At 39.6% G+C, this 72,089-nt stretch overlaps 6 protein-coding genes and 2 long non-coding RNA genes across 8 annotated transcripts; 3 read left to right on the plus strand and 5 right to left on the minus strand.

The window, feature by feature from the left end:
• Window positions 1-257: 257 nt before the first annotated feature.
• LOC110756524 (uncharacterized) lies at window positions 258-761 on the plus strand. The gene is made up of 2 exons (XM_088255910.1): window positions 258-514; window positions 610-761. The coding sequence occupies exons 1-2, from the start codon at window positions 258-260 to the stop codon at window positions 752-754; spliced, it is 402 nt and encodes a 133-aa protein (XP_088112036.1). The 3' UTR covers window positions 755-761.
• Window positions 762-4,425: 3,664 nt separating this feature from the next.
• Window positions 4,426-5,211, plus strand: LOC148297432 (uncharacterized). Its single transcript, XM_088247029.1, has one exon. The coding sequence runs from the start codon at window positions 4,426-4,428 to the stop codon at window positions 5,209-5,211; it is 786 nt and encodes a 261-aa protein (XP_088103155.1).
• Window positions 5,212-12,152: 6,941 nt separating this feature from the next.
• LOC148297433 (protein FAR1-RELATED SEQUENCE 5-like) lies at window positions 12,153-13,090 on the minus strand. The gene is made up of 2 exons (XM_088247033.1): window positions 12,357-13,090; window positions 12,153-12,273 (listed from the first exon to the last, which is right to left on the minus strand). The coding sequence occupies exons 1-2, from the start codon at window positions 13,088-13,090 to the stop codon at window positions 12,153-12,155; spliced, it is 855 nt and encodes a 284-aa protein (XP_088103159.1).
• A 4,924-nt stretch (window positions 13,091-18,014) lies between these two features.
• On the plus strand, window positions 18,015-18,548 carry LOC148297434 (uncharacterized). Its single transcript, XM_088247040.1, has one exon. The coding sequence runs from the start codon at window positions 18,015-18,017 to the stop codon at window positions 18,546-18,548; it is 534 nt and encodes a 177-aa protein (XP_088103166.1).
• A 13,214-nt stretch (window positions 18,549-31,762) lies between these two features.
• Window positions 31,763-32,770, minus strand: LOC148297435 (protein FAR1-RELATED SEQUENCE 5-like). Its single transcript, XM_088247042.1, has one exon. It carries the CDS (start codon window positions 32,768-32,770, stop codon window positions 31,763-31,765), a length of 1,008 nt encoding a protein of 335 aa, XP_088103168.1.
• A 1-nt stretch (window position 32,771) lies between these two features.
• LOC148297436 (protein FAR1-RELATED SEQUENCE 5-like) lies at window positions 32,772-33,299 on the minus strand. Its single transcript, XM_088247046.1, has one exon. The coding sequence runs from the start codon at window positions 33,297-33,299 to the stop codon at window positions 32,772-32,774; it is 528 nt and encodes a 175-aa protein (XP_088103172.1).
• Window positions 33,300-41,195: 7,896 nt separating this feature from the next.
• Window positions 41,196-45,248, minus strand: LOC148297437 (uncharacterized). Its single transcript, XR_015833043.1, has 4 exons — window positions 43,017-45,248; window positions 42,686-42,930; window positions 41,814-42,349; window positions 41,196-41,734 (listed from the first exon to the last, which is right to left on the minus strand). It is a non-coding gene; the product is annotated as an uncharacterized LOC148297437 (long non-coding RNA).
• Window positions 45,249-56,885: 11,637 nt separating this feature from the next.
• Window positions 56,886-58,883, minus strand: LOC110774415 (uncharacterized). Its single transcript, XR_015836504.1, has 2 exons — window positions 58,479-58,883; window positions 56,886-57,546 (listed from the first exon to the last, which is right to left on the minus strand). It is a non-coding gene; the product is annotated as an uncharacterized LOC110774415 (long non-coding RNA).
• Between the last annotated feature and the right edge of the window lie 13,206 nt (window positions 58,884-72,089).

Here is a 72,089-nt window from a genome sequence, read left to right on the forward strand (position 1 = left end):
TTTTTCATGGTATGTCATAGGCCTTGACCAAGTGCAGTTAATAATTACAAATTAGCCATACTTGCTTTGTGGAGGTGTTTAACCCTTGATTGTTTTCTATTTCACATAATCACATCCATACTTGCTTTGCGAATAATAAAAGAAAAAAAGAGCAGGTTGGGTGGAAAATTAGAAACAGTTTACTGAACGTTGTAAATGGCAAGGTTCCGGCGTGTGGGATGGATTGACATAACGAGTATAGGGTGTATGCCCCTTGTATGTTGACGAAGTATAAGCATTGGGTGGCTCTAATGATTGATTTGGTTAAGTGTGAAATCAAAGTGTACGATTCAATGGTTTCACTTATTCCAGATGAGATCTTAAAGGAAGAACTCGCCCCGCTTTCAATTATGATTCCAAATCTTCTCAACACTATCGACTTTTATGAAGAAGGTGTTTACGCAAACGACTGCAGCAGAGATTGGTGGTGTCCTTGGCCAATAGAACGTGTGGATGTTCCACAACAATCTAATGAGTGAGCACAACCTTTTATTTAATTTTATTACTTGAAATTGTCAATTGCATTAGAATGTCATTACTTGAATTGATTGAGTTCTTGTTTTGCTTCAGAGGAGATTGTGGCATGTTCATGTTGAAGTACATTGAGCTTTTGAGCGCTGAGATTCCGTTAGCTACTTACACCTCGCAGAACATGCCCTTTTTCCGGTTGAAGTTGGCTGCAGAGATATTACGGGGAGATGCTTACATGCCATGATAGTGGTTGAAATTGGTTCAGGTACATGATGATTAAATTGGTTTTGGGAATCTCCAATTTGAAACTCATGTAAATACACAATACAGATCAACGGGTCCTTTTTGAATTCTACCTCTGCTCCTCAATTCTTCTTCGTCTTTCTCAATCTTAGTGTATTTTTGTACATAATTTTATGTTTAAGTTATTGGACAATAACAATTAGAACCAAAATAGTGGCACATATTATGGCGGATGCATGCTTTCATTTTGATTAGTGTGATAGTACGCTACGTTTATTCTCATGCATAGACAGAAAAATGAAGAATCTGAAATGGAGATGCAGAGGCTTTGTGAGGAGAAAAGTAAATGGATCTGTAAATCTATTGCACGTGGGCAATCTAAATGGATAGGCAGATGCGTTTTTGAAGTTAGGCACATGCCATTCCCAACATAGAATGTGCATCTGGAGTGTAAAGTTTTTTTGGATTTAATGAAACAAACATCTGTGTAATATTGCCCTAACTCCTTCACGACATTTACATAACCTTAACCAAACTGCATTGAATTGGGATTTGAAGACTGCATATGTGAATGGGGACTGATGGCTTTTTAAAGTGTATTACATCATTGCAAAGTGATATGTCATGATTTATCCAAGCCACCATTCCAAATATCGGATCCCAATCTTTAAGCCGTTCACCATGCCTTCACTTAATCGCAATGGGTTGCATCTTAATAAGGTAATTCTGTAAGGGGAATAGGCGGCTATGCCCTCGTCTCCAATGTTTTATTCAACCATGCCCTCTTTATAGAAACACATGAAAAGATGTCCCCAGCTGCAATGCTATAAAAACTTCCTATTGGTTCCGTACCGCCCCTCGGGTTTGAATCCCTCTCTCCTTTATAATCGGTTAATAAATTCGTTGATTTTCTTTATTTTATTGGTCTTGGGCAGCTCAGTAGCATAAAAGTAATGTATATTGGTGCATCTATATGGCATGTCTATTGAGTCTATATTGCTTGTCTATTGCGTGCATATCGTACATTTATTGCGTGTGTATTGATTGTTTATTGCTTACGAAGGAAATAAACAACAATACACAGGCAATAGACAAGCAATATACACGCAATAGACATGCAATCTATATGCAATAGACATGCAATATAAATGTCTCTAGCTGCAATGCTATAAAAACTCCCTATTGGTTTCGTACCGCCTCTCGGGTTTGAATTCCTCTCTCCTTTATAATCGGTTAATAAATTCGTTGATTTTCTTTATTTTATTGGTCTTGGGCAGCTCAGTAGCATAAAAGTAATGTATATTGGTGCATCTATATGGCATGTCTATTGCGTCTATATTGCTTGTCTATTGCGTGTGTATTGATTGTTTATTACTTACGAAGGAAATAAACAACAATACACAGGCAATAGACAAGCAATATACACGCAATAGACATGCAATCTATATGCAATAGACATGCAATATAAATGTCCCCAGCTGCAATGCTATAAAAACTCCCTATTGGTTTCGTACCGCCTCTCGGGTTTGAATTCCTCTCTCCTTTATAATCGGTTAATAAATTCGTTGATTTTCTTTATGTTATTGGTCTTGGGCAGCTCAGTAGCATAAAAGTAATGTATATTGGTGCATCTATATGGCATGTCTATTGCGTCTATATTGCTTGTTTATTGCGTGCATATCGTACATTTATTGCGTGTGTATTGATTGTTTATTGCTTACGAAGGAAATAAACAACAATACATAGGCAATAGACAAGCAATGTACACGCAATAGACATGCAATATACATCAGTCCCCAATTTCACCATCCATAAGGAAGTCGTATTGAATAGGAAATTCTACTTAACAGTTGTTCTTCCTATTAATAAACAATCAATAAACATTCATATCGGACAATAACATGCAAAATACATGCAGGAAACAATCAATAAACCTTCAATAAACATGTAAACAATCAATAAACTGTCAATAAACATTCAATATCGGACAAGAACATGCGAAATACATGCAGTAAACAATCGATAAACCTTCAATAAACATCCAATATCGGAGCAATAACATGCGATATACATGCAGTAAACAATCAATAAACCTTCAATAAACATCCAATATCCGAGTAATAACATGCGATATACATGCAGTAAACACTCAATAAACCTTCAATAAACATCCAATATCCGACCAATAATATGCGATATACATGCAGTAAACAATCAATAAACTTTCAATATACGTAAATAAACAATCTATATACAGAGAATAATTATGCAATTGTAAAAAAATATATTGTCTTATTATTGCATCGTATTGGCCATGTATTGTGATTTTATTGTCTTCGTATGACTTTATTTTTTTAAAGTCAGTCTTGGAAAGTTCTTGCTGCGTTTCAGACAAATAAATGCTTTTGTTTCAAACAATAATTTAAACTCAATGCCAATCCACCTATCTCAAGAACAAAAATTACAAAATGGGTTTGAAAACTCATTGGTGGTGCGTGCAACATATCTTTTTCGGGAGAACTTTTACAATCCTTGAAATTGTGTACTTAATTGGTCATTAAAAGAACAAATAATATGAAAATTGATAAAAGTAATAAAAACTAATACCAAGTCCTTAATGGACTTCAGCATATGCAGCACCGTAGCATCATACGTGTCATCTTATTGTTCTGCTTGAGCGGAGGTTACATCAACCCATTCAAATCCATTGCAACTGGTGGCTCCCTAATCGCAGGCATCATATATGCAAAATAATTGTGTCAGAGTTAGACCAAGGTTTTTTTTCATCCACATACATATTCTGGAAATGAAAACTTACATAGGAGGTTAGGCACTTCCAAAATGGCTTCCCTCGATTTTTATCTGATTTTGAAACCCGAAGCACCATTGTAGCTCCACAGTACGGACACCTCTTTGTTTGAGCGGGAGATGAAGACGAAGACATGTTGAATCTTCTCACTTGTACCTTTTCTCACTCAGATCTTCTCATTGAAACCTCTTCGGACTCATACCTTCTCACTCAGATCTTCTCACTAAAACCTCTTCGGACTCAGCTCTCTCTCATCTCTGCCCAAATCGAATTATATCCTTCTTTTCTGTGTGTGGGTGTGTTGGTCATGATCTGGACACCTGTACCGTCACAATTGTGGCACCGTTTACCCCAAAAACCAATATAATATTTCACTACCAAATATTAATCTGAAAATTGAGGGGAAACTGCTCTAAATATATTATTTTAATTATATTTCATTAAGGCAACTAGTTGGATAAGCATCCATCACATTTTAATAACATTACTAGGGTTAGTTTGGTGTGGAAAAATGAAAAAGTATCTGATGGGACCTTCTGTGACTAGTCAGTAATCCGTCACATTTGTTTCAATGACATAAAAATGGCGGGAAAATCCTAAAAATGGCTATGCAAATAGGTTATTAATTGACTTTTTGATTGTCTAACTCTCTTTGCATTTCGATGATGTTTTCCTTCTCTTCTGTTTAGTTTTAGAGTGTTGGGTTCAATTTCTTTAAAAAGGGTCAAGTGAGAAAAACCTCAAGTGGAAACACATTTTCAAAACAGTACAACGAACAGAGCCTAAAACAGAACTAAAACCCCTTATATTCTCATTTTCCCCCTCTTCCACTCCTCAATTCGTTTCATTCCAAAAACATTTCAATGAATTCGAAACATTTCACTACAGTCGGAGGAAAGAGAAAGAAGCATCTCCATTTGGAGATGCCCCAAGCCTTCATCCCGGAGTTGGCTTGGTTTAAAGTGATGTTATACGTGGCAACCCAATCATCGGAAGATCTCTTCTGTATGGCATTTGTGTGCCCATTATTCTGGACATTGGCAAACACTCCACAAGTGTGGAACACCATTTCAATGGCAAAGTACCCAGACCATCCTAGCTGGTACCATGCTAATCCCGCGGTCCAGCTTTTCTTGCAACAATGCAGGGCTTGCGAGAACCCTGAGTCGATATTTAGAGAAGCGTTCGAAGTGTTTTTCATGCAGGGTAACGTGGAAGCGTTGTATGGGATGCGCATTGCAGCCATGGCAGGCCATATGGAAAAGGCATATCTAGTTGGACTACTTGGCATGTCTGGAATTGGTCAGTCAAAAGAGGATGCATTAGAATTTTTGTGTTCTTTAAATCAACGTAACAACATTGATATGAAAGGAACCAGGGATGTTTTGAGACGAAGATTAAGCCGAGTTTTCTCTGTTGCAAGACATATCGTAGATATGTTTTACTATGGGAAGATTAAGTTCAATCACTGCAGCGCTCGTAACAACAACGAATGGTGTTTTGTTATTGAAGGCTGGCCTACTGAAGCAAAGATAAATCCTTCCTTCTGGACTTGTTGCATTCGATGCAAATGGCACCGTGAGAGTGTTTTTTGGTTCAAGGTGATGCGTGTGTATGTTGTGCCAGGGAATCCATACCCTTATAATTAGTTGTAGTATGTTTTTATGGTTTTTATGCTTTCTGGACTTGCTTCTCTTGAGTTCTAGGTTCGCTGGCTACGTTGGCCAAATGTTGGGTTTTAATGTATTTTGTCTGGTGTTTGTGCTGTCATAAACCGTTTTATATATAAATCTATGTATATATATTTGTATACTCGAATCCTTACTGACATCATAGACGGGTAATATGACATTTTACTGACACAGATATTTTGCCCAACTACAATCTTAATATTTGGTAAACGAAAAGGCGTGCATGGAGTCAGCTGTCTTTTCACCAGTGCTTGGGAAAGACATTTTCCCACTTATCATATCCTAACTAATTTTTTTCTGATGTTATACAATGGTTGGCATGTATTTTTTTCATTTACTTTTTCAAAACATCCCTTAACCCTAATAAAAATTAGAATTTAAGAAATTGAAGAAGAGAGAAACTAATTGGCACCTGAAATGGTCTTTACCAAAAAAAAAATTTAGGGTCAATAAAATTAATAAATATAGAAGGTAAAAAGTAATATAATAATAATTTTGCGTCACCACGAAACGGGGAATTCAGTAAGAAAGATGAAGCCTCAATGAATTCGTAGCAATTTTTGGAAGTTTTTTTATCATTTTTGTGTATTTAGTTATGAATTTTGTAAGGCAAAACAATAAAATAACAATTTAGGGTAAAAAGCAAGGATGTGGCCATGTTTACTGACGTACACTTGTGCAAGTGGTGAAAGGTATGCACTGAGATCGCGCCATGTGTCAACTTGCGATTATTTTGGCTTTTTAGTGCAAAAAACTTGAACAAATTGTAATAAATAGTCGGAAAATCGTAAAAATGCCCCGAAAATTACTCCGCCCTCCTTGTGACGTTATAAAACTAGGGGAACCTATAAATCATCCGTTTCGCAATGAAAAAATCCAAATTGTTTTAGATAACTCACTTTCCTCTTAACCCTAAGTATATATGTTTGTTCACTTTAAAAAGTATATTTCCTTAATATTCGTTATATAATTTGTAATAAGACAAGAATTAGTTTCCTTTCATATATAAGGATGTAAAATTATCTATTTTTGTTTTGTTATAATAATGTACATATATAATAATTGCACACTGCTTTGAAGCCATCATTGCAACTGCGCTTAGAGCTTTGAACATGTCAGAGGTATTCAATAAGTCGTCCATATGCAATTGCGTCTAGAGTTATGAACACGTCACATGTATTCAATAAGTAGTCCATCGGGAATCAGTACAAAATTTCTATCATGTCAAATCACATAAAATAATGCCATACTTTTTTTGAAAAACCTCACACCAGTCAAGCAATTTTAAAATATTAGTGAATATTTGTCCTAGTCTATATGAGTGATTATATATTCACTCTGCATTTTTTTCACAGTATATGTTAACTTTGAGGGATTCCACAAACATATAATATAAAGAAAGAAAACAATAGTAGGAGATGAACCAGTACAAAAAACCATATATAACTGGTACAAGATCATGCCATAACCTTGTCACAAACGCACTCACAAATGCTTTTCCATAAACCTTGCCCAGCATATAATAAATAAAGGCAACATTGCATATGATGCAACCATGTACAAATATGATATGTGATCACACAAAAATGGACATGGCAGCAACATATGACTGAAGTAGATGGCCACGTTGCATCTCGTGTTCTCGTAATTACAGACATCAAAATATTAAGGTTGAAATCTTCCATAGTAGTAAGTATCAAAATAGGTTTGAAGCAGAGTTTAACGAAAATTCCAATTCCACTGATTTGCCTCTGCTCAAACACGATAACGAAAATGGTTACTTCCCTTGGTGAGTATATTTGTTAACGTCGGAAACGGTAATAGATGACCAATCAAACCCGGGTACGACGAGTTTTGCATAGGACCGGAAGTAGTTGAATCCAGCTTGCATCACACGCTTCTTTGACTCCACTGCATTAGATGAGTTCTTGTATTTTTGAACAGCTACACTCCGAAGTCGTTTGTGTCTACGCTTCATGCGCTGCAACTTCCCCCTATCCAGATTGGCCTGCCTTTTGTCATCTTCAATTTGGCCTTCAACAAATTCCAAACGTGCCCTTGCCCTTTGGATTTCATCACCAAGTTGAAGATGCCTCTCCTTCTAGAATCCAAGAACCCTTTCAGACTCAAAACTTCCAACAAAATGGTGATTCTGTTTAGGAATGTGACAGTGCTTGTATGGTGACTCACTTGCGTTTCGAAGGCGGTCTTTGTTTGGAGGGGTGTTTATTATGCTGAGATCAAACTTGGTTAGTAAATCCATTCTATGGAGGGAGAGAGTTTCATTCGATGGAGAGAGATTTGGTGGAGGAGTCAGTTTTTTGTGGAGGGAGAGTTTCTATGAAGGGGGTGATAGTAATACCAATAAAAAGGTTCCCGCCAAAAAATATTTGGTTGACAATGTATAAATTAATTTTTAGTCTGATACAATCTAAGTTTAATCCTAACTACTGTGGTTGGGTTCACTAACTAGATGTCACTTCCATTGAGTTTCTTTCAACCACTGACAGTGGTGTAATGAGGTTGACATGCTTGAAAAGCAAAACCTGACACAACTTGGTTAAAAATTGAAATAGAGTACATATGTTGACTACACGCAAGCTTTGGTATGTTGGTCTATAAAGCTATGTCCCCTTCCTCAAATGAAATTGCATATGCAATTCTCATCCTCTAAAAACAAATAGGATTATTCAAGCATGTCATCCTCTTCAGGCGCCAACAACATAGTTGAATATGAAAAATTGGAGTCGCAGGTTCCATTTCCACGTTGTACTCGCCGAACCCTTCCATTTTCAACATCATATGGGAGTGAGGGGGACTCTGATAATCCATTAGAGGTAATACATGCAATCAGTAGCAGGCTAGATTATAATTCCAGACTGATCAATTCATGGCACGAGAAATGTGTTGAAGACGAGGCCATTTTGGCTGATCTTAACATTAGAGTTAACAAAGCGTTCTCCCAAAAGAACAAGTATTTGAAGCTGAGTCATAAAAGGAAGCTGAAAGTAGAGGAGTTGGATACAGTAATGAATGATGAAATTAAAGGTTGTTTGATGAACCATATGCGATGCGAAGAGCACCACAGTGAACTGGAGATGGCATTCAACGAAGGATTCGAAAATTTCTGAGCATTTGCGGCAACTACTCATACAAGTTATAATTGGGACTATGTATCCCCTAATGCTGTGAGAGAGATACTAGACGATGGTGGTGACATGAGTGAGCATAAGCACGTCAAAGCTGCTCGGAAGAAGCCGACCAATACGACTGACTAATTGCGGCTACCGCTGTTCAGTTGGTTGGGGTGATCGTGGTACTGCTAACAGGGAGTAAATAACATGCTTTGCAATGTAAAAGTATCTGATGGGACTTTCTGTCAGTAGTCAGTAATCCATCAATTTTGTATGAATGAATGAGATGGTTGGGACCCAAATTAAGCTATACAAATGGGTTATTCATTGACTTTTTTATGATGTTATACAATGGTTGGAATGTAATTTTTTCTTTTTATTTTTCAAAACATCCCTTAACCCTAATAAAGAAAAAAAAATTAACAAATTGAAGAAGAGAGAAACTGATTAACACCAGAAATGGTCTATTCACACTCAAAATAATAATTTCGACTTAATATAATGAACAAATGTAGAGGCTAAAAAGTAATATAATAATAATTTAGGGTAAATAATAATAAAATACTAATGTTGCGTAACCATGAAACAGGGATTTCAATAGGAAGATGAAGTGTGAATCAGTTCGTACCAATTTTCGGAACATTTTTATCATTTTTGTGTATTTAGTTATGAATTTCCTAAGAAAAAACAATAAAATAAGAATTTAGGGTAAATAGCAAGGATGTGGCCATGTTTATTGATGTACACTTGTGCAAGTGGTGAAAGGTGATGCGCCGAGATCGTGCTAGGTGTCATCTTGGGATTATTTTGGCTTTTTTTAGTCCAAAAAGCTTGAAAAATTTCCAATAAATAGTAGGAAAATTGAAAAAATGCCCTGAAAATTACTCCGGCCTCCTTGTGACATTATAAAACTAGGGGAAGCTACCAATCATCAGTTTCATAATGAAAATTTTGAATGGGTTTAGATAACTCACTTTCCTCTTAACCCTAGCTATATATGTTGTTAACTTCAACTTATATAACCTACATCAACAAGCATCTCCCGTGAATGCTCGAAATTGTTTTTTAAAATGAATAACCCTTAAACGGGGAATTCAGTAAGGAAGATGAAGTTTCAATGAGTTTGTAGCAATTTTCGGAACATTTTTATCATTTTTGTGTATTTAGTTATGAATTTCATAAGAAAAAACAATAAAATAAGAATTTAGGGTAAAAAGCAAGGATGTGGCCATGTTTATTGACGTACACTTGTGCAAGTGGTGAAAGGTGATGCGCTGAGATCGCGCCAGGTGTCATCTTGGGATTCTTTTGGCTTTTTTTAGTTTAAAAATCTTGAAAAAATTTCAATAAATAGTAGGAAAATTGAAAAAATGCCCCGAAAATTACTCCGTCCTCCCTGTGACATTATACAACTGGGGGAAGCTACAAATCATCAGTTTCATAATGAAAAAGTTTGAATGGCTTTAGATAACTCACTTTTCTCTTAACCCTAGCTATATATTTTGCAAAAACCAACATCACAAGTATATTTCCCTAATATTCATTATCTAGGTTTTAATAATACAAGAATTAGTTTCCTTTCATATAAAAGGTTGTAAAAGTGTCTATTTTGTTATAATAATCCACATATATTAATTGGATAATGCTTTGAAGCCATCATCGGTGCATGCATCTAGATCTTTGAACACGTCAACTGTATTCAATAAGTTGTCAATATGGCTTCGTATTGGGTTCGTAGTAAATATCTCTATCATGTCAAATCACATAAATCATGGCCTACTTTTTCTGAAATACCTGACACCAGTCAAGCAATTTTGAAATAGTACTGAATATTTGTCCTAGTCTATATGAGTGATTATAACTTCACTCAACATTTTATTTTTCACAGTATATGTTGCTTTGAGGGATTCCACAAACATATAATATAAAGAAAGATAGAAAAAGTAGGACATGAAACAATACAAACAACAACATATAACTGGGACAAAATCATTCCATAATCTTGTCACAAACACACCCACAAATGCCTTTCCATAAACCTTGGCCTAACATTTAATATGCTTTGCAATGTAATTTTCGTGTGTATGTGGAATTATGATTAGTTCAAATGTTAGCATACAGTTGAATAGGGAAGATCAAGTTTCAATGAGTTCGTAGCAATTTTCGAAATAAATTCCCAATTTTTGTATATTTAGTTATGAATTTTCTAAAAAAATGGCAAAATGATAATAATTTAGGTTGAAAAGGAAGAAAATGACAATGGTCACTGACGTACACCTGTCTTATGTCGTTATTTTTTAATTTTGTAATGCAAAATTCTTTTTAAAAAATGGTAATAAATCGGAAAAAAATTGAAAAAATGGCCCGAAAATTGCTCCGAGATCCTTGTGCCGTTACAAAACTGAGGGAAGCTATAAATCATCCAACTTGCTTTTCAAAATTGACTTTCCTACTAAATTTCATCAGATGTGACAATACATAGTGTACAATTCTTTTTCGGAATACGGTGATAACTCAGTTTCATTTGAACCGTAACATTATATTTTGCACAAATTAGAAGTATATTTCCTTAATGTTCATTATATAATTTATAGTAACACAAGTATTAGTTTCATTTGCTTCATATATAATTATTGGGACTATGTATTGCAATTCCTTGTGTCTAACATTATATTTTGCAAAAACTGAAATATTATTTAATAAGTCCTCAATATCACCACGCGTTGGGAATTAGTAAAGTCGCATTATCATGTCCCTTCACATTAAACAGATGGCGTACTTTTTCTCAAAAAATTGACACGTCAGTCATAAGTAACACTCTCCTTATTCACTTTACATGCCATGTGCTATACATTCTTTGGTGAATGGTTTATGGGTTATTTATATAACAAAATATTACAAATATTGCTGAATATTTATTTCGTCTATATGAGTGGGGGCACGAGTGACCATAAGCACGTGCAAGCTGCTCGGAAAAAGCTGACCCATACGACTGAGTGAATATGGCTACCATTGTTCAGTTGGTTGAGGTGATCGTGATATTACTAAGATGCAGCACATAAAATGCTTTGCAATGTAATTTTCTTGTGTGTGCGAAATTACGAGTAGTTCAAATGTTGGTGTACACTTTATTATTCTCCAAGCGTTCGAAATGTGATTAGTTGCAATGTACTTTTCATGCATAGAAGATGTTGTATTGTAGTTTGTATTTTACACGCTGATTTCTAATCATTGTGTTACAACATAGTGCAAATTTTAAGTATCCTTCAGGTACGAATGTTTACAAAATCGTGCACCAATATTGCTTCATAGTAAAGGTCAGATCTTAATAACTAGTCAAGCACTAGAACATAACATTAGGAAAAATTAGTTGCTGCTGTAAATGATTAGTGTTGCTGGAAATGATTCGTGCTGGAAATCATTACTGCTGATGGAAACAACAGCTGCCTGCTGGAAATGCTACATTAGCCTATGATATAATCAATGAATCTGTGTCACTAGTTCATAATTCAGCATAAACTACCCATTGTACATGGTAAAAGTCATTGCTTCTTCACAAAACTCAAAATTTGATACTTTATCAAATGTCTATGAAAATTTCCAAATAGGGAGAAGACATGTAAAATTAACATGTGTCCAAATTTCATGCAAGAAGTAAACCAACCAAATTTCCATTTCAATTAGCAGTGGACATAGTAAGAGCTTATCAGTGGACATGAACAAACAAATAAAATAAAACTGCATATAGAAAACTTCACCTGATCATTAGCCTTCATAACAACTGGGCTTTGTATAATACAAACATAAATCATTCGGTAGGTCTGTGCATAACAATGGGTCATTGAGATCTATTGGAGTTGATTCCTCATTGTTCGACGGTGATGTCCTGCATAAACACCAAACACAAGTACATAAAAAATTTAACTATTCAAATTTTAGGTGTTATTATAAATAGTTTTAACATCTTACGGTGTGTTCAAATTTCTTGGGCATTGTCTTATATCATGACCAATGTCTCCACACTCCTGACAGTGTCGAATCCCTCGCTTCATTGCCTTTTCCTTTGCTCCCGTTACTCGTTTCGACCTTCCTTTGCACCTTTCTCTCTTAGGGTCTTTCATATATTGTGTTTGAGAGCTGGACCCTCCAACTTCGTTATTACTTGGTCCATCCTTCAACAACTTCAACTTCACCCGCAAACTTTTTAGAGTCTCTGACACTAGCTCACATCCTTCTTCACACATTAATGCATCCTCAACCACATCTGAAGCAAGTCGGGACATTGTACTCCGCTTTATTAAAAGACCAGGATCTGCACAGTGTTTAATTTCGTTGCCATTTGCATCTGACACCAATCCAGCTTTCGCAGTTTTCTTCCACCTATTCAAAATATATTTATCGGGCATATATTCAATCTGGTCCCTTCTGAACAACGCTTGGATGTGCTTGCAAATAATCCCAACAAATTCAAATCTTTTGCAGCTACACGATGCATGGTCAGAATCTTTGACATATACAACTTCTGCCACTCTTGTTTGCCAATTTTTCCTTTCGCTCACATTAAAGACAACTTTAGAAGCATCCTCTGTTTTGAGCTCTAGGAAACATGATGTACTTTGTATTAGTTCTTTCTCAAACTTTTGAAACAAGTCCTTGTGTACAAGGTAGCCATTTGTTTGTTCATTGGCATTGGTAGAATACATTGAGCCACTTCAAATGCATCTATGTGATCAGCAAGCTAACTCTTTTTGACGTTGATGCGAAAGTGCCCTCTCAAATCGTATTATGAAATCCATCAACGAATTTCTCCTTGATTTGTATTGCTTGAAGAAAGCATGAGAACCTTCCGCTCTTTGGTTGCTTGACATTCCAGCGGCAAAAAAGTGTCGTGCGTAGGCTGGAACCCAAGATTCCGTTAAATCAAACATTGAACTTAGCCATTGATGGTCAGTCAAACCAGCCTTTGTAACCACAATATTCCACTTCGCATCAAACTCATCCTTATTGTTAGTATCCCATATTGCTTTCTGAAATTCACGCCAATACTCCTTATAAGCAGAATGTGGTAACTTAACAGGGAACTTTGATGTGATGTGCCATATGCAAAGTCGATGAAATGTAGTCGGGAAGGCTATTGAAATCGCTCTGGTCATGGCCGCATCTTGATCTGTAATGATCGTTTTAGGTTCGCCACCTGGCATGGCTTTCTTAAACTCCTCAAACATCCAAATAAACGACTCAGTCGTTTCCTTGCTAAAAAATGTGCATGCTAAGACAATTGTCTGACCATGGTTATAAACTCCCAATATTGGTGCAAATGTCAAGTCGTATCGATTAGTGTTGAATGTGGTATCGCATACAACAACATCTCCATAAAACCTGTAAGCCCGTCTAGAAGTTGCATCTGCCCAAAAACATCGACTAAACCTGTCTTCGCCATCTCCCTCAATCTTGAAATAAAAAGCCTCATTTTTTTTCTGTTCAGCCATAAAATACTCGGTCACTAGTTGAACATCGTGGTTTCTCAGCTTCCCATTCACACTACATTCAAGATTGTAAATATCCTTTTTGATAAAACCGATTTTATCCATTCCTCCGAATTGCACCCCGAAAATACTTACCTTCTGATGAATGGGGATATTAACCGAACCCAACTGTTTTGTGAGTACTTTTGTAGAATCTGAAATACGATGGTGTGATCTCAATAAATGCACTCTTTTTTAGGCTGTCATCTTATGATTGTGTCCCTCTGCAAAAAGAGAGATGGTATACTTCTTGCTCCCATTTGTCTTCACAACCACAATCTTAGCTTTGCAATTGCATCTACTTATTCCCCACTGTCTTTTTCTCTCCTGAGTTTCATCTTTCCTGTATGCACCTTGTTTGCAATAGACAAATTCTTTCCTCAGAATCTCTTTCTTATTTTTCCCCCAAAAGTTGGAATGAAGTCGAATATCAAAGCCAGCCAAGAATGCATATCTATTATAGAAATTAGAAACGAGGTCAAGCGAGTCGAACTTCATCCCAACCGCTGGTGTTTCCTCATTTCTTACTTCAGGAATGTAAACCATCCCATTAGCTGTTACACAGTCATCACTCTCTGAGCCCCCAGACATTTTACCCACATATATTTTTGAACTACTTCTATATCACTGCATAGCAAATATTAATTCATTAATCAATCATTACTGCATTACAACATATCAATGCATTCCACTTACACAAAACATTGCCCAAATTGACACAAAAAAGACGCATAGCCTAGCTTGTTGGTAAGACCCATTATTACACAAAATTTAATAATAGTTACGTCATCTCTTGTGCAATAATCTGGAAAAAATAGCATTAGAACCAACATGTTCAACTAAGAACACAAATGTAATTCAAACCAGCAATTACAGAACTTCTCCCAATATCCTCTCCGAATGCTTACTCCTAATGTCATTAAGCCTAAGTTTAGGATCTTTTACCTACATTTCATAATTTCCCACCCCCACCAAAAATAATCAACTAAATATATTGAATATTCATAAGGAAATGACGCATTATTGATGGCAAAAATGACGCGTTATTGATGCCACAAATGACGAATTTCCCACCCTCACAAAAAACAAACCAAACCCAATAAAATCAATCCTGCAACAATGAACTTACCTCTCAAACTCAAGCGGGAGCTCTGAAGTCAGTCAGCTTAAGAGAATGTGGTGGACATTAGAGAAGACTCTTTGGTAGTGGAGACTCCATCTCTACCACAATCGAGGAACAAATGCTGCTGCGACGTCTAGCTACAGAAAGAGATATGCTACTTTGCTTTCATCTGGAATCTCGTGTGTTGAACGAAAAAGAGAAGGGGTTTTCACTTGAGCCACAGAATCAAAACAGGGCAATAGCTAGGTAAGAGCCATTAATCGTCATACCGAGGATGCCATAGATTGCAGGCCTCCCAAGGAGCTGATGACAATGGAGCGACTATAGGGTTTGGGAGCTTTGGATCTTTCTAATTTCGGGTTTGCGTTACATTAAAAAACAGAGGATTGTGTTCTTGAATTTTTCACAGAGAGGGAAATATCTTCAACTGAAGTTGGGTTTCCAACGGGTCAGATTTCAACCCGGTTCTACATGCACCCTCTTTTAAAAACTCACCGTTGGATGAAATCCAACGGCTCTTACATACCCCTCAAAAACACCCCTTATAACTTTCCACTCAATAGAAGCACTCATAAAAAAAAGGTCCATATATAGGCCTATGCAAATAAAAATAAAAATAAAAGTCCTCATAACAAAATAAAATTAAAAGTCCTCATAAAAAAATAAAATAAAAAATAAAAGTAAAGGGGCATGTGTGATATTTATTGAGAGTCTTACTTGATAGTTTAAAACAATAATAAAAAATAAGGATGCAAATAGATCTAGAAGCAAAGGAAGTCTACATAATTGTTTTTCCAAGAAGCAAGAACTCGACAAAGATTCCTGCTCTTGAAATCGATTTTTATTTATGTTCTCTCCGAGAAACTGAGTGCGAAAGAAACAAAGCCATTTTTAGTTGGAAATTGATTATTCTCTTCAAAATTGGGAGCACCAGCACCAGAGCTCAATATACATGACCCAACATATAGGATATTATTGACTATATTTGTTTGGGGTTTCCTCAAACAAGGTTTTAATGAGGCCCAAAGTGTTCTATATTATTGGTTGTAAACTCTTATAATTCTAATAAAATTTATTATTTCATAAAAAATTGTAATTATATTTATTTATTTGTTTATAAAGGGCACATTCTTAGACTTCGGCCCTGGGCCTTAAATCACCCAAGATCAGCCCTGGTGTTGACTAGTGAAACCAGTGGTCAACATAAAACTTTGATCCTAGAGGGGGGTGCAAGGTTACATGGATCAAAATGAAAACAAGATTGGGATACGGAAGAACACAAGTGAAGTTGATAATATGCTTTGATTGATCTTCTCATAATGATTAATATACAAAGAGCATAGAGCATGGCCTGGGGATTAGCCCGCATCCTCCTTCATATGGGTCTTCTATTTATAGGCGCATGGTGAAGGTGGTCTGCATGGTATGGGGAGGCGCAGCCCACTAGGCTGAAAACGTGGCTTTTGGTAATCCATCGCTTCCGAGCAGGGGCTCAATCAGAAGTTGACACGCTAATAGTCATGAGTGCTTTATGCAGTTTCCTAGGGCAACGATGCTTATTACCTCCGTCTTGTCATGTGTGAGGCCCAATGACATCTCCTATCGTAAAGGCATGTCTTGTCCTAGAAGTGGCCCAATGGCGATTACATACGGGGACGTCTTCAATCATTTGCGGCCCCTAAGTTCTCAGTGAGGCATCCCTCCCATCCGGATCAAGTGAGAATGCTTATGTGAGAACATTATATAAGAATCAATCGCTGCCGTTGAAATGCATCTGAACGGTTGAAGAGAAAAAGCAAGCTTACGGTCCATACGGGTAGGCTACAGTTTCCCCGTAGCAAAGGTGTCAAGTCGCGCCTGGTTCGAAAAAATGGCGCCTTTCTTATTCCTGACAGTGGCGCCTTTCTTGTCAATGGAGTTATAAATGAACCCCAGTCATAACACCCAAATACCTACCAGACATCAAGTTCTATATTCCTCATCTCTTCTCACAGAAACTTCCTGGTGTACTGTTTCTCTTTGACTTGCTCTTCTGTTGTCGCAGAACCTTCGTCATCTAGTAATTCTCAACTGAACGTCTGAATCGGTACGTTTCTGTCGAATTCCCTCTCTCTCTTTGATATTAAAGTTTGCATGTTATATTGCATTCACTTAATTTAAATTGCTTTAGGATTTTAGGGCTTTGATTTTCTGGGTAAGAGTAGTCTGTCTCTGTACGGATGTGTTTGGAAAAATATAAATTGGCTTGAGTAATTTGTGTTGTGTTTTGTACTTCGTATTTTTGTTTGCATTCTGGTTGTTTGTTGTGTTTTCGTGAAATTTGAGGAATCTTCATTTGTTCCTCATTGTAATCCTGCTTTGGCCATGTAGTGGTGTGAGTGTAGGGCATAATTTTAGGGATTTAATGGGGCTTGGAAAATAAATAATAATAAGTACCAGTAGAAGTAGAACGCATAAGAGAAAATTAAATCTTAACTCTGAATATGAGATGATTTGGGATGCATAAGGATCAATACATCTTGTAGTAGGTATCAATTCTGTATCTGAATTTGTTGAAATTAGTGTTTGTAGGTGAAATTACGTATCTTAATGTGTTGAAAATAGTGTATCAATTTTGTAACTTGATATGTTGAAAATTCTGTTAGTAGATATTAATTATGTAATGTGTTGAAAATAGTGTTTGTAGGTTTGAAAATGTGTAGATAATATTGTGAGTAGGTATCACTTCTGTATGTTAATGTGGTCATAATATTGTGAGTACGTATCAGTTCTGTTTCTTAAGCAAAATGTGTCTTTTGCAGGTATAAAATGGATTCTGGGTTTGAGCTTTGTTTCCCAGAGTCAGAGGTCTATTCTGCGCGGGTGAATAATCTGTGTGTTGCGCAAACAGTCCTGTGTAATTTTGGGGCACATTTCAGTGAGTCGGTTATGAAAAGATTTAGAGAGAGCTGGTTTGGGCACCTGTTGGGACTCCATAAAATGGCATTTAGTGGTCAAATTGTGCATGGTCTGGCACTCCGGCGAGTCGGAAGACTTGGTGTGAAGGACATGATGGGCCTTAGTTATGCAGTAGGGTCCAACGTTGCTCAATTCAGTGTAAAGGATTTTTGTTTGATAAGTGGTCTGAAATGTGGAAGAGAGCCTGACATAACGTCTGCCGAGGAAGATCATAAGCGATTTATGAAAGCGCATTTTACCAACAGGAGTTACATTACTTGCCAGGACGTAGAAAATGCATTCCTAAAGTCCGAAAGAGGAAGCGAGGACTCGTTCAAATTGGGACTACTATATTTTGTGGAGTGTGTGACAATGGGTAAACCCCAAAATGTAAAGATAAACGAGGACTACTTACATTTGGTTCATAAAATGGATGAATTCAACAAATATCCTTGGGGATCTATATCATTTGACTGTTTGCAAGATTCTCCGTTGTTTGTTCCCGGGAAGAAAGAGAGAGATGAAGACAAGGATGGGAAGGGAAAAGGAGAGAAAAAGCGAAAAAAGGCGGTGTAGAGTTCAGTGAGAACAGGGAAGAAAAACGTGGAGGATGAGAAGCCTAAAAGAATTAACAGACCTGCTTGGAATATAAAGGGATTGAGCTATGCTTTCCAGGTATGATTTAGTTCAAAATTAGTGTTTGTAAAATTTAATTTCGTAACAAAGTACTGACTTTGATAATCTATTTGTTGTAGATTTGGGCGTATGAATTAATTGCTGAATTGGGAATTCCCCCCCTTAGATATTATAGGCAGATTGAGGAAACTGCATTAGTCCCCCGAATTTGCCGGTGGGAATCCACATATAAAGTGCTTGAGTTTAGAAAGCTGAACGCTTATATATTTCAATGCAAACAGGTGTGTAGTTAATAATTGATTTCAATAGTATGTTGGTTTTATGAGGAAAGTTGTTTACTATTATATATAACCTGTTAACTATATATGTTTGATAGCTTGTTATATTACGGCTCTTATGACCAAGTGAATTGGAGATGAGGCAACCATATTGGAGTTGGGGATAAGATGTTCCTGAATGTGATGCACCTAGTGTAGCCCCGAGGGTATGAAGGACCTTGATGAATTAAACTCTGTTGTGCAGCAGTTGAGGAATGAGGTTGCAGTATTGCACCGTGAGAAGGGTGAGCTGGAGGAGAGAGTTTTACGCTTGGAAAAGTGTACCAGTCATGCAGACGCCAGGAAGAGTGAGGATGATGGAGAGGAGAGACATAAAATTGAGGATGCTGGAGAGGAGAGACATAAGAATGAGGATGCTGGAGAGGAGAGACATGAGACTGAGGATGCTGGAGAGGAGAGTGATAAAACTGAGGAAGGTGGAGTAGCCGAATTGAGAGAGGAGTGTGTACAAAATGCGAAAGAAGAGGTGCAATATACAACCCCAGATATAAATTGGGATGATCTAGATGTGGTGGCTGTCACCCTTGTTAAATTCCTTACGAATCCTCCTCGAAAGATTGACATGTCCACTGCGGAGGGTGAATGTGGCGAAGATGTTATAGTTTGGGTGGGGCGAAGGAGGGGTCGGGGAAGGAGTGAGACTCTTGGTCCTGTGACGAAGAGGCCAAGGGCAGTGGTAAGGGAAACTCCATGGCAAGGTCGGGAGATTCCCAATATTTCGAAGGACACAATTGCTGACCCCCTAAGGCCTGTTCCTCGTGATTCCCTTCTGAAGGTGGCAAAATTCTGCTGGGAATGGGGACAAGAAGTAAAGTAAGTTCCCTTTACCCGTCCTTAGTAAAATGTAAATGGTTTGTTATGATTACCTATTGAGTCACTGGTGAAACGGAATTGATAATAACAATGATTGACAAATACAGTTCACATGTGCGGTTATGTGGAGACGAAGCTATGGAAGGTTCGCATAACTTCTTTGTTCGGTTGCTGACCAAGGATGGTTGGTTGGATGACTCGGTAAGCATTGATTGATTTGGGATTTTGTCGATAAGCCCTTGCTATGTAGTAATTTATTGATTTAATAATGGAAACAACCATTTTATGTAGAACATTGACATGGCCTTGCATTTGCTATGGGAGCGGCACAACAGGTCTGGCAAGTGGGCGGGTTCTGACTGGACGATACTGGACACCACTTTTCAGGTCTGTATTATTTCATAAGCATTGTTTGTTTTGAAATTCCGTATCCGTTATGATGCATAACTTGTGTGCCCCTATGCAGAAATGTGCTGCCTTAGATTACACACAAATGAAGTCGTATATGGGAAAGGACGAGAGGCAGCACACCAACAGTCTACTGGGAATGGTGAAGGGTGAAGGGCATAAGTTGGCTAAATCATGGTCGTCTGTGAATCAAGTGTTTTTGCCCTTCAACCTACAAAAGCAGAAGCACTGGATCTTACTTGTTATCGATTTAAAAGAGTGTGAGATAAGGGCATATGATTCAAAAGTAGATCTGTGCAGAACTCAAGCCATCCAACGGGCTTTGCAGCCGGTGGCGAAAATACTGCCTCGGTTGTTACACGAAGCTGGATATATTGGCGACGGTCTACTTCGCAAAAGTGAGTGGCCAGTTATTCGCGTTTTGGATGCACCCCAACAAGTAGGCGGGTGAGTCATATTTGACCTAAACACATTGCGTTATGAAAGTGCGCTTTTGTTGTACAATGAATGACAGCTTCTTCGCTATGTTTTAGGGGCGACTGTGGGATGTACATTCTCAAATACTGCGAGTTTCTGACCTCCAATGTAGACCTAGCCAATATTTCCCATCACGCCATGCCCTTGTATCGATTGAAGCTCGCTGTGCAGTTGTTGCAGGGATATTGGAACCTGTGATTAATTAGGAGAGGCAAAATGACATAACTAGGTGGGTGAAGTATATAAACTTGCAAACTTCATTTCACTGGGTGGGCGGTTTGTAATTCTGTAGGTAACAGTTGTTGAACTGAAGAAATTCATATAGCTTGGTATTGGCTCAATTTGTGAGATAGAGAACTAACCTTTCTATAATATAAGGGAAGCTCGAAGAGCTTTCTTCGCATGCTTCAGCGCATCTTTCCCGTTTGTATGAAGGTTTTGAAAAGGTAGTTTTGAGTCTTACTTGTTAAGGAACAAACTCTTGTTTATGATCCAACTCCCCCTTTTGACTTCAAATTAAAGAATATGTTATTTTTATTGGGTTCAAATACAACCTGTAGGAAACCATGAACACATGTTGTTGATACTATGCTGAACCATATACCGTAAATGGTGCATGATTGTTTTCAAATGTGGAATAAATAGGAATGTTTCTTGTTTACGGCAAACAAGATTGTGAAGTTTAGATGCAGGCATATCAAATGTTCAAAAATTAATGTAATAATTATGCTCAATGATTAATTCATAATAGTAGATTTCGAAACACTTCTTCATATTTCATAGCTGTACAGATTAGAAAATTACAAAATATATACTTGAAAAGCCAATAGAGAACAAAATTTAAAAATATATACTTGAAATTGCTTGAAGATTTCCAGACGCAAAAAGTTTCTTACTTATTCATCATTTTAACAGCCAAATTCAGAAATGATAGAACTAACAACAGTAGGAGGATATTTTTAATGCCCTTCACTATATGGATGACTTCAGCATATGCATTAAGTTCCTTCACATCAAGTTGGTTTTGAATGTGAGATTCAGTTGGCATGTTGCCTCCAGTCACCCATTCATAGCCACTACACCTTGTAGCTTCCTAAAAAAACATAACAAAGTTACATTTTGCAGTTTCGGATTACAATGTTAGACCCAATTCTTCTACTCTGTAGCAGTTTTCGTTGGCTTAGGCAATGGCCGATCTGAGTTAGTGTTATTGGCTTAGGGAAGATAATACTTACATATGTTGTAAAGCACTTCCAATACGGTCTTCCCATATTCCTTTCTGATTTGGAAATTAGCATCACCATCTCAGCATTGCAGTGCCGACACCTCTTTGCTTGAGTGTTTGTTGAAGAATTCGACATGGCTTTGCCCACAAGGGAAAATGAAGAAAATAGAAGAAGACAACCCTTCCAAAAATTTTCTCAAAACCCCCAAATTCTTTTCCTTCAATTCTGAAAAGGAATTGTATTTTATTTTTTGGGGAGAACTAATATGGAGTTTCAAGTTTGACTTGTCCTGTTTTGGTCATAAAAATCCGTGACTGTGAGCGGGAAATTCGAAATTTGCAGGAATGTTTTTTATTTTTTACCCCAACCCATTAGCGGGAAAGAAAAACATTGGTTTGGGGAATTTTAAATATTTATTAACCCTAAGCACTACACAGTAAACCCTAAACCGTCGGCGGCAAACCCCTACACCCTAGAAGTCGTTTTTTAATTCAAACTTTCAGTGGAAACGAATAAAAATTGAAAAAACTGGCGTGTGGCGGCATGGGAATGCGCCGTGTGGCGGTCTGGGAATGCGCTGAGTGGCGGTCAGGCTTGCAGCACCCCACTCTAGCGCCTCCACTTGGCATTTGTTGTATATTTTATTCAATTTTTTTTTTCCAACAATTGATAAAAATGCATGAAAATAACGGAAAAAATTGGGAAATTTCCTAACTCTGTGTGGGAATAAATACTTCATACAGAAAGTACAAAACCTGGTTTAGGAGGGAGTGAAAAATAAAATTAGGGAACGAACCCTACATTCGGATGATGCAAATGAAAACACTAATACACTTTCTAAACCCTACACTCTCATATGTTCGATCACATTAATGCCGTATCCAAATTTGTTTGCCCTGCCCTTTTTCTGGATATGTATCGAAGAAAATCTCGTCCCGATCGTTGAGGAATTTTTCGATAATTTTTCACCCTCAAATTCGATTTTTAATTGAATATTTAAGTGGAAACGATTAAAAAATACAAAACCAGGCTTGTGGGGGCATAGGAATGTGCCGCGTGGCGGTCAGGCTTGCAGCTCCCCACTCTAGCGCCTCCACTTGGAATTTGTTGTATATTTCATTCAGTTTTTTTTTTCACAAATCATTAAAAATGCATGAAAATTACGGAAAAAATTGGGAAATTTCCTAACTCTGTGTGGGGATGAATACTTCATACGAAAAGTACAAAACTTGGTTTAGGAGCGAGTGAAAAATAAAATTAGGGAACGAACCCTACATTCGGATGCTGCAAATGAAAACAATAATACACTTTCTAAACCCTACACTCTCATACGTTCGATCACATTAATCCCGTATCCAAATTTTTTTGCCCTGCCCTTTTTCCGGATATGTATCGAAGAAAATCTCGTCCCGATTGCTGAGGAATTTTTCGGCAATTTTTCACCCTCAAATTCAATTTTTAATTGAATATTTAAGTGGAAACCATTAAAAAATACAAAACCTGGCGTGTGGCGGCATGGGAACGCGCCGCGTGGCGGTCAGGCTTGTACCTCCCCACTCTAGCGTCTCTACTTGGCATTTGTTGTATATTTTATTCAGTTTTTTTTTTTCCACAAATCGTTAAAAATGCATGAAAATTACGGGAAAAATTAGGAAATTTCCTAACTCTGTGTGGGGATGAATACTTCATACAAAAAGTACAAAACCTGGTTTAGGAGCGAGTGAAAAATAAAATTTGGGAACGAACCCTACATTCGGATGATGCAAATGAAAACACTAATACACTTTCTAAACTCTACACTCTCATATGTTCGATCACATTAATCCCGTATCCAAATTTTTTTGCCCTGCCCTTTTTTCGGATATGTTATCGAAGAAAATCTTGTCCCGATCGCTGAGGAATTTTTCGGCAATTTTTCACCATCAAATTCAATTTTTAATTGAATATTTAAGTGGAAACGATTAAAAAATACAAAACCTGGCGTGTGGGGGCATGAGAATGTGTCGCGTGGCGGTCAGGCTTGCAGCTCCCCACTCTAGCGCCTCCACTTGGCATTTGTTGTATATTTTATTCATTTTTTTTTTCCACAAATCGTTAAAAATGCTTGAAAATTACGGAAAAAATTAGGAAATTTCCTAACTCTGTGTGGGGATGAATACTTCATACGAAAAGTACAAAACCTGGTTTAGGAGCGAGTGAAAAATAATATTAGGGAACGAACCCTACATTCGGATGATGCAAATGAAAACACTAATACACTTTCTAAACCCTACACTCTCATATGTTCGATCACATTAATACCGTATCCAAATTTGTTTGTCCAGCCCTTTTTCCGGATATATATCGAAGAAAATCTCGTCCTAGTCGCTGAGGAATTTTTCGGCAATTTTTCACCCTCAACTTCGATTTTTAATTGATTATTTAAGTGGAAATGATTAAAAAATACAAAACCTAGCGTGTGGGGGCATGGGAATGTGCCGCGTGGCGGTCAGGCTTGCAGCTCCCCACTCTAGCGCCTCCACTTGGCATTTGTTGTATATTTTATTTAGTTTTTTTTTTTCCACAAATCATTAAAAATGCATGAAAATTATGGAAAAAATTGGGAAATTTCCTAACTCTGTGTGGGGATGAATACTTCATACGAAAAGTACAAAACCGGGTTTAGGAGCGAGTGAAAAATAATATTAGGGAACGAACCCTACATTCGGATGATGCAAATGAAAACACTAATACACTTTCTAAACCCTACACTCTCATATGTTCGATCACATTAATACCGTATCCAAATTTGTTTGCCCTGCCCTTTTTCCGGATATATATCAAAAAAAATGTCGTCCCAGTCGCTGAGGAATTTTTCGGCAATTTTTTACCCTCAACTTCGATTTTTAATTGATTATTTAAGTGGAAATGATTAAAAAATACAAAACCTAGCGTGTGGGGGCATGGGAATGTGCCGCGTGGTGGTCAGGCTTGCAGCTCCCCACTCTTGCGCCTCCACTTGGCATTTGTTGTATATTTTATTCAGTTTTTTTTTTCCACAAATCATTAAAAATGCATGAAAATTATGGAAAAAATTGGGAAATTTCCTAACTCTGTGTGGGGATGAATACTTCATACGAAAAGTACAAAACCTGGTTTAGGAGCGAGTGAAAAATAAAATTAGGGAACGAACCCTACATTCGGATGATGCAAATGAAAACACTAATACACTTTCTAAACCCTACACTCTCATATGTTCGATCACATTAATCCCGTATCTAAATTTGTTTGCCCTGCCCTTTTTCCGGATATGTCGTTGAAGAAAATCTCGTCCCGATCGCTGAGGAATTTTTCGGCATTTTTTCACCCTCAAATTCGATTTTTAATTGAATATTTAAGTGGAAACGATTAAAAAAAATACAAAACCTGGCGTGTGACAGCATGGGAATGCGTCGCGTGGCGGTCAGGCTTGCAGCTCCCCACTCCAGCGCCTCCACTTGGCATTTGTTGTATATTTTATTCTTCTTTTTTTTTCCACAAATCGTTAAAAATGCATGAAAATTACTGAAAAAATTGGGAAATTTCCTAACTCTGTGTGGGGATGAATACTTCGTCAGGAGTTTTGGGTTACTACTTGGCAAAATGTTTTATGTGGAAATTGATATGTAATTCATTATGTTAGTGAAAAGGGATTTCCGTAATATGGGAATGAATTTTTTTTTGTTTGGTGCAGAAATCCAAAAAATTGCTGGACAAATCCGAAAATAATGGGGAAATGTTGTAGATGGTTATAATAAAAATGGGAAAAACCCTTCACTTATGTCGTTGGTTAATTTCGATATTTAAATCATTATGTTAGTGAAAAGGGATTCCCGAATGACTTAATTTCACTTCTGTTTTGTTGCAAATATAGTTTCAAATGCAGGACAAATCAGGAGATTAGGGGGAAATTTTTGGGGGTATTTATGGGATCATCAGAGTATCTTAGAAGATCAAGGATGGCTCAGACTTCAACTATCAACAAAGTGACTGAAAGGATAATCCCTTTTTGGGTTGACAACACGCAACCTCCTTGCCATATGTCTGTCTGTCATCTTGAACTAATGACTGTTTGGGGGATATGAACCAACAATTCCCCATGTGAGACCACTTACTGAAACTATATAGGACCCAAGACCATAAACATACTTCAAATAAAAACAATAGAACCATTATGTTCACACAGTTTCACCTTTACATAAAAACAGTAAAAACCAAAAACACAGTTTCTTAATAAAACACATATGATAGCATGTATATAGACCTTAAATCCACGAGGTCATCAAATGGAGTTCGCGCTGGAAGCAGAACATCTCCCTCTTCCATTTGTAGGGTTCACAGCAGTTCCAAGCATCTACGTTGTGACAGTATTCGCCCATGCGGTGCCATAATTGATACCACTCCTGATTACCCTCACAGTTAATGCAGTCTTGAAAAAAACGTTCGTCTGCTGTAAACTTTGTAAGCATTGGAGGAGTCACGATGCCACACATTGTATACCTCAGTAGTCGATAGATTATTGAATCCCAGCAAGCTTGCCTGTTCATTTTCTTGGTTTTGCTGAGATGGCACAAAAACTCCATCGCATCCTCCTTGCCCTCGCTAGGGTTCAACAGCCCTAGCAAGCCAACAACGTTGGAGGCTTCCATATGCCCTGCCATAGCCGCCACCCGTAGGTTCTTCAGCGCCTCATCATCTTTCAATAGGAAGAAGTCATGACTAGCTTCTCTGTAAATGATTTCTGGATTGTTTTGTTCTTTGCACATTTGCAAGAACTCAACAATTTTGCCTTCATCAAACCCGTACCAGCCCTCATGCCACTAGTACTTATCTATTGACATGATTCTCCAAACCTCAGGATCATTCAGCATTCCTTGAAATAACTTGCATGTTCCTGCCATGCTGTATAGATCTTCAGAGGACTGCTTTGCAACCGCGAGCAGCACCTTAAACCATGCCAATTGTGGAATCTCCATCTCTGTTGTTGGAGAAGAGGGACCGAAAAGGGTCTCTGGAGGATTTAATATTCATGGTGTCGTTTGTGGACCAAGAAGAAAGTGCCGGAGTATATGTACCCAACCGTCATCCCCCACTTTTCAATAGATGAAGACAACTTTGGGTTTAGATCAGTTATTATTGTCTTCGTTTCCCAAGCGGTGTGATTGAAAGGACACTTCACAGTCATCGATGAAGGTGGAGGCGCGGAATTGGTGTTCGTGCGCGAACGTATTTACAACATTTATGAAACTACTTATCACCGTCAGCAGTCAAAAAATTATAAATGCTTTTCGTGATAATTATTATGCTTACATCACATCAGCACTTATGAAGCAAATGACTTAGTCACATTTGAACATGACCAAGTAATCAGTTTCATTTTGCCAACTATGAAACTAAATATCAACGCACCATTAACAGTAAAGTAAATGATCACACTGTATATGATACTAATAATGCAAAAATGACATCACCACGTCTGAAGGTAACTTGCATTTTAACATGACCAAGTAAGTAGTTGCATCTTGCCAAATATGGAACTAAATATGAACGCATATCACCAGTACAAAAAAAGAAAACTGTGTTTATGATACTGATAATGCAAATATGACATCACACGTTCTGAAGGTAACTTACATTTCAACCGCGCCGCGTTAACAGTTAAATCTCCGCAAATATGATACTTACTTTGTCTGAATATCACCTGTAAAGAAAATGAAACTACTGTGTCTGATACTAATATTGCAAATATGACATCACCACGGAAATTAGGTATCTAAAGTGGCCGCTCCCCAGTCCAAGTGAACAAATTAATTTTGGCGGGTAAAATTAGTAAGGGGACTGCTGTATAAATAACAAAGTGATATATTTTACCTCACATTGCACCTCCAGTTGGTCCAAACAACCCTCAACTCACCATGGGTTCACCGACAAAAATCCCCCCATACTTATAACAACTCCACCAAAAAATGCAGAGCCTATCTCACACAAGAATAAGAACGCTGAAGATGTTCCTGTAGGACCTGCGAAATCCATAAACTTTTCATCTGAGGACCACGATGATGCAAGTCGTATCGGCCAGATGCGGTACTATGCGTTGAAGATTGAAATAAAACGTCAGAGGATACGTCTAAGATGGTATGAAGAAACATTGGGGAAGGAGAAAAGTCAAGCGAAATTACACCTTCGATTAGTCAAAATAATGAAACTGAGGGTTAGGCTTGCGAAAGGAAAAGCTTTTCGAAGGTTCAGGGGGTCGAATGAGGCAGTGCAGATGAGGGAAGCAGAAGCACGTAAAGGGTTTGACCTGTTTCGAGAGTATGCAAAATGTGTTGTCCCAAGCTACAACTGGGATGTAATCACCATGGAGTAAACCGTCGATGGACAACGTTCATTTTGGTTATTTTCAGTAAGTTTGTTTGGAAAAAATAGGTGGTTCAGTTTGACTGTGTTTGTTCCAAGTTTGTGTGCGCTCCTCAAGGTGTAACCATTTTGCTTTGGACACTTCAGATGGTATCTTATATGTATCCAAGTTGGGAGATGTGAAGAAAGAGCGAGTGAAAAATATGGGAAATTGCTTTTGGTTTATTATGCGTACTTTTGTAAAGCTAGATGGGTATGCTTTAATTGAAGTTTGTTTACATTATTTTCTGTCAACATATTTAATTTGTCTTTACAAAATGCCTAAAAGGAATGGGATAGTTTTTAGCATTGATTGGATCTCTTATATGGAGTTGTTGTTCGTAAAATGGTAGTATGAGGTTTGCTTATTCGTGTGAAATATATAATTTGACCAATGAAATAACAAGAATAGTATTATGTGTGTCATTTGAAAGGAGAAAATAAGACTTATTTTTCCCAATCATTGGATACGAAGCAAATGTAACCGATAGTTGTGTTATTTTAAATTAGATAATGAACATGAAGGAAATAGACGGAAAAGGTTTGCAAAACATAATGTTACAGTTGAAAGGAAAGCGAGTTCAAACCATATTCTGAATATGAAGTGTACACTGTGTATTGTCACATCTGATGAAATTGAGTACGAAAGTGAGTTTGAAAAGCACTTTCAATGATTTATAGCTTCCCCCAGTTGTGTAATGGCACGAGGAGCTGGAATCAATTTTGGGGCAATTTTTCCGATTTTTCTCCTTGTTATTACCATGTCTTCAATAATTTTGCAATAAAAAATTATGAAAATAACAAAATACAACGCATGGCGGGACCTGACCGCATCAAGCTTGGGTAGGGGCACACGTGCACGTCAGTGACCATTGCCTCACCCTTCCTTTACAAAAATCGGGATAATATTTCAACAAATGCTACCACCTCATTGAAAGTTGAAAAATCAAAATTCATGTGTATGCTTTCATTACTGAAAAAAACCTGATGTGACAGATGGGAAAAACAGATAAAACAAACTGCGGAATACTCCAGGACATCATATATAAACGTTGTCGTATGGCTATGAGATACTCATTGCCGTACATCCACATCTTGTTTTCTTCCCGACTCTTCTTTGGAGTTGTGTTTTATGCATACAACGAATCCCCCAATATGAAGAAACTGAAGATTTGTCAACATGTCAACCAGTTCACGCGGCAATGCTAATCAGGGGGACTCCGATGGATCCAAGGTCCCCTCTACCACCGCTGCCACTTCCAACCTCCTCGGCAAGCGAGGGCGACTCCGATGATCCTGCTGTGGAAATAAATGATATGAAGAACAAACTGGAACACGACTCCTCCTTGGTCCATTATTGGACTCAAAAGTGTGTCGGAGTTGAGCAGAAGTTGGCTTATTTGACCCGCCAAGTGAAAAAAGCGCGTTACAGAAAAGAGAAGCATAGAATTCGCGGCCAAAGACGAAAGCACAAAGCAGAGGATTTGCATATGACCGAGGAGGATGCTACGTACGAATCTTTGAGCATCCACAAAGGAGGCGACAAGCATGGCCAGGCAATGTCTGTGGCTTTCAACGAAGGTTTTGAGCAATTCCGACGGTTCGCTGTAGATGTCCATAAAGATATTAACTGGGACGCCATAACTCCGTCTGCTGCACAGCAAATCATCTCCGGCGGTGTACACCCACTAGAGCTAGGCCAGCAACCAGCAAAAGCCAACGATAATGACTGCTGGTAGCCATATAAATCACTAGGCAATCGTTATTCACTTGTTTTTTTTTTTGTTAATGCCCGATCTGGGTTTGTGTTTACATGTTTATGCCCGATCTAACTTACGTGAAACTTATTCGGGTTTAGATATGCTATCACAGCCTTGGGTTCTATGTTCTTACTAGAGTTCAATCTTATTTCTTCGATCACTAACTACTGGATTAGTAGAGTTCAGTTACTAATACTGCTCAAATTTTTGGTTTCATTCATTGTCAGTGGGTCGATAAATTTTTTCAAGATTCTCTGACACAAATATTCGGTTCTTTGACACATTATTGAAACATAGTGATGGGTTCAAGATTCCCTTACTGACACACAGTGATGGTTTCAAGATTCCCTTACATAGATATTTCATTTTCCTTGCAACTGTTGCAAAGGTGTATAAAACCCACATTGCATGAATCCCAAACGAATCCTTTCAAACAAGGCTTCACGTTCTAAAAACACCAAAGCCCCAGGATGGACATCCACCTTCAACCAAAGATGGATCCGAAAGTTCAAGTTACGCATAATTATTGCAAGCATGGTGCCGTTCACGACCGTCCTTGTGGGACGTGCAGGGATCTATTCGTGGTAGGTCCAGACAATGTTCAATACTATCGGTCCCCAACCCCTTCTCCCCCAAAGCCCCCATCTCCCGTTGTTTGCATGTGTAAACCCCCAAATTTAGAGTGGTGCTAGGATTGCTACAATGACAAACGCATTCTAGATTGGGAGGAATGTGGCCGCTTTGAGTCAAGTGATGACTCTGATGCTGATAACTAAGTGGCTCTACAAATAACTTATTGTTGACTTTAATGTAGTTTCTTTAATTTTATTTTTCTATGTCTGAATGTAAGTCATGCGATACGTGTATGACACTTAATAATTATCGAATACAAAAGTTACTTTGTTTTTGGGCGGTTTCACTGTTGCTGTTCACAAACCTTAGTTCAGTATCAACATGAGGCACTTACATAAGATTCACTAACGGTTCCAAATGGTTTCCGAAACGATGCAAATTGGTATCAACAAATATTCAAACTCCGGGACCGTAAATGAAATCAAACTCTTGCATAAATGACTCTATCATAGTAGGTTCCCTGTCCTGCGTGCTCTGATTGGGCTGCAAATTCTCATCAACTGCAGCACCAACTTCTGGGTCGGAAGATGAAGAGCTGCAACATCGAAACAAATAAACAAGTCAACAACATTTCTTGTATAAAATTCAAACCCAGACAATTACCTATTCACTTACGGGCTCCTAAGTTTTGGACAACTCCGTCTATCATGATCAGTCTTCCTACATTCACTGCACCGCTGTTTATGTCGTTCCACTACCTTCTCTTTTTGTCCTTTCACTCTTCTCGCACGCCCTTTTGCTTTTACTCGATGAGGATCTTTCATTCTGACTTGGGGAGAACTAGTTCCGACCTCTCCATTGGGTTCTTCTTCGACATGAGCTCTTGATGACAACAACCTTGTAAGCTTCCCACGAATGCCGTCAAATGAATTTTCCAGCAACTCAAAACCTTCATGACACAACAAAGCAGAATCTATCAAATCACCTGCAACTTTGCAAAGTTTTGATCTCTTAACCAAAACCAAACCGTCCATGCAATCTTTAACTTCTTTGTCATTCTAATCATATACTACACCGCACTTTGCACTTTGAAATGCTAGGATGTGTCGGCATGTGCTCCACCTGCTTCATTCTTAAAAATGCTAGGATGTGTCGGCACGGAATACCCCCAAATTCAAATCCTTTGTTCTACAATAAGCTTTATCGACATCTTTATCATGCACAAGCTCCTTCATCCGTGTCACCCCCGAATTTACCCGCTCACTTACTTTGTACCTGCACTGGGTCTCATCTTGCTCTACAAGTTCGAACAAGCATAAAAGGCTTCTAAAGTCTTCCCTATCAAATATTTCAAGAATTTCCTGAGTGTAAATGAGTGCCATTTGATGTTGCATTGGTGTTCGAAATGGCAGTGGAGGTTTTTCATTGGTATCAACATGATCAGCCATTAACTCCTTGTGCCTCTGTGAACCAAGAGCTCTTTCAAAACGTATAATGAATTCCATCAATGTGTTTTTCTGGTTAATATATTGTTTGAAAAATGCATGATAGCTTTCAACCCGTTGACTACTTGACATCCCAGTCGAAAACACATGTTTTACATATGATGGAATCCAATTGTCAAGCAAAGCATGAATCGAGCTCAGCCACGGATGGTTTTTCAGCCCATTACTTGTGATGATTTCATCCCATTTCGCATCAAATTCTTCTTTCGTGTCCATAACCCATATGCATTTGCACATTTCCGAAAAACATTCCCCAATGCCGGGTTTCTCCATAAACTTATTCAAGATATGCCATATGCAATATCTATGGAATGTTGTTGGGAGAGTTAAAGCAATTGCCTTTGACATGGTTGCATATTGATCAGTGATGATCATTTTGGGTGGCTCACTTGGCATGGCTTTCTTGAATTCTTCGAACAACCATACAAATGAATCCGTGGTTTCACTAGTTAGGAATGCACAACCAAACAACACTGTCTGCCTATGGTTATTAACGCCTAACAAAGGCGCAAAGACCATCCCATAGCGGTTCGTGTTAAACGTCGTATCAAATACCATCACATCCCCAAAAAACCCATAAGCTCGTCTTGACCTTATATCTGCCCAGAAAATATTTCCCATCCTTCCTTCCGAATCTACCTCCATATTAATAAAAGGATTCATTTTTTCCTTGCTCAGCCAAAAAATGCTCCTTCAGCAGCTCTGCATCATGCCCAATCACCTCCCCACGCATGTCCCTTGCATAATTATAGACATCTCTCCTAACAAACCCAACATTTTCCAATCCCTCTACTTGCACCTCAAGAAGGCTTACCTGTTTATGTACAGGGATATTAACTTTGCTCATATGTGCACTATAGGCCTTTGTAGACTCTGTTAAGTTACGGTGAGATCTCAATAGATGGACTTTATCAACTGTGGTCATGTCATGGTTGTATACCTCATTGAATCCTACAACAGTGTACTTATTCTTCTCTTTTACCTTCAAAATCACAAGTTTAGCCTTGCACTCAGTTCGAGTACAACCTCGTTGTCTTCTCTTACGACTAACAGTGCTTGTCAACGAATACCCTTGTTTACAGCATAAATATTCTTTCCTTGTTACCTCTCCTGTGCATGTGCACGTTCTCGTTGTAGAACACCGAATGCCGAAGCCGGCTTTCGCGGCATACATATTGTATAAATTGAACACATCCTCACAGCAATCAAATTCAAGTCCCAATTTTGGTTTCAAGTCCGAACTAACTTCCGGTGTCACCTGTCCTTCGCACTCTATTTCACTGTTCTTACAATTTAACCCTGAATATCACATCACCACCATCATATATGACATGAAAATCACTCTCTATGAAACAGTAAAGACCTATATACACACTAACGTAACTCGTGCTGATGCCCAATATTTGACACATGCTTTCAAACAGCTTTAAAATATATTTGAACTAACATATGACATCAAAATGACTCTCTAGTGAAACATTAAAGACATACATACAACCTAATCTGACTCATGCTGATGCCCACTATTTGGCACATGCTTTCAAACAGCTTTAAAATATATATTAACTAACATATGACATGCAAATGACTCTCTGCTTAAACATTAAATTGACAAATACAGTATATGGCTTACCTCGTAACTGATTTCCAACTTCAAAATTTCAACAAATATGACAACGTAATGTAGCCCTTTTAGATCTGGACGTCAACCCCAAAAACTTTTCATCTTCCTCAACCCCTGTTTTGCCCACGCTCAAGGATTTCAAAACCAACACAGCAGAACCACAACGGTACGGTCGGCACTTTCCAACTCAACGCCAGTTTTGACGTTGCTCAAGGATTGACGTATGTTCCGACCCCAAAAACCCAACCACAAAGATGAAATTATAAAATCCAAGATTCCTTTGTTTCGCCTGAATGGGAAACCTAAAAAAATGAGGGTACCGTTTATGTCTTCTTCCTCAAACCGAAAAACGATTAACAGGGGCGCTCTCTCTTCAGTGTTACAGTTCTTCCTCAATCAAAACAGATAAAAAAATGGCCTCCTCATTGAACTGAGTGAACAGCTGGTTTGGAGGGGACTTCTGTTTTGGAGGGGACGTCTGTTTTGGAGGGGACATTTTGGAGGGAGGAGAGAAAAGAAGGCCTCGTTCTAATACAACACTTACACTTACAATTGCTTTTCATACAGCCGTTAGATTAGATCCAACGGAGTTCTCATGTTATGTTCTCACATAGGCGTTCTCACTAGATCCTCACCCGGCATCCCTCATGGTGGTTGGCCAAGGCTTTTCAAGGTATGTAGGAAGATACTAGGGCTGGGCAAGGTCTGGTTCGGCCCGGTTCTCATATAAAATCATAATTAAAATTGATATTGCTTATTCGGTCCAACTTTAGTAAAAAAAATAAATTAGGAAATCGATTGGTCTGATTTTCGGTTTGGTCCAATTTTGGATTGGATTATTATTATTGTTTTCAATTTTTTTTTAAATTTATACAAATTTCAATTATTATTATTATTATTTTTTGGGCTTGAAAATTAACAAATGGCTTGGCTCGACTACTCGGTTCAAGTCTATCTACTGCCTAGGGAGCGCAAAACAGAAAACTTGTGAGTCGACAAAACAAAGTTTTGTTATATTTGAAAACAACATATGATAACCCCACCATTTAGAAGACGATGCTAAAAAGGACATGCATTCAAAACCGATGTATATATATATATATATATAAAAGGGGCGCATCCGTGGCACTATATTTTTGACACAAGTTTTCAACCATTAAATTGAAATGTATTGAATGGCTAAGATTAACAAAACTAATTGTTTGTGCCTAATAAATCTTGGTCGTAAACTGACCGAAGGGACTTCCTCTCGGCCCTCGCACCAGCCCATAAACTGAAATGTGGCAGTTCGTTAGGTATTTGCCTTCCTAAAAACGAAAGAAAAGTTGCCAAGGCGGAATCCTCTCGGCCTCGCGGCCGCGGTATTATAGGCCGAGGCCGAAGGGCGTAAGAGACACGGCCGAAGATATTAAGGTTAAATCGCCACGTGGCAACAGGGTCCCACACTTCATTTAATGAAGTAACGCCTCTGACTATTGCAGCAAACCCACTAGCCGCAAGAAAGCATTTAATGCACGAGGGAAGATGGGAAGTGACTAAAGTCAGGGTTTGGTGATGGAAATCAGAGTGGTTAGGCGCAAACATTCTCACAAATATTCTTACAACTTGAGAGGTCAGGTCGCCAACCACCAGACCAGGGCATTAAATGCGTTCCTACGGCCAAAGGCGCAGAACCCACGATCAGGGCGGTGGCCGAGGTTTACTGGGATTTATGGGGGTCACACCACCATGCTTCACGATCCCAAATGCCGATTTGACTACCCACTTGCTCTGATCAGGCTCCACCACGCAGATCTTTCAGCCTCGATTATCCCTCCAGGACCTCTCCTATAAAAACCAAGTTCAAGCTACATTCAAAGGGTTCAAACACCAAACCAAAAGCCTCCCACGGAGCAAATTATATTTTCCTGTCTTTCATTTCTTGTAATGCACTTTCAATACCTTTACTTGCTTTCCTAGGAGTAGTGATAGATTGTAAGCAAAATCCATTCATCAATATATCATACGACCCTTGATCTTTAAGGCGCTGGAGCACCATCTCTGCTACTCTCTCATCCACCCCATATATCATACGACCGTCGCTCTCTGAGCAACGCGCCGGAGCACCACCTAAAATCCACCATCAACACCACCACTAAACGGCCTTGTAGCTCAGGCCGTGAACCTGACGGCCGAGATCAGTTCCTCTCTCGGCCACATCGTTTGATTAGAAGTCGAACCCAAACAGGCGCACCACTTAACCATTTACCCAAACACATCACTCTCTCAACGCACGGTAGACCGTGCTGGCACGCCCGCGCACAACCGCACTGCATCCAAAAGAAGGACGTCACGTGTTGACGCATATCCCCTCGGCGCGGAGCACCAGGCCATGAGATTTGCGACCGCCCAACACTAATTGTATATTTTTTTAAGAAAAATATATATTCAAAATAATTTTTAATTGACTTTCTCTTTCTTATTTCTCTATCCTCAATCAATGCTTTATGAAATCTTCCTATTTCGTCGTTCTCTATCCTTTAGAATTCTTCAGTTAATGACTTCCCCATCCTCCTCCTCTAATTCTTTAGTTAATGACTTTCCCATCCTCCTCCTCTTTCTTCTAAAGCTTTACAGGTTTCTGATTCTTTTTCTTCTCCATCCCTAACTTTGTTTTTTCTCTATTTTTAACTGTTTATTTTTTGGGTTGTTACAGTTATACATGGATTATAACTCTCAACCCACACACACAATAAGCAAACTGTCTTTTGCCATATATTTTTTAATGTTATTATTAATCATAATGAATAAAAGCTAAATCTCGTAAGCCATTAAGATGTTAGAAAAAAAAAAAACACAGAGAGAAGAAATATTGCAACAAATTTGGGCTTTTCTTTTAAATATTAAAATCCTATTTTCTCTTCAATATTGGTAGCTTGAGACATATTTTCTATGTCGTGGGAGAATGCTCGGTTGGTGTAGAAGAAAATGACAACGGGAAGATAACAGTGAGGTTTCGGAGGATATTAATGGATATTAATTGAGAAGAGAGAAAATGATAAGAAAAAAAAAGGGGGAAAGTAATGAGTGATTTTCGGGATTATCATAACTAATAAATATAAATAAAATTTACTTGGCATTAGGGATTTAATTTAATTTAAGTAATTAATGAAACATAATCTCAACCATTCGATCCTTTCTAATCTAATGGTTGAAAATTTGTGTCAAAACTTGTGTCAAAAACGTAGTGCCACGGATCCGCCCCCATATATATATATATAGTTAAGTCAAACCATAGTGAAATTGTCACGACCCGACTCCCCTAGCACGATATTGTCCGCTTTGGGCCCCCCTCTCTGCCCTCACGGTTTTGTTTCTGGGAGCTCACGAGCAACTTCCCAGTGGGTCACTCATCCTGGGATTGCTCTAGCCCCTAACTCGCTTAACTTCGGAGTTCCCATGACTCCGAAGTCAGTGAGCTCCCAAAAGGCCTCGTGCTAGGAAGAGAAGTGCCCACGCATTTAAAGCACTTCACCTTTCCCTCCCCGAGCGATGTGGGATTGCTCACCGTTCTTGTTTCCCCAAGACACGGGTCTTACAGAAATCCATATTCTTGTAATGGTATACTAACACCCATCCCTTCCAAAACCTTTCCCATTTTCCCCAAACTACTTTCTCGAAACACGTGTGTATATATATATGGGATTGTTTGACTAGACCACATGGAAGAATCCTCAATTGACCATGTGGCTAGGGAACGAGCCGGCCAACCGGGGGACTGGCTCACTAGCACATACAGCAAAATCCTCAATATTCGTACGTCTGTGACAAGTCCTATGCGCATAAACTAACCCTATTAAGGGTCTACGAAACACCCCATCAAGGGTGCCCGAGTTCCGACATATCTAAGTATCCCAACATTCCAAGTATCCAATTCAAGTATTCCAAATCCGGGGGAGGTACATAGGGTAGTACCTATAGCATTCCAGACTAATAAATAAACCATAACCCAAAACTCATTCCATAATCTCTTTCCAACAATCCCATGTACCCAACCCATATTTAAGTATAAATAGTAGCTCTCAAAGATAGCATATAACAATTTAAAATAATCACGGTCTATAAATATCCAAATATGCATTCTAGGGAGACCAGGAAAGCGGTTACTGCTCTCGGGGGTTGTTGCTGGTTCAGTTCTTCAACTTCAGTTCGAGAACCTTAGGCATAAATTTCATAAATGGACAACTTACTATTTCAAACTAATTACATATATTCCTTAGGCATACGCACATAGAATCACATCAAGGAGAAGATCTTGAATGAAATAAAAATATTAATTATATTAGTACATACCTTCCATTGATGAAAGCTCAACCAAAGTCTTCTACTCTATGTAGAATTAAGAGTTTAACACGTTGTCCATTTGAATTAAGAGTTTAAGTGGCTACCCATTCCCTCAAGTGCTCGGTAGCTAGCTGATTCTAAAGTAAAAGTGGGCATATGGTGACGAAGAAAAAAAGTATGAGTGGGTTGGAGAGTCTTAACACATTGTATATATAATATTATGAAACGGTTTAGTGTCAATTGAGTGGAGCAATTGTAATATAGGAAGAGTTAGTATTCCAGTTGTTTTTTGTTTGGGAATTGAAAGGCATGGATTGAAACATGTTGTGAAGTCATATTATTTTTGTTTTTCTTATTATGTCTATGTACAGGGTCAAGTAGGATAAGGAGAAAAGGGAGAGGGTCCTCTTCCTTGTACGTTGATTCAGAGATGAACTCAAGACCTCGTCTCATTGCACACTTTGCTGAGCCTTCTTTGCCTGAGTCTCTACTGATTTGCTACTTTGACTTCATATTTTCTTTTTGTTCTTTTTTATTATTTTATGAAAACTTCCTATTTTCTTTTTCAAAACATAGTGACTCATACTTAATTCCAACAAAAACAAAAAAAAACAGAAAAATAAAGAAGTGCAGTATTATTAGATTGTAGACCGTAGTAGATTTAGTTAAAATTTTATTTTTGTTTTTCTGATTTGGTACAACTTGTTGCTGCAAAGAAGCTCTTACTCAGTGGTCAAGAACGGAAGTAGCATACAACTCTCTTTGCCTTGCTCCACTTGAATTGTCAGTTTGTCACAAAGCTTCAAGCATGCCATTTCAAGTTTTTTGACTTCTTATTATAATCAAGTGTTTAATATTAGCATTATAAATCTCTTTCGGCAGGATTCAGTAGAAGACATAGTTTGATGAAGGACATATACACATAGTTTTTTTTTGTTTGCATGTGGCTAGGTGTGTCTTTTAGTTAACAATATTGATTTGTTTTATTAATTAATACCACTTCTCTAATGGCAGTGATACTTTTCTAGACGCCTATCCTATCTTGGGGGCCAATGATACTTATTGTAGCTTCGGACCGTAAATTGTCATGTTTTCCTATTTAGATCGGTGCACTAGATACTAAGTTATATCAGGTTTTGATAAGAGTTTAAATTAGGTTATACCTTAAGGCCCAAAACATTGTGAAATAAGGAAAGGTTTTGAAGCCTATTAAGGGGTCCTTTTTATTTTTATTTTTTTTTGCGTGAACTGTTTTGGTGGGCTTGGAAGATTAGTCAAGTCGGCCCTCTGTGATGAGTAGAGACAACTTGACCTACCCCTATATAAGCTTAAGGCTCTGCTCTCATAAGACACGTTCTCTAACCCTATTCTCATCATAAAGAGAGAGCAGAAGTCTTGAGCCGTTCCTGTTCTTGTTAGGATTGTTGCTGCTACGGATTGGATGAGTTCAGAGGCCGTGTACTCAAGGAAGATGGCTTCAGGTATGTCTTTATGTCTTTACGTATTTCAGATCGTGTGAAAGATCTTGAACACGCATATTATAGAAATCTAACATAAACCCTTAACATCAGTATTTATGCTCTGATGGAATTCAAACTTTCAGTTATTTTGCAGTCCTATCTTGGGGGCCAATGATACTCATCCTGTTGCAGCTAAAGCCCTTCCCACCTTATGGCATGTGTTCAGACCAAAATTAACATGGTTTAATTTCTACAGTTAACGGGCCAACATTGTAATTATGTAACTAAGGCCCGACCGCCAAAAGCTTTTCCAATGTCTAAAAAGGCTCAATTAGCGCTTCCGCAACCCAAACTCCTTGGATAGAAGCCAATCGTGAACATTAACCAGCGGGTGGTCAACATCTACGTCGGACAAATTGTGTCCGATACTACAGTATTTCACTTTGGACAGAATTGTGTCAGAAACTATTATTTCCCATTGGACAGAAACTGTCCAAAGCTACAGTAGAAACCAATTAGTGTGTCTATGACCAATCCAAATGGTTTTTACCCAGAATTCTAAATGAATTAGTTAGTTAGCAGTCAGTGCTAACTAATTGATAAAGGTGTGGGTTGAGATTTGGGTCGAAAACAATTTAAACCCGCAATGCTTCTACTGGTGTCACACATTAATTTGCTCCAAGAAACAATAAAGAAACTGAATAAGTAGAGAATATTCAGGCTGTGATAGATAAAGAACTGTAAAATATCAAAGCTGACCAACAGGGACGGACCCAAGAATTGCAAATCGGGCGGGCTAAATTTACCTTAAGTACAAATGTATTAAGAAAATTTGGTGAGTTTTTGTGGATTTTGGTTGGTTTTTGGAGATTTTTAGGCTTGGACAACATATTGTAGGAACTAAAAACTAGAGGTAACACACAGGGTGGCTAAATTTTTTTGGGGTAAATTATAAGCCCTTGTTTGTTATATTTTTATTTGGCTTTTTATCACAAATGGTCCTTGACGTTTACGAAATTATCACGAATGGTCCTTGAGGTTTTTTTGTGACACTAATAGTCCTTAACGTTTGGACTTTTTATCACAAATGGTCCTTACCGTCAAAAATTCTGTTAAGTGTATGATGTGGAAGATAAGTGGAGCCCACATGTACAATCACATCGTGACATGTGGATTAAATAAATAAATAATTTTTAATTTTATTTTATGAAAATCCATTAAAAAACCATTTAGAGAGTAGAGAGAGAGAGATAGAGAGAGAGAGGCTAAATGGTTTTTTAATGGATTTTCATAAATAAAAATATTTATTTATTTATTTAATCCACATGTCACGATGTGATTGTACATGTGGGCTCCACTTATCTTTCACATCATACACTTAACAGAATTTTTGACGGCAAGGACCATTTGTGATAAAAAGTCCAAACGTTAAGGACTATTAGTGTCACAAAAAAACCTCAAGGACTATTCGTGATAATTTCGTAAACGTCAAGGACCATTTGTGATAAAAAAGCCTTTTTATTTTATATCAACACTCTTTTTTCAGTATATTTTCTTCATCATATTTAAAACTTTTTGTTATTATACAACATTTGAAACAGAGAAAATGTTGTAATTATTGATAATATTGTTGAAATATTTGGAAGGGATTGAAGGTAGACAAAGAAAGAAAAAAAAGGAAAGATATTTACAAGGAATTGAAGTTAAAAAAGAAAGTAAAAATAAAATAAAAACATCACATTTTGTTGGGCAGTGCACCTGACAAAATAAAAACACATCTCATCCCAACACATATCCCTCTCTCATTTTTATTACATTTTCTCGTCTCTCTCTTTTTTTATTCTTCTTTCCTCTCTCTCTCTTTCTCTCTCTCCCTCTCCCTCTCCCTCTTTCTTTATTCTTTTTCATTCTTCCTCTCTTCTTTTTTTGTTTCTTCTCACTCCGTCTGCTCCATCTCTCTGTTCTTTCTTCTTGCAGCCGGGCTAAATGTTAATTTAAGCTGAGAATAAATAAAAGCCCCCAGGCTGTAGCCCAGGTTAGGTTGTACTCAGGTCCGTGCCTGTTGACCAATTAGAGCGCATTTGCACATCAATTATAATATTCAAACCAGATGAAAGGCGCCTTCACAACCACATTGCTCCCCACTTATCCACTTGGAAGTCATGATCAACCAGCCATTCCTATTGCTGAAGACTCTGAAGCCTATCAATAGAGGAAGAAAGCTCAGTAACAAGGGCATCCAACATCAAACATCGAATCAATCAAACCTATTTTGAACAACCTTCAAAATACGTTTACTCTCGATAGCCTCGAAGTAACCCAGATTCAAACACTTGCAAATTGTCTCACAGCTGACCAAGGCCAAGACTTGAATCGAATCTCTCCGAGTCTCTGAATTCCTAGTTGACAACTCCTGATAGGAATTCTAAACAACAACTACTTTATATTTAAACTTACAATAATATCAGCACTATTCTCATCAAAAACTTCATCTTTTTCATTAATCTTTCTGTTTCTTCTTTGTTCGTGTGTTGATAACCATGCTCAGACAATCAGTCTTCTCTCCTTTCTCTTTCACCTAAAATGAAAACCAATGACCAATCTGTTACATACAGCCAGAGTACAGATTCTATGGAAAGAATCATTAGCACATAACCAAAAATAAAAAAAATAAAAAAATTGCAACAACATAAATCATTAGAAGGCCAACCACCTCCTAGTGTTCTTACTACATTTGTCAACTGAGCAAATGATGTGCGACCAGTCCTATGTAGCACCTCCTTGTGCACGATTGACCTTATTCATCTCGGAACATTCCTACAAGATGGTTTTATCAATGATAATTCATCTATACTACAAACATAAACTATAAACTTATTAAATATTTACTTTTACTTCTAGAAGACCCCAATATTATACCCCCCACTGCTCTGTGACCACTCAAGGATTGATGGCTAAGCGTTGTTCATCAGTGTCATATTTATCATACCATTTCTGCTTCAGTCGGCACTTCCAATCTCTATTACCAATTACCTTTAGCTTTAGGCAATGGAATCTATATGCCTTAGGGGAATCTGTATTATCCTACGAATATAACATTTTAATTATCAATCAAACTCAATACACATACATTATTTTGTAAGTATAGCTTACCGTGATATCTTTCCAAATGTCGTCTAATATACCATCAGGCATGTCATTCCATGTAAAAATATGTTAGAGGAACTTTTTTTCCATTTTGTGGTATGATTCCAAGCTGTGAACTAAACAATGATGCATTCCTTTAACAGGCTTCCACTCAAGATCAAACGAAACATGCAATATGTTTCCAGTCCCCCATCAAGGAATACTTCGAGTAGCACCACGTCCTTTACTAATATCTTCAGATTCCAATTGCCCTAGTAATTATGTATTTGAATTTTTTTTTACTAATGAGAAATATCATTAAATAAAATGAAGATAATGAGTTTAAGCACATCAGAACCTCTCTGGTTGGGTTGTCAAAGGGTCATCCTCAGAAGCAACGACATTTTGTTGAGATAGTTGTGTCTCTAGCTGAGCTCGTTGACGTCTCACAGCAGATGCTTGTTCACTTTGAACTGAGGAAGTATAGGCTGTTGAGATGTTCGTGCTCGGTGCTTGCCCTTTTTACGTCTCAAAGGAGATGGGGAAGCAATTCCTCCATTAACATACCTCTTGTTCTCTTAGGCGCCATAAACCACTGAAATAAAATAATTATATAAAAAAATCCAACTAAGAGAAGTATAAAAAAATTTAAATTATAAACCTGCAGCAAGACGTAAATTACCATTAAACCACACTCCATATACTAAATTATTCTTATATATTAATGAAAAAGTAACTAAATTATAGCAAGGACAAATACATAATGGTCACTCAGATTCTTTCATCTTGTTTGTACCATATCTGACCCTCCACTCATACAGTGACACGTGGATTGGTAAAACTCCCCAATTGTCTAAGGCAGCGAACAATCGGTATCGACTACTGATGACACCTAGCGGATTCTACAATCGGTATAGCTTACCGATTCTGCGGAACAAACCTCGAAGGCCCCGCCCAAAACATCCAAAGACTCGTGTCAACCTCGTAGGACCCTCCCATGAGTCCCACATCGAAATTAAGTACTAAGAGCATACCAAATGCCCTCTTTAAATAGGCCCCTTCACTACAATACAAGGGGTAAGACTTTTCAACTTGACTTTTATGATAAATACATTGTCAGTAGCAAAAGCTCTTAGAAATAAACTTACTTCGGCATCGGAGGATCTTAGGCTGGTTCCACACCGGTTCCATAGACCTCATGGGCCTCAAATTTCCTTGGTTCAAGATCTGCATCCCAAGACAGGAAGAATCTGCATCAAGCACTCAATCGATCTCCGGATCGTCCACATCACTTGTAAGTTGCACTCATCTCTATCTGTTCAGTTTTAGTGCCAACAGATTGGCGCCGTCTGTGGGAATTGATAGTCAATCAACCCATATCTCCAACTTCACTTCCAAAAAATGAATCCATCTTCGGTACTCCCTACCGATGGTCCTATCATCGGCGTCGGTAGCGGAGCAAGCCCAGCCCCCCTGCCCAACACGCCACGGACAGAGACGCCTGTTCGGCCAAATACTCTGGAAGCCCGCATGGAGACTCTACAACGGGAAATGGCAAGAATGCAGGAGCACAACAATATCCTCTCCTCTAAACTTGATGACACCCAGAGACAGCTTTAGTATCAGCAAACGCACTCAACCCAGCTGTAGGACAGTCTGGAACGGACCATGCAGCTTCGGCAGGAGAAGTCATTTAAAAGCGTGCGGAAGCCCAGCGCTCAGGATAAGGGGAAGCAGCAAGCCACCGGAAAGCCATCTGCCTCCCGAAGTCTACTCCGACTGCCGCTGCGACAAGATCAATGATCGGCTTAAGGAAAGACTATGGGAGGACCTTCGAAAGAGCATCGTAGCCATCGATCAAACGAGGAGAACGATTGGCATAAGGAAGACTATGGGAGGAACTCCAGCCGAATAGCAGATCGAGAAATACAGGGACACAACACCGGCCAACGGATAGATAACCAAGCGGCAGAAACCTTCTGTGACGACCTTCTCCCTCCCGATCCAACCATCCGTCTTCTCCTTCAAAAAATGAACCGGATCGAGGAGGAGCAGAATCAAGCTCGGACACCAACATGGGGAAAAGTACAACCAGGACCATTCACCAATCGCATTCGAACATTCTGACACAAAAAAGAGGTCCAAGCACTTCGAATATCGTTCTACACAGGGGTGGAAGATCCCGTGACTCACATTCATACCTTCCAATCGGCTTTGGGTTGCAAGGGGCTCACCGACGAAGGCCAATGCTTACTGTTCCCCTCCACCCTGGCCGGAGCCGCCTTGAATCGGTTCTACCGATTGGAGCCAGGTATGGTTGACTCTTTTGATCAGTTGAAACAAACCTTCCTCAACCATTTTATGATTCAGACCGATCGCCTGTATTCGGTTGATGACCTTTATACCGTTCGGCAACAAGATGATGAGCCCTTGAGGGAATATGCGGCTAGATTCAGCCACGAATATTCTCGATGTCCTGAAATCGCCGATAGGGCGGCCTACGGTGCTTTCAAGAATGGTCTTCGGTCATCCCAATTTCGTTATCTGGTCCACTGCAGCAACTGGACCACCTATGCCGAACAAATGGAACAAGCAGCTATCCACGCCAGAGCGGAGGGGCGCCCATCGCCGAAGCCAGCAATGATTCCGTAAAAAACTACATACGTATAGTTCGGCACCCCTAGATCCAGCTGTCTGCCGCGCAAATCTCACGGCCTGGAGTTCCGTGCCGAGGGGATGTCCGTTGACACGCGGTTTCCTGCTTTTGGGTGCGGTACGGTTGTGCGCGGGCGTGCCAGCACGGTCTACCGTGCGTCGAGATGTTGATGAGTGTAGGATGGATAAGTGGTACGCCTGTTTGAACTCGTCTTCTAATCAAACGATTGTAGCCGAGAGAGGAACTAGTCTCAGCTGTTAGGTTCATGGCCTGAACTACAAGGCCGTTGAGTGATGGTGTTGGTGGTGGGTTTTGGGCGGTGCTCCGGCACGTCGCTCAGGGAGCGACGGTCGTATGATATATGGGGTGAGGGAACGAACAACAGAGATGGTGCTCCGGCGCCTTGAAAATCAAGGGTCGTATGATATATTGATGAATGAATTTTCCTTACAGTCTAACACTACTCCTAGGAAAGCAAGTAAAGATATTGAAAGTGCATTACAGGAAAAAATAAGTTGCTCCGTGGGAGGCTTTGGTTTGGTGTTTGAACCCGTTGAATGTAGCTCGAGCCTTGTATTTGTAGGAAGAGTTCCTGGATGAGTAATCGAGGCTGAATTTACGCACAGTGGAGTCTGATTAGCGCAAGTGGGTGTCCAATCGACATTTGGGATCGTGAAGCATGGTGGTGTGACCCCATAAATCCTGGTGAATCTCGGCTGCCGCCCTAATCGTGGTTTGTGCGCAGCTGGCCGTGGAGACGCATTTATTGCTCTGATAGCTGGTGACCTAATCTCTCAAGCTGCAAGAATTCTTGTGAGAATGTCTACGTCTAATCACTCTGTCTTCTGTCGCCACAACCTGACTTCAGTCACTTCCCACCTTCCCTCATGCATTAAATGCTTATTTGTGGCCAGTGGGTTTGCTGCATTAAACAGGCGCTTCTTCATTAAATGAAGCATGGGTCCCTGCTATCACGTGATGATCTGACTTTAAGATTTCTGGCCACGATTTTGCTTGGCCTCGTCCTCGGCCTGCACTCGAGGCCGAGATGATCATGCCTTGGCATTTTTTTTCTTTTGTCTTCAGGAAGGCAAAGCACCTTGTTGAAACGCTGCGTTTCAGTTTTACGAGCAAGTGCCAGGGCCGAGAAAGGGGGCTCCTTTGGCCAGCTCATGGCCGTGATTTATTAGGCACAAACACCAGCGAATCTGTCACGCCCCGGACCCGGAGGTAGGTGGAAACCCCGCGCCCGGTGCATGAGAAAATATAATATAAAAAAAGAAGCCGAAACATAAAATAAATTTTTCTTATAAAAATATATCCCAAAATCTTACAACTTTACAAGAAATAAATATTTATTAAAACAATACATAAAACAGTATAGATTTAACTATCTATGTTATGAACTAAATATGTAACAAAATATTTAATTTCCCAAAATATAATATATATATATATATATATATATATATATATATTAAAAATATATATATAGGGTTTCACAATCTATCCTCCTTAAAAGAAATTTCGTCCTCGAAATTTACTAGCACTTAATTAAGAAAATCTACTCCGAAAGATCTTTGTCATTAACTTCTTTAAATTCAAACCTATATGCTCACACTAATCTTCTACCACAGTTCCCAAGGGTGTCTAATCCCTATGCTCTGATACCATTCTGTCACGCCCCGGACCCGGAGGTAGGTGGAAACCCCGCGCCCGGTGCGTGAGAAAATATAATATAAAAAAAGAAGCCGAAACATAAAATAAAATTTTCTTATAAAAATATATCCCAAAATCTTACAACTTTACAAGAAATAAATATTTATTAAAACAATACATAAAACAGTATAGATTTAACTATCTATGTTATGAACTAAATATGTAACAAAATATTTAATTTCCCAAAATATAATATATATATATATATTAAAAATATATATATATGGTTTCACAGAATCAGCTGGGACCCTATCACTTTTTCCGAAGAGGAGCTAAGAGGCATCATCTTCCCCCACTCTGATCCCATGATCATACGAGCCGATATTTCCGACTTCGATGTGGGCCGAATCCTCATAGACACCGGCAGTTCGGTCAACGTGCTATTTGCCGATGCTTTCAATTCCCTCGGCATCGATCCCCAGCACCTAAACAAAGACATCACCCCCCTCCTGAGCTTCTCGGGCGACATGGTTGAACCAATCAGCAGTATCCAGCTCCCGTTCGTCATTGGCACTATCCCTAGACGAACGGTCATCTACACTCACTTCCTAGTAGTCGATTGCCCAACGGCATACATGCTCATCGGGAGGATAGCGCTCACCAAAATGAAGGCCATACTGTCACCACACATGCTCCTCCTCAAGTTCCCCACACACGCTGGCATTGGCCAAGTGCGAGGGGATCAGTTGAGTGCACGGACATGTTACGTTTCGGCAACAAAAGAATCGGCAAGGGCAGCACTTTGTGAGGCATACTCCGTTTCCACCAATGTGACTATACCAAACGCCAGGGGGACAGATAAATCAGATGATCCCAGGGATGAGGCCGTCACACCCCAAGCGCAGCCCGTTGAAGATCTAGATTCGGTAACCCTCTCCGAGACGTAGCCTGGCCGACAGGTCCGAATCGGCACCACCTTAAGTTCGGCATTATGAGCCGATTTCATAACCTTTTTGCGCGCCAATGCAGAAGTTTTTGCCTGGTCTTACAATGACATGCCCGGCATCGCCCCCAATGTCATCAGTCACAAGCTCCGCATTTGCCCCACCTTCAAACCCATCCGACAGAAACGGCGAGCCTACGATGCCGAATGATACAAAGCAATGAGGCTCGAAGTGGATAAATTGTGGACAATCGGCTTCATCTAGGAAGTAACCTACCCAATTTGGTTGGCAAATTCGGTCTTGGTAAAGAAATCGAACAGTGCCTAGAGAATGTGTCAGGATTACACCGATCTAAACAAGGCTTTGTTGTGAATTAATGACTAACTCACTGCCCTTAAAGATCTTGTTGTTGATGGACTTTAGATAAAGAACTCAATGATGGATGAGTCTTACACACACACACAGAAATTAACCAAGCACAAATGACACAAGTGTTTATAGAGGTTCAGCAAATTGCCTACATCCTCTTTGGTGATCACCTTGAGAAATTTCACTAATGAAGATAGGTTACAACTTTGGTTTACAAAGGAAAACCCCTTAGAACACTACCCTCACAATCTGTTTCTCTCACACCCTTGATCAACACCTTGATACACTTAGAGAACTCACTTGCTCTCCCCTTGGTTTTTCTGAAAACTCTCACAAGAAGCTCATCTTGTTTCCAGCTTTTGCCACTACATATGTTCAACATGCTTTCTCCCTTGTGTTATCTTACTTCATCCCATTACCTACACAAGCCAATGGACAAGAGATAGGATATCTGATTGTCCTCCACGTTCTTTCCTTTTAGTCACCACTTAGACTAAGGGTCAGATCAGGTGGGTAATGTAATCCCACTCAGCCACCTCCATTAAACCAGAAAATGGAGAGGAGATTATTCAAAATAAGATAACCAATTAGCCATGAGTGCTCTCCCACCTATCCAGCAAGTAGTCAACCCTCTTTTACCTCAGAAGTGACCCACTAAGCCTCTGAAATCTTGTGGAAAGCGATAGCCCTCGAAAACACAGTTGAAAACACGTAAGAAAACGTCACAGCACGACTCGGACGACCTCGCCAGAATTATTTTCCCTCCAGACTTTGAATCTGCTCTGGACGACTGGTCGCAAATGTCATGCGACCGGTCGCTTGTGCTTCCTGCGACCGGTCGCAAAAAACTAGCGACCGATCGCTCTTCAGTTTTGCTCCAGACCTCGAATCTGCCAGAAACGACCGGTCGCAACTTCCCAGCGACCGGTCGCTTTTAGGCAGTTTCAAATTCTCTCTTTGAGCGCCAAAACCTTTGTATCCTTTAGGTGAGCCATTTTTTCCAACAGGCTTGCCCCAAAGACAGTTTCCCTTTGCCGAGGATCGATCAGCTGGTAGACGCCATGGCAGGCCACGAACTTCTCAGCTTTATGGATGCATTCTCAGCCCTGCTGACCGTGAACATACGGCCTTCATCACTGACAAGGGACTCTACTGCTACAATGTCATGCCGTTCGGCTTAAAGAATGCCGGAGGTACATACCAACGACTGGTCAACAAAATTTTCTCCGAACTCATTGGCACTTCAATGGAAGTTTATGTGGATGACATGCTCGTCAAAAGAAAAACGGCCGATTGTCATCTCCATAACCTTTCCCTCATGTTCGGCGTCTTGAAGAAGTATAACATGCGCCTCAACTCAAAAAAATGCGCCTTTGGCGTCTCCTCTGGCAAATTTCTTGGCTTCATGATCAGCCAAAGAGGAATTGAAGCCAACCCCGGAAAAATCAAGGCATTACTTGACATGCAGGCGCCAAGGACATAGAAAGACATTCAGAGCCTCACAGGGCACGTCGCCGCTCTCGCCCAATTCATATCAAAAGCTACCGATCGCTGCGCCCCCTTCTTTAAAGCCCTCAAAAGCTACCAAGTGCGATCGGGCTTTCCAGGACCTGAAGGCCTACATGAGCAGAGCACCCCTATTGTCTAAACCTCTTCCGGGAGAACGACTTATCCTCTACCTTTCAGTTTCTGCAATGGCACTCAGTTCCGTACTCATCCGCAAGCCGAACGGCATAGAACTCCCAATCTTCTACACCAGCCATGCCCTGCAGGACACCGAGATTCGGTATCCCCAGCTGGAAAAACTTGCTTACGCTCTCGTGCTCCCCGCGCGTCGACTTCGGCCATATTTTCAGGCGCATACCGTTGCCGTTCTCACCAATCAGCCTCTATGCCAAATACTGCAGAGGCCGGAGACGACAGGTAGGCTAGTGAAATGGGCCATCGAGCTCAGCGAATTCGACATCCACTATCACCCTCGGCATGCCGAGAAGGGGCAAGCCGTAGCTGAATTCATCTCTGAGATGACTACGTCACAAGAAGCAGATCCGGACGATCTCGTCCTCGAACCGACTTCGACAGCCCTGGTCGCCCATCCGACCGAAGGAACATTTAGTCCAGCAATTCCCCTATGGACTCTCTATGTGGACGGTTCGTCCAACCGACAAGGTAGTGGGGCCGGCTTAGTAATAAAAGCCCCTGACCAAACGACAATCGAATATGCCATCCATTTCCAATTTCAGGCCTCCAACAACGAAGCCGAGTACGAAGCCCTCTTGGCAGGCCTTCGGCTCGCTAAAGATATGGGAGCCAAACAACTCAAAATCTGCAGCGACTCTCAACTTGTCGTTAATCAAGTGCTTACCGAATTCGAAGCTAAAGACACTTCGATGGCTGCCTACTTGACACTCGCCCGCCGATTGTTCCACCACTTCAGCAGATCCCCAGATCCGAGAACAGCCACGTCGATGCCCTGTCACGCCTTGCATCTGCAATCGATGACAAAGTAGGTTGCCACATGTCGATCGAAGTCCTCGCTCGGCGCAGCACTATTGAAACCGAAGTACATGCCGTTCGGTAGGATCCAAGTTGGATGGATCCAATCCACGCATACCTCGCTAGCGGCACGTTACCGGATGACATGGCCGAGGCCAAAACTCTACGCCGCCGATCGGCACGATACCTCCTTTTGAATCAGATTCTCTATCGGCGTGGTCATTCCTTACCGTTGCTTCAATGCATGACCCCACAACAAGGCGACTACATCTTATGAGAGATTCACGAGGGAGCCTGTGGGGACCATTATGGCGCCCGGTCTTTGCCCTTCAAGACCGTTCGGCAGGGGTATTATTGGCCAACTCTGCATACCGACGCCACTAAACTCGTCCAGAAGTGTGACCACTGCCAGTGTTTTGGCTCCGTCCCAAAATTGCCTGCCGAACCGGTCACTCCAATTGTCAGCCCATGGCCCTTCGCTCAATGGTGTTTGGATCTCATCGGCCCCATGTCCTAAGGCAAGGGACAACTTAAATTCGCCATCGTCGCTGTCGACTACTTTACAAAATGGACCGAAGCCAAAGCACTGGCAACCATCACTGCCGCCAAGGTCGAGCATTTTGTGTGGAAGAACATTATCTGCCGGTTCGGCCTACCGAACGCGATCATCACCGACAATGGTAAACAATTGGACTCCTCTCAGTTCCGGCACCTTTGCCACCGATTCAACATCAACTTGTTCTTCGCTTCCCCAGCATACCCACAATCAAACGGCCAGGTCGAAGCCATCAACAAGATCATAAAGAAGATGCTAGAAAAGAAGCTCGGCGCAGCTAAAGGCGCGTGGCCCGATCTCCTCCTAGAGGCATTATGGGCCATCAACACTTCCTACCGACGGTCGACCGGCGAAACTCCATTTTCCCTCGCCTTTCGTACCGAAGTTATTGTCCCGGTCGAAATCAACGCACCTACGTGCCGAACGACATCCTATACGCCGGAGCAAAATGAGACGCTACTTGCCCTAAACCTTGATCTCATCGAGGAACACCGTTTGCAGGCTCAGCTTCGGAATGCCGCATACAAACAACGAACCTCCCGGTACTACGACTTGCGCGTTGAACGCCGATCGTTCCAGGTGGGGGACTGGGTGTTGCGCAAAGTTTCCCTCGCAACCAAGAATCCTTCCGAAGGAACTCTTGGGCCTTCTTGGGAAGGTCCTTACGAGGTCACCAAAACCTGTCTCCCCATGACATACCGATTGCGTGGTTCCAATGGACGAACACTCGATCACCCCTAGAACGTCGAACACTTGAAATATTACTACAAGTGACTGTACCTTTGGTCATCACCTTTGTAATCGGCATTAATTTTTAAAATTCTTATTCTATACATACAGCAGTGCCATAAACAGCAACACGGTATCAGAATTATACTACATATGGCACGCACACAGATACTAGAATACAAAAGTTAAAAATGAAACCGAATCAATATAAACTTGGATAAAAGCCACAACAGGGCTATCTGTCTTAGCAAAACTGCCAATCGGCATAATCCAAATTGGTTACACAAACAAAAAACAAGAAACCACAGAAATTCAAATAAATCAGCTCTTAAGCCGATGGGGGGTCGGCACCGGTCGTCACATCATCAGCATCAGCAGGCGCGACACTGGTCATCGGCAGCAGGCACACTGGCAGAGGCCGGTACTAGATGGCCCTCCTCCTCCTCACTGCTGGAGTCGGTCTCATCGACAGAATCAACATCGGAATCTTCTCCCTTATAGGCCTCCACCATTTCCTCGGTTACACCTTCAGGCAGTGGAGGCGGGTCCCAGAGGAAGTTTAGGTTCAGCTTCTTGTCTACGTTGTACCGTTTGAATCGATACATGAGGTCGTCACACTTCTCCATGACCTCCTTATCTAGCAGCACCGTGAACTCCTCCGAGGATCAGTAGTCAACCACGGCTTTTGCCTTAGCCTTTTCCACCTCTTTGGCATGCGACTGCTCGGCCGCATCCATTGCCACCTCCACTGCCGCCTTGGCCTCATGAGCTCCCACCACCTCCAACTCAGCCGCCGCCAGCTTCGATGAGAGCTCCGCTATCTTCGCCGCATTCTCCTCGGCGCGACGATCGGCTTCTTGGATGAGCTTAACAGCTTCGGCAATCTTGCTTTGGCTCTCTTCGAACTTCTTCTGGTACCGTTCGGCAGCGTTCACAGCTCCCTTTACGCACAGCCACATCTCCATGTCAACCTGCAACATAACAACAGTTTAATATGCGCCGACCGCGCCAACAATTGAAACACAAACATACGACACTTACCGCAGCCTGAAGCCGGAAAGCTCGTCCGGTCTGCTCGCGCACCGTCTTCACCGATAGCTGCTCTAGCTCCGAGAGCTCCATCTGTGCGCCATCAATCATGCAGTTGATGAACGGCACCGCCTTCCGAGGGCATGCAATGTTCACCGGTCCCTCCTCCCCCTCTCCCTCCTCGTCGGAAATCAGAACGGATGTTCCCTCGTTCGGTCCCCTCGGCCTTTTCGGCAATGGCGTCACGTCGAGGGCACCCTCGATCTACCTCTTCCCCGTCACTTGGAGGTGGACCTCACGAACAGCCTCGGCCTCTGCCACCCTTTTCTCCTTGAGACGATCGGCCACCGTCGTCTCGTCTCCCGAAGCTCCTCCGGCGGAACGAGGAGGCTTCGTCTTCGGTTGAGGGGATTCACCCTCCTTCTTCTTCTTCTTCTGCGCAAGCGCACGAGTCTCCAGCCGCCTCCTCATCCCATCGCTCATTGGCCTCCCTCCTGCCACTGCAATACAACCCACAAACTTAGATGAGAAACGGCATCCAGAAAGAAACAAAACATGCATGCTGCCGAACGGCATTACTTACTTTGTCTTCTCTCTTCCTCCTCTTTCTCCTCTTTCTCTCTTCGGTCGTGCTCCGCCTTACCGATCAAGCCTACCTTGTAAAGATTGCGATAACCAAGCAAGGTCTTGAAGAAACGGTCTTCTTCGACAATCTTACCTCTCACTCCCTCGATCGCCTCCACGTCCCTCCTCGGCGCAGTCGGCCGTTTCAAAGACACTACGAACGGTGTCCTACGGCCTATCGACAGTTTGGAAGGTGGTGGGAATGTGCCTCTCAACTATAACGTTAGGTGCCGATTCCTAAGCTGCCAAGCAGTTAGACTGCACCCACCCCCCTTGATCAGCACTTTTCGCCCTCGTCACGTTGTACAGATTAGCGAACTGCTCATAGCTCGGTTTGCCCTCGCCAGCTAGGCCGAAGGCCGTAATCGTCCCGAGCAGAGTAATCCAGAAGTTCGGATTGTACTGCCCCGGTGCATACCCAATCTGAGCCAGGATCTTCTGCACCGAATGTCTCAACGGCAGCCGAAGATCGTGCTTAAAGACATCGGTGAAAAAGCAAACCTTATTCTCAGGATTGCTCAGCGACTCCAACGGCATTGGAATCCGCATCACCACAGAATTCGGTATGTTGTACAGCGCCCGAATTTTGGATAACTTAGCCTCGGTTAGCACATTCGGCTCTAAATGATCTACTCCATAGACTGGACCCTTCGCCTTGGCCATCGGCACTCGTTGTCTACTCGTGACAACGCACAGCACTCCCTCCCCAGGGGCAGCCATGGAGACATCAGCCTTGGTCGCCTCCATCCCACGACCCGAAGTCGAAGGCTGACCACTACCCACTTCAATCACTTCGACACTTGAAGTGCTCATAGAATCGGCACTCTTGCACTCCTCGGTGGAGCTTCCCGAGGATGATTCGTCCTCGCACGCCCTCGGACTACGACTACGCTCAGATTCAGTATCTGACATCTACAAACACAAACGAATGGAAACTAAATGCCATGCTAGAATCAAACACTCATCATAAACCCTAAAATTTCATGTTCATCTACATTAATACATGTTCATGCAACAAATTGATGATTTGAGTCATCAAAAAATGAAACACGGCAACATACCTTGTTCACACGGTGTTTCCTCCTCGTTGGAAATCGCCTCTGCCTTGATAAAGTTCGCCGGAAAGCGCCTACAACGCCTTCGCACAGTCGCCGAAAATCGCCTCTCACAAGCTCTGATTGCTCTAAAAAACTTCCAAGTATTCCAACTATCATCCCTTCCTCACATTTATAGGACGAACCTAGCATCGGGAAACGAAGCGACGCGACCCTTCGCAACCCTGCCGACACGTGGCATGCATGCACAACGAATTCCAACCGTCGTCACTCGAAACGTTTCAGATTCTCAAACGTTGCAACCCACCCCTTTTTCGAGCACAACTCCACTGACGAACGGCAGGCGCACACTGATGAATTTTCACTCACCTCTCGTGCCGAACGGCAGGCGCACATCGATGAGTTTTCACTCACCTCTCGTGCCGAACGGCATGCGCACATTGATGAGTTTTCACCCACCTCTCGTGCCGAACGGCAGGCGCACATTGATGAGTTTTCACTCGCCTCTCGTGCCGAACGGCAGGCTTACATCAATGAGTTTTCGCTCACCTTTCGGCATCTTCTGCCGTCTCTTTTCCAATCTCCCTCGCTCGGGCACTTGGGGGACTACTTGACCACCATCAGCAAGCCACGAAGGCAGGAACGAGACCATCGGGTCCGGGTCAGAATGCCGAAGACACATTCAAGTCTCGAACCAAGAAGTGGCTTCTCAATCGGTAACTTGGGGGACTACTGTTTGTACCATATCTGACCCTCCACTCATACAGTGACACGTGGATTGGTAAAACTCCCCAATTGTCTAAGGCAGCGAACAATCGGTATCGACTACCGATGACGCCTAGCGGATTCTACAATCGGTATAGCTTACCGATTCTGCGGAACAAACCTCGAAGGCCCCGCCCAAAACATCCAAAGACTCGTGTCAAACTCGTAGGGCCCTCCCACGAGTCCCACATCGAAATTAAGTACTAAGAGCATACCAAATGCCCTCTATAAATAGGCCCCTTCACTACAATACAAGGGGTAAGACTTTTCAGCTTGACTTTTATGCTAAATACATTGTCAGTAGCAAAAGCTCTTAGAAATAAACTTACTTCGGCATCGGAGGGTCTTAGACTGGTTTCACACCGGTTCCATAGACCTCATGGGCCTCAACTTTCTTTGGTTCAGGATCGGCATCCCAGGACAGGAAGAATCTGCATCAAGCACTCAATCGATCTCCAGATCGTCCACATCACTTGTAAGTTGCACTCATCTCTATATGTTCAGTTTTAGTGCCAACACACACTACTAAAAAAATCGCAATAGACGACGGCAATTCACCATCGTGTATCCGGTTTTTCAACTGTCGTGAAATCGACCGACATCTTTTGATGCATAAAACCACGACGGTAAATTCCCGTCGTCTATTAGATGTAAAGACGACGGTTTTACTCAAACCATCGTTGTTTATTAGAAAAGATGATGGTTTTTTTGTTAAAAAGCGTCGTTATTTATTAGCAAAGACGACGAGTTTTAAATACCGTTGTTATATATAATATTGACGACGGTTGTTTGTTAAAAGACGACCGTATTTTGTTAAAAACATCATTGATTGTATATAAAGACGACGTTTTTTACAATAAAACCATCGTTTATTTTCTTTAAATTCATCGTCTAATAAGTTCCCAAGCTGTTACATTTTAGTTTTTTGTTTCCTATAATTCTATACAACGATTTCAACTAGAAAACCAATTAAAATGCTTTATTAACGAAAGTTGTTTGTTTCCATGTTGTTCTATTCCCCTACCCTGTAGCATTATCAGCAACAACAAGTCCCTTCTACAAGACTTGCAAAATTAACATCAAACTCCGCAAACACAAATCTTACCAAATATGTTTCATTAATTCTAATCACTGCCATTAATGTAGATAAAAACAAGTTCTAAATGACCAAATTTTCTACCTTCTCCAAAGATGGCATAGTCCAATGAACCTCTGAATTTTGATACCCTTTGAACATTTGATCACAAGTGTACCACTGACAATTAATTTTCAGTAATGAGATTGACATATATAATTAGAGGTTAAAGAGAATTCATCAATGGAATAAGTCTAAGCATAATAAACAGGAGTTGAAAAGGGTCCAAGGATTTATACATGATGCAAAATCACCCAAATTATACAAACTAGAATTCCTACTCTTGACAAGTCTGGAGGCTCTCTGAAAATAAAGCAAATTAAAATGCAAAAATCGTTACACAACACAAGTACTAGAAAATGAACAAGAACAGGGGATTTTAGAAAGCAGGGGAGCTTAGCTCCCTTACTTGCCAAAAAGCCTGAGCAAGTTGCCTGAAAGGAACAACGAAGCAACAATAAACATGCCCACGTATTAAATCAAAGTGAGGAAGTTGAATTGGTAGACTTGGAGTAAAACCCATGTTGATGTTGCTGTCAAAAGAGTCAGGTAGGGTGTTGGCAATCCACAGTAATAAGCAAACTTTGTTACCAAAATTAGCTGTCAACGAACAGCATAGAAATAAGCAACCACTCAAAGATAGCTGTTACCAAAATTGTAGTCAAATCTTGGGGTCTTTCTGCATAAATGCAGATGAAATCCCCATAGCCATGTGCTTGAAATAGAAAACACTCCAGTCCTTCCAATAAGAATCAGTACTCTAAGGTGAAACTCGAAACTGTATCCAGTAATGGACAAGGGAGCTTCAAAACAATCAAAGAAACAACTAATGTAACACCAGAAGCTAGGCCTGCATCATTCCTCCCATAAACTGAGAAGGCACCAAGGATTGAAAAATGAGCCAAAAGTAAACAAGCAGGCAATAAACAAAAACCTAACCTAAGAATTTTGAAAGAAACCATCTTAACCCAAAAATAGAAAAGGGAAGTAAGTGACATGCATAAACCAATTTCATAGACAATTAGTTGATAACCATGAAAAAACTATACCAGAAGCTTACAAACAAAACATTTATATGAAATGCAACCCCATTTCTCATAGAAACCCCCTTTCTAATAGAAAATTTGATATCTAATGAATCGTTAGCATGCATATCAAACCAATATTAATGAACATGATAAGACGTTATTACTCATATATCAAGAAACAAAATCCAAGCCAATACTTCCATTAAAAGCTACCAATCTGCATCCCAAGGCGGCAGAAACTTTTAAGGGTCAATGCCATAAAAAAGCACAAACACGTAGCAATAGGGAGTAATCGATTTCTCTTAGCAGATCAAAACACCTGACCAAGAAGCTAGCAAATCCAAGTAAACAAGAAAACTGAAACAACCCATATCCAGAATTCCAATACAAGATCACTAATAACAACGACTCTAACAAATGACCCAAAAAAAGCCAGATTATAAGCAAAATGATAAAAGAAAGAACTGTACTTGAATTTGAAATTTCATCACTTGAAATATGAATACCCATCAAAAGGCTAATGGCCCAATTCAATCTAATTAACCAACTTGGCAGTACAAAACAGAGACTCAATTCACATAAAGAATGAATATTTACCACACCCACCAATCCAATTAACAACAAAAACTAAGATGATCAAATCATAAAAATATAAGTTGCATTGAAAACAAGAACTTACTTACAATTACAAAATTAGAATATTAAACAAGAAAAAATAAAAATTAAAGTCAAATCAGAAGAACCCTAAGCTAACCCTAGAAAATTAGCTTCGTACCTTTTTGGTTTACGAGTAAGAAGATCTAATCTAAAGCTCGTAAAATGGAAGATGGGAATCCAGTTAGGGGCTTAAAATTGGTCTCGACGAGGAAGGGTAGCTGCCATGGGCAGTGTGAGGGAAATGGCCAACGCGGTGAGCTCGGTGGACTGAACTGCGCAATGGAGATGGCCATCTTGGAGAGCTCGGTGACCTGAACGGTGCGACAGAGATGGTGATATTGGCGAGTTCGGTGGAAGGCGCGAGGGATATGCGCTTCATAGATGTGAGAGAGAGTTGAGAGAGAACGGGTTTTCAGAAAGGAGGTGAGAGAATTTGAGAATTTGAGAGAGCGAGGGTTTGCTAAAAAGCTCAGCGCTCGCAAACTGAAGGTGAAATTTTTGTTTAGCGCCTCCTAAAAACACAATGGTCCTAATAAGGTAGCGTCGTTATTTTAAAATAACCCAACTCATGGGTGTATTAGGTACCTTACCACGAAAGTATTATAACACCCGTCGTCTTTTAAAATACCACGATGGTTTTTATGTAAAGGGTCGTCTATTGTGTGTCGTAGTTTAACATAATTGTCGTAGTGACATCTCAACATCTGTTTCCACAATAGTTCCTTCCACTCCTTGTCGCACCCAATTAACATCTTCATCATGCAAATATATAGTTTCTTTTTGTTGGCTTTGCATAAAGCTCGACTTGAGGTACCACTGTAGGAGTATGAGATGAATCTTTCGAATACATATCAAATAGATCTTTGACAGTCATCGTAAGAACAACATTCCAATCGGAATCCAAAGGGTCTTGTACATAACAAACTTGTCTTGCTTTGTTGAGCCAAAATGAAAGGCTCGTCCCCTATTCCATTATCTTTGTACAACAAATGATTAAAGTTCACTAGTGTGAATTGAAACTCATCCTCTTTAACTCCCAGAAAACTATCAACCTAGTCGCACTTGAACAAGACAAATTTCAAGATATTGGTGTACCGAATTTCAACTACATCTATCAACACTGCATGAAATGTCACATCTCCTGATCGAGGATTTTGATCTCTCACACTAGCATAACTCATAGTATTTGCCTTCAAAAGCAAAACAACACCAGAATTTTGAGTAGTTCTATCTTTTTCAAACTTCTTTGTACGAAATCTAAAACCATTGACAACATATCCCTTAAATTTTCATGCAAACTCATCAGGACCATTAGCCAAACTAATGATTTCTTCAGAAAACACCACATATATTAGAAGTTCTTCTCTATGTTGTCACCTACATATACCAAAGAAACATAATTAGAATTATCAATTAATCTATTCATGTATCTAGCTTTAGCCACAAATGACTTAGAGTACTTACATAGTTCTTAAACCATGCGTGAAATGTTTCATTGTGAACTTTTTGAATATAGTGAGTGGTTCGTCGGGGCATTTCACCTTCAAGCATTTCAAAGTGTTGGCTGTATAGAATAACAAGTTAGGGAGAATTAATTAATTGTAATTTTAAAAAATCAGAATCTATATTTCAGAATATGTTAGTCCTAGAACTATTCCCGTATAGTCCCGAGTACGACGTTATGCTTGGATACGCAAGATTTCAAAGTTTGATCGGCGAACCTGAATTTGGCCTATTATGTGATGTTTGGGATCATCATGATCGGACCGTCGGATCAATCTCATTTCAGAATATGTCGTTCCCTGGACCTCTAGGGTCGTGTAGGAACTTACGGGTTAGAAAAAGGAGGCCTGGATCTTAGATTGTATGCAAATTGCTTTGGTTGCCCTATTATGTAATATTCAGGTTTGTTAGGATCGGATCGTCAGACGGGGCCTGTTTTGAAGTTTATGTTTTCCAATGCTATTCGGATTGTGTAGGAATTCACATATTGAGAATAGGATGTCTGGATTGCCGTTGAGCAGTTTTTATTAATTATATAATCTTAGTTGACCAAATCCAACGATGAGGTCGAATTGACCGTCAAATCATGACGAAGCTCCTAGGGCAAGTTTAACTTATTGCCATGGAACGATAGGAACTATCAGATAACAAGTTGGAGGTCGTGGCCCCTATGAGCCAGTTGACCTAAAAAGTGGGCCATGTTAGCTCGTTTGATGAATACTCTGATTTTTATGATCATGGTGCAGCATCAACTCTTCAAGATGACAGTGATGATTATTGTCACTCCATCAATGACTCTTCCCAAAGTTCTCCAAGATTAGCAACAAATGGCAGTGAAGGCCCTTCCCAAACTCCAATAAAGATGAGAAGTTCAGAAGAAATTTATGAATCTGCTCAGCATGTAAATTTGCAGAATGAAGCTGTATATTTTGCTTTCTTTGTAGGAGAAGACCCAATTTCTTTTGATGATGCATCCAAAGAAGAAAAATGGAAGAGAGCTATGGATGAAGAAATAAAAGCCATTGAAAAAAATGATGCATGGGAGCTCACAGATTTACCACAGCACAAGGATCCTATTAGTGTGAAATGGGTGTACAAAACAAAGATGAATTCGGATGGGTCCATAAATAAATACAAGGCAAGGCTTGTGGTGAAGGGATACAAACAAAAATAAGGAGAAGATTATACTGAGGTATTTGCTCTTGTTTCTAGGCTTGACACCGTTCGTTTAATCATTTCTCTTGCAGTGCAAAATACTTGGAAGGTGTTTCAAATGGATGTGAAGTCTGCGTTTTTGAATGGTGTTCTCAATGAAGAAGTTTACTTGGAGCAACCACCTGGATATGTAAAGAGAGGAGAAGAGAAGAAAGTTTTCAAGTTGAGAAAGGCCTTATATGGTCTTAAGCAGTCACCTAGAGCTTGGTATAGCCGCATCAATTCATATTTTGAGAAGAATGGTTTTTCAGAAATGTCCGTATGAGCATAATCTCTATATTAAAAACAATTCGCAAGGAAGTTTCATGATTGTAAATCTTTACATTAATGATCTGATTTTTACCGGAAATAATATTGACATGTTGAATGAGTTCAAGCTCTCCATGATGAGAGAATTTGAGATGACAGATTTAGGAGAACTGCATCATTTTCTTGGTATAGAAGTTCACCAGTCCAAAAAAGGAATTTTCATTTCGCAAGAGAGTTATGCGAAGGAAGTTTTGAAGAAGTTTCGAATGGAGAATGCAAATCCAGTCTCAACTCCATGTGTTACAGGCTTAAAATTGAGCAAAGATGGTGAAGGAAAACTTGTGAACTCTATAATGTTTCGAAGTTTGGTTGGAAATCTGATGTATTTGACTGCCACAAGGCCAAACATCATGTCTTCAGTAAGTTTGGTGAGCAGATTTATGGAAAAGCCATATTCCAATCATTGAGAGGCTGCAAAGAGAATTTTGCGATATGTCAAAGCGACCGTTGATTATGGTATTTTCTATGAAGCAAATATTCCTATTAATCTTCTTGGTTATACTGATAGTGACTTGGCAGGAAGTGTTGATGATTACAAAAGTACTTCCGGTTACGTTTTTAATATTGGAAGTGGTATTTTTTCTTGGAGTTCTAAGAAGCAACCTATTGTGGCTCTCTCTACAACGGAAGCAAAATACATTGCTGCTTCTTATGCAGGTGTCAGATTCTGTGGTTACGAGAAATTTTGGAAAGTCTTAAGCACGAGCAAAAAGGTCCCACAAGTTTGTTTTGTGATAATAGTTCAACAATTTCAGTTTCAAAAGATCTAGTTTTACATGGGTGAACGAAGCACATTCGTATTCGTTATCATTTTCTGAGGGAGCTTGTCAATGAAGGTGTTATTCATGTGAAGTATTGCAAGACAGATGAACAAATGGCTGATGTGTTTACAAAACCTCTTGGTGGACAAATTTACAAAAGAGATGTTGCAAGATTGGGAGTTAGAAGCAAGTTTGGTTTACGGGAGGCATTGTTGGAGAATTAAAACAAATATGCATCATTATTGCATTCAAGAAGTTTCAATATGCTATTATGTTGAGTCTTTTCATATTATCTGATTTAATAAGTTCATGTATCAATGAATTGAATAAACTGTCAGCTTCATATATTTTTTTTTTCCAAGAATCAAATACTTTTATTAAAGGCGAACACGAACATTAGCATCTCCAGCTAAGGTATTAAACAACCAATCTGGAGGTACAAAATCCCAATAGTAACTACCACCTACCCTACAAGCAAAAGTTTCAACCTCATAAGAAGCTTTGTTGCAGTTGCAAGGTACAAAAATAAAAATTACTTCCTGGAATTCTAGAATCGCAGTCTAGATGTCGAAGAGAATACTATCTACCTCCATAGCCACCGCCCTTTTCCCCCTTCACCATCTTGATGGCAACTTGGGAATCAGACTCCACCACCACCCAAGAGAAACCCCCTTGTTGACAAACAAATAGAACTGGCCTTATAGCGTCCATCTTTGCCATGAGAGTCAACCCATAAAGCATATCTCCTTGACCACCCGCTTGCATCATCCAACCTGTAAAGTCCCGAATCACCCATCCAAAACCTCCCCACATTGTTTGCTCAAACCAGGCGCCATCACAATTTGCTTTGACCATTCCGTGCTTGGGTTTTTTCCATAAGGTCTGTGCAACCTTACACAGATCGGGAGGTCTCGGTATTTCACTCACAAGGAGAGCCTGAATTGGAACCGCTATACGATATTCCTCCATTTGCCCCACCATCAGTGCAATTGCAGCGTAGGGATTGGCCTCCTTTCCTTAGAATATCGCCTCATTACGGCATTTCTAGATTCGCCACTGGCCATAGATCAAAATCTGTAGTATCTCCCACGATTGTGCACCAGTTTTATATTTTTCCTCAAGATAAGCCCAGCATGAAGCAAAATCGATACCACTATAGTAGTAGTATCCAGTTGCTGAGGGCAAGCATACCACAAGGCATGTGCAAACTCACATTGAAAAAACAAATGCAACTGAGACTCACCATCCTTGTTGCAAATCCCACATTTATTGTCCACCGTCATATGCCGACGACATAGGTTGTCACGACTCCACATGGAAGATCGTAATTTTGGTGGCACTTTTAAACTCCAAATTCCTTTCCAAAACACATTTTTCTTGGAGTCATTACTACTCTCTCCTTCGCCTTTCCACCCAAGCTCGCCATTCCGTTGGAGGTTCACTGCAAGTTGATAGCCTGATTTAACCGTATAGTCACCTGGCTTGGTAAAGTGCCATATCAATTTATCTGGGCAGCCCCGGTGACTCACGGGCATAGATAAAATAGCCTGTGATTCCTCCACATTAAACCTTCACCTTCACCTCCTCACTCCTCCATGTCTTCGTAATTGGATCAATCAAGTCCTTGAAATATATCGGCATTCCAAGATGGTTTGACATCACCTGAAACTTATAAGGTTTTGGGAACCAGCAGTCGCCATGGATCTTTATGCTTTCTCCACTGCCGACCCTCCACCTTACCCTAGCCTCAAGGATACGACGTCCTTCAAGAATTCCTTTCCAGCCCCAAGACGCACCACGACCTACTCTTGCCAATCAAAAGTCAAGGCCAAAAAAATATTTTTCATGCAGCAATTTAGCCAACAAAGACTTAGGATTTTGGAGAATTCTCCAGCAAGTTTTCACAAGTAAAGTCAAATTAAAACAAATTAAATCGTGGAAGCCAAGGCCCCTATCCTTTTTCATGTGACTCAACTTTTGCCAACTAAGCCAATGAACCCCCTTATGCTCCATAAAACTCTTCCACCAAAAGTTTGCTAGGTCTGCCTCAAGTTCTTTACATAAACTGTCAGCTTCATGAATTAGTGGGTTGATGAAGAGTCTAAGATATGAGACGGGGTTAATCGGTTATGATAAGAGAAGTCTTTAAATAGGTCTTTTATCATTGTCATTTTGGTGTGCTGAATTATAAAGAAAAAGCCTATTCTTCTAAGAAACTAGTGTCCATTTGTTTTATTTTATTTCTCTTCCTCCTACAACTATTAGATAACAAGTTGGAGGTCGTGGGCCCTATGAGCTAGCTGACCTAGAAAGTGGGCCGTGTTAGCTCGTTTGAGGCCAAATAGTTAATGATACAATTTCATCTAATTAGCATAAGGCCAACGACCAAAATGTAGTACCTAATTTTACAAAAATATCATTAAAAAAATTATCAAAATTACAACATAGGCCATTATGTCATTATTGTCAAATTTCAATATTTAGTTTTCACCCAAAACCTACAGCTGTCAAAATGACATCAGAAGACCCAAAACAGAACCAAAAACGACATATATTGAAATTGAATCTATAACCCATTCATCTTCAACTACAGAAACCGCTTCAACAGTTCCGCACTATTCCCCAAAATCTCAGACGATCGTTCGCATCAACAGCGACGACTAGCAATGACGACGATCGAAGCGATTCTCACTCTCTTGGGAAAAAATCGTAAGAAAATGACCCTCTAACACAAATTTGCCTTCGATTTTAGGGATTATGGATTTCTGAAATTTTATTTAATGTTCATTCTTCATTCTGCAATGTAGTTTAGGTTTTGGGTTTAGTTTTGGTTTGAAATCCTCTAAAAACCAAAAAAATCACGAAAGAAAGAGAAAGAGTATCAAATATATCTGTTTTCTGCACTGAAGAACAGTAGAGAAACTGTACTGCATATCTTATTTAGTTTGAAGTTCTTGTTTTGACTTTGCTGAGAAGAGGTTTGAAAACCTCTAAAAACCAACAAATCACAAAAGAACGAAAAAGAGCATCAAATATATTTGTTTTCTGCACTGAAGAAAAAGGAAACTGCACTGCATTTTCCTGTTTAGTTTGTAGTTCTTGTTTTGATTATGCTGATCTTTCCATTTCATGTCAAGTTGATGTATATTTTTTTGTTATATTTTGTGTTTTAGATTGCTCCGCCTATTTTATTTCTATTATGTTTGATGTTTTGTGTTTTGGATTGCTCCTTTTAACTTGTTGTGTAGATTCAGCTGCACCAAAATGGATTCAGCTACATCCTCAACTTGTGATACTCGCAAGTGCACGAGCCGTTCGGTAGTATACCGTATGTAAGTGCGAGGTCGATCCCACGAGGATTGGTGATTGAATGATTCAATTCATTTTCCCTACACAAAACAGAAATGAAAAAGAAGGGAAATAAATAAAACAAGGAAGAAAGAAAATAACTAACTCAAGCAGATAAGTTCCCAAGTTCAATTAGATTAATGGATTGATTCTAGCTAAAGTATGATTAAGCCATGGTGTTTGGTCATAACCTTGTGTTCCTAATTCCCTAATTTGATCATTTGTTGTCTAACCTAAAATTAAGCATTAGGAACCCATTAAGCATAGAAGAACAATTTAAACAACCAAGCATGTATCTAATCCCTGTTGTCGAATGTCCATACATACTCTTCCTATTCATAGTTCAATTCGAATTAAAGCATGGTGTCTACTCTTAATTCAAACCAAGATAGCTAACATGCAAGCCTAAATGGTGATCAATCATTCAAACTAGCATATTAACTTATAAGCATAATGAATAAGAACAAAAACCATAATTGAAACTTGGAAACTAATCAAACTTGAAACCAAAGAAAAGAATTTACATAATGAAAAGTAAAGTGGAACTAAGAAAAACTTAAGGAGAATTTCAGCACAAATATTTCATTACTACAATTGAAAACTAGAAAATGAAACTAAGAGAATTTGAGGAAGAGAAGGGAAGGGAGCTCTAGAGAAGTGTTTGAGAGCTCCCCCCCTTGGGGTGTGTTTACAAGCTTAGAGAACCTCCCTATTTATAGGCCTAAGGAAGTGAAAAATCTGAATTCAATATGGCTAATGCATACAACACTTGTTTTATAAAATCTGAAATGGTTGATGCACTTGTATTAGAAAATCTAAATTGGGTGATGCACTTGTATTAGAAAATCTTGAATTGGTTGATGCACTTCACCAATAGATCCCACCAGCAGCCCTAGCTCATCTTCATGTCACCATGACCAAGCTTCCAACCAGAAATGATAGCTCATACCTAGCTCACCATGACCAAGCATCCAACCAGCACATGCTGAGGTCAGCATGACCAGCAACTTCAAGGGCTTACAACTTGGGCTTCTCTTAATCAAATTAGGACTTTAAGCACTCAAACTTGAAGTTCAGAATGTCTTCTTTCCAGCCATATATCATTTGGGCCAATCCAAGGTCGGAGGAGGAAGTTAAGGCCAAAACAAATTGCTAACTCATTTTGCGCGCTGATAAAATCCATCCTGAGCATGCCTCTGTGTTTGCTAGGTAACGGACTCCAGATTTATCCAATGGGGCTGAATTTTGGATATGTTATAGTACACACCCATTGGAACAACGTTCATGAAGAATGCGGCCTCATCCGAGCTGTGTAGGTTGCTGAAACAAAGCTTGCAATATGACCTACGGAACTGGACTGGCAGGGAGCTGTAGCCAAAATGAGTTTGTCTTTAAGCTCTTCATCCATTCATCCAAATTAGGCCTTAACATGCTTGAATTGCATGAATTATGCTCTCTAAAGCCATCATTATTACCTAAAGCTCAATGAACTGAAAGATAAACACAAAAAGGATTAAAAGCACAAGTTTAACTCAAAAACATAACCAAATCATAAGCTAGAAGGGTACAAAATGATATACAATTATGAACCGATCAAATACCCCCAAACCTAGATTTTGCTAGTCCTCAAGCAAAACAAAAGGAAAACGAAAAAATAAAACAAAATAAGAAGTTAACTAGACCACTTTCGTAGGTAACTCGATTGCATTGAGCGTATGCAACAAGCCTTTAAACCTCTAGGCATCCCTAGTAGGAGGAGTTGTGTCTCCTGAGGGTTTAACAGATACGATACCCACAAACGTTTTACTGACTCTACAAAACAAAGTAGTTAGAAAACTTAATAGATTTGTTAGTCCTTAAGCAAAACAAAACAAAACAAAATACAAAAACGTTAACCTTCCAACCGGACAAAAATGTTAAACTTCATAGACATGGCTCAACAAGGAACAAAACAAGCACTAAGGAAGTTCTAAACATTATTCAAGTGCTATCACAATCTCACAAAAATCATGCTCAAGGTGTGTGTGTGAAGTAGCCATGAAGATACAACTCATGCTTCTCAAACAACGATATGAATTCCTGCAAGAATGAACACAAGTTTGCCAAGCTAAACCAAGATCAATAGGACTTTACTTATGGATGTAATGGGGTTATGATAATGGTTAGACAAAGAATGGTTATGGAAACACAAGGTCTAAAGAACAAAGTAGAGCATGACATGTAAACAAGATTATTGACATTTGAAATGTAAGGCACAAAACTTGAAAAGCTCACAACACCATATTTTGCAATTGAATCACTTCACAATTTGATTTTGACATTTACACACTTTGTATAATATTTGGCCCAATTTTGCGGCTCTTTACCCTAGATCACCTTTATTTTTCCTTATATCACCCTAGGGTCGTGACTACATTGGCCACACTTCTTTTCTCTTTTTCTTTTGATTTCTTTTTTATAGCTCATTTATTGCCTTGAATACATTACAATCTCAAATACAATCATACTCTACATGTCCCCTAGATGGTAGGATGTTTAATGGATGATAAGGTGATAGAAAGAAATGGCTAAGTGTTTGGGCACAAAAGAGTTTACAATGGAATATGTATTGTATGGGTTGATGGAGGAAAAAGAAAGAGGCTTAACAAAGATGGCCTAAATCATATCTTAGTTATAAACTTGACATTCCAGTGAATCACACAAGCAAAAATGCATACAATTGGGTAAGACATGCAAGAGTTGTATAATCATGGCTAAAGTGCATAGAAATCTCAAGCATAATTATGTGAGACTTAGCTAGCAAAAGAATAAGATTCAGACCTAACACAATGCTTATCAAATTCCTAAGAGCCATATTAGAAGTTAGACTCATGATTTATCATTGGTGTGGGAAGGAAAACTGAAAATGACTCAAAGAAAAAAAACAGAAAAGAAAAACGTGAGGTTTCAAATTGCTGTTTTGCTCAATTTCAACATATAATCTGTTTTGACATGTAACTTTCAAACCACTTGGTCAAAATTAACGTTCTTTATGTCGTTGGATTCAGTATGAAAAAATGAAGAACACAACGTGGACCAAACTTTCAAAACAGTAGCAGAAAAAAAAATTATAGCAATGAAGAAGCCTACGTTTTCAAACACAAACACAAAAACTAAAAACTTTCCAGCACCCCCAAACTTAAATGAAGCATTGTCCTCAATGTTTGAATCCATGTAAAGCATACAATGCACATGAATTCCAGGGTAAAAAAGAAAAAAAAAAGAAAAAAAAAAAGAAAGAGAGTTTAAAACTTCCTCTTGAAGACAATGAGAGGGAAATGCACATAGTATGGCAGCACATGTTCTTCTTTGAGTATTTGGGTCAGCTGCTCATCATGTTTCTCCCACATCAAGGAAAAGAAAACCCTAACAAAAACAAAACAGGAAATGAGACACAACTAAGTATGAGTAGCAATTATTATACAAATGAAAGAGATATGATTGGAATGCTTCCCTTTGAAGTGTTTAGCTGGAGCGTGGTTGGCCATAGCAGCTGGAGGTCGACTTCTCCGCTGCTCCATACTCCCTTGTTTCTATGGATTAGGTTGTTTCCTCTCCTTCCCTCTTTCTTATTGAGCTACTTCAGAAATACTTAAAGAAAGACAAGGAAACTTGAAACAGATTTTTAGATTTATTGGATTAGGAAACCATAACATAAATGAAAAGGATAAACTAAACTAAAACATCAAGATTAGGGATTCAACTTCACTAAAAACATCCAATTTCATGCTTCAAAGTAACAAGCACCAATGGGTTGTGTAAGCTGGGACTTAAACCCAGTTCTCTTGCTTGTTGGGCAATTGTCCTTTTCTGTTGGACTACAAACACAACTGGTCCATTAACGTTATTAACTTTAAAACAAGAAATTGTCTAGAAAAACATGAAAATGAAAAATAAAAATAAAAAAAAAGTAGGGAAAAGAAATAGAACCAAACTATGTTGCCAATCCCCGGCAACGGCGCCAAAAACTTGTTGTGTAGATTCAGCTGCACCAAAATGGATTCAGCTACATCCTCAACTTGTGATACTCGCAAGTGCACGAGCCGTTCGGTAGTATAGCGTATGTAAGTGCGAGGTCGATCCCACGAGGATTGGTGATTGAATGATTCAATTCATTTTCCCTACACAAAACAGAAATGAAAAAGAAGGGAAATAAATAAAACAAGGAAGAAAGAAAATAACTAACTCAAGCAGATAAGTTCCCAAGTTCAATTAGATTAATGGATTGATTCTAGCTAAAGTATGATTAAGCCATGGTGTTTGGTCATAACCTTGTGTTCCTAATTCCCTAATTTGATCATTTGTTGTCTAACCTAAAATTAAGCATTAGGAACCCATTAAGCATAGAAGAACAATTTAAACAACCAAGCATGTATCTAATCCCTGTTGTCGAATGTCCATACATACTCTTCCTATTCATAGTTCAATTCGAATTAAAGCATGGTGTCTACTCTTAATTCAAACCAAGATAGCTAACATGCAAGCCTAAATGGTGATCAATCATTCAAACTAGCATATTAACTTATAAGCATAATGAATAAGAACAAAAACCATAATTGAAACTTGGAAACTAATCAAACTTGAAACCAAAGAAAAGAATTTACATAATGAAAAGTAAAGTGGAACTAAGAAAAACTTAAGGAGAATTTCAGCACAAATATTTCATTACTACAATTGAAAACTAGAAAATGAAACTAAGAGAATTTGAGGAAGAGAAGGGAAGGGAGCTCTAGAGAAGTGTTTGAGAGCTCCCCCCCTTGGGGTGTGTTTACAAGCTTAGAGAACCTCCCTATTTATAGGCCTAAGGAAGTGAAAAATCTGAATTCAATATGGCTAATGCATACAACACTTGTTTTATAAAATCTGAAATGGTTGATGCACTTGTATTAGAAAATCTAAATTGGGTGATGCACTTGTATTAGAAAATCTTGAATTGGTTGATGCACTTCACCAATAGATCCCACCAGCAGCCCTAGCTCATCTTCATGTCACCATGACCAAGCTTCCAACCAGAAATGATAGCTCATACCTAGCTCACCATGACCAAGCATCCAACCAGCACATGCTGAGGTCAGCATGACCAGCAACTTCAAGGGCTTACAACTTGGGCTTCTCTTAATCAAATTAGGACTTTAAGCACTCAAACTTGAAGTTCAGAATGTCTTCTTTCCAGCCATATATCATTTGGGCCAATCCAAGGTCGGAGGAGGAAGTTAAGGCCAAAACAAATTGCTAACTCATTTTGCGCGCTGATAAAATCCATCCTGAGCATGCCTCTGTGTTTGCTAGGTAACGGACTCCAGATTTATCCAATGGGGCTGAATTTTGGATATGTTATAGTACACACCCATTGGAACAACGTTCATGAAGAATGCGGCCTCATCCGAGCTGTGTAGGTTGCTGAAACAAAGCTTGCAATATGACCTACGGAACTGGACTGGCAGGGGGCTGTAGCCAAAATGAGTTTGTCTTTAAGCTCTTCATCCATTCATCCAAATTAGGCCTTAACATGCTTGAATTGCATGAATTATGCTCTCTAAAGCCATCATTATTACCTAAAGCTCAATGAACTGAAAGATAAACACAAAAAGGATTAAAAGCACAAGTTTAACTCAAAAACATAACCAAATCATAAGCTAGAAGGGTACAAAATGATATACAATTATGAACCGATCACAAGGCAGAGCTAAAGAAGAAGCTGAAGAAGAAGAAGAAGAAGAAGAAGAAGAAGAAGAAGAAGAAGAAGAAGAAGAAGAAGAAAAAGAAGGGGAAGACAGAGAGGAAAAGGAGGTTGTTGACTACGACAAGGAGGTGGTCAACCTAATCTTGATTCTAGTCTGCATGACATTCCTCTTTGCCAACTCTCCATCCACTTTGCACTAGAAAATATTTGAGCACTGTGTGAATCTAGACACACTTTCAAGCTATTCGTGGGCAAGAGCTGTTTCAAGCTACATAAATGAATCTTTGATCACAAAAAACAAAAGCAAAGAAGGGAGGAGAAGCCTCTATAGGAGCTGTTCGGGTTGCACTATCCTAATATTGGTAAGTAAACAGTGGCTTATGCAATGCATTTTGAGTTTCAGGCAATGCAATTTCCATTTACTGCAATGCAGTTTCTATTTTATCCTATGCAGTTTCCAACCTTCTTTATGATATATCTTGTTTTTGAACTGTGCAGTTTCTACTGTGTGAGAGGACAAACATCATACAACCAATCCTTGGCAAGGAGAAAGAAACTCCTGCCATTCTTAAATGGAGCCTTGTGGAACTCCACACAAGATTCAACCAAATAAAGGACTTAAATGACATCGAGGTATGCAATTAAAGGCATGTTCTATTTTAATGCATCTTGAAAGTGAATCCATGCTAAATCATTCTCATTGTATAGGGTATTTTCAAAACCCCTAAAAAGCATTGCAGTTTTTTATCCAATGCAGTGGCTTATGCATTGCAGTTTTTGTTTTCTGCAATGCAATTTGCATTTTATCCAATGCAGTTTCTAAATCATTCTCATTGTACAGGGTATCTTGAAAACATATCAAAAGCGAAAA

The sequence above is a fragment of the Prunus avium genome, chromosome 1 (assembly GCF_965620075.1).
Source record: "Prunus avium chromosome 1, drPruAviu1.hap1.1, whole genome shotgun sequence".
Classification (NCBI taxonomy): domain Eukaryota; kingdom Viridiplantae; phylum Streptophyta; class Magnoliopsida; order Rosales; family Rosaceae; genus Prunus; species Prunus avium.

Bases quoted from the DNA above. Each gene is read 5' to 3' on its own strand.
- LOC148297433 (XM_088247033.1), bottom strand. From the start codon at position 13,090: ATGTATTCTACCAATGCCAATGAACAAACAAATGGCTACCTTGTACAC. The intron at 12,274-12,356 runs GTAAGATGTTAA...GTGTTTATGCAG, and splicing joins CCAAGAAATTTGAACACACC to GACATCACCGTCGAACAATG.
- LOC148297436 (XM_088247046.1), bottom strand. From the start codon at position 33,299: ATGTATGCCGCGAAAGCCGGCTTCGGCATTCGGTGTTCTACAACGAGA.
- LOC110756524 (XM_088255910.1), top strand. From the start codon at position 258: ATGTTGACGAAGTATAAGCATTGGGTGGCTCTAATGATTGATTTGGTT. The intron at 515-609 runs GTGAGCACAACC...GTTTTGCTTCAG, and splicing joins GTTCCACAACAATCTAATGA to AGGAGATTGTGGCATGTTCA.
- LOC148297435 (XM_088247042.1), bottom strand. From the start codon at position 32,770: ATGGAGGTAGATTCGGAAGGAAGGATGGGAAATATTTTCTGGGCAGAT.
- LOC148297434 (XM_088247040.1), top strand. From the start codon at position 18,015: ATGGCATTTAGTGGTCAAATTGTGCATGGTCTGGCACTCCGGCGAGTC.
- LOC148297432 (XM_088247029.1), top strand. From the start codon at position 4,426: ATGAATTCGAAACATTTCACTACAGTCGGAGGAAAGAGAAAGAAGCAT.